This window comes from Magnolia sinica, chromosome 1, assembly GCF_029962835.1.
Source record: "Magnolia sinica isolate HGM2019 chromosome 1, MsV1, whole genome shotgun sequence".
Classification (NCBI taxonomy): Eukaryota; Viridiplantae; Streptophyta; class Magnoliopsida; order Magnoliales; family Magnoliaceae; genus Magnolia; species Magnolia sinica.
The window spans coordinates 4299190-4371278 of NC_080573.1; the positions used below are offsets into that span (position 1 = coordinate 4299190).

A 72089-nucleotide genomic window follows, 5' to 3' on the forward strand; every position below is an offset into this window, starting at 1 on the left:
GATCGCCATGATACTTGGCTTTGATGAAGTTTGTCCAGCCGCTGTGATCTCCCTTGCAACGAACAATCCAGGCCAGCTTCATTTTGAATGCACCCATGACGTGGGATAAGTTCCTAATGCCAAGGCCACCTTCATCCTTAGAGTGAGACACGCGATCCCAACGCAGCCAGTGACATTTTCTGCGGTCCCCATCCTAGCCCCAAAAGAAGTTGGTGCAGGCCCTATCCAGGTCCCCTAGCAGCGATAGGGGAATGTCAGCAGCTGCCATGATGTGGGTCGGGATGCTCTGCAGTACGTATTGATGAGGGTAGCTTGGCCAGCCTGAAAGAGAATCTTGGCCTTGTAGCCAGAGATACGCTGCTGGAATTTTTCTACTAGCGGTCTGAAGTACCTCTTCTAGGTTGGAAGTTGTTTGTTAGATGAACCATAAGATGTGGTCCAACCATTTAGATTAGAGACCCTCTCTCCTTCTGTTATTTTATATAATATAAAAAATAAGGTTTCTAAAGATGCATGCATGCATGTAAAATACCCGTTCACACAGCACGTGTGAAAGTGGTACACGTGCGTGATCTATACATTGGATGAGCTCAGCTGTGTAAATGCTTTTATTTGAACTCAACCCACCTAAAACCCTAGATCAAAAGACCTGATGGCCGCCGAACCCAGTTGGATTAAGTACATGTCCTCAGGAATCCATGCATAGATCATTACTTGAGAGCGCAGGTTGGGTAAGCCACCATGATGTATATGTTTTATCTCCACTATCTATACATTTTGATTGGTATTTTACCGTACCACAACAAGCCATGGTGACAATGTCACTCACCATTGAAACCTCTTAAGAGCCGACCACGTTACAGTAGATTTTTAGGAATAAGGGTACTCGAGCACATGACCTCGTGCCCAAACTCTTGTGAGTTATAGCACCGAAGCATGGCTAAGGGCCCAAGACATTCGTCATCCAATCAGTTTATTAGGTCACGCATACTTAGATGAAGGGAAAAAAAAAAAAAACAAATATCAGCATGATCAAAAGCCCGTGGCCCTGAGAATTTTTAATGGTGCACATTCAATCACCACTATTTTCCTATGATGTAGTTCAGACCTATCTTTTTTTCTTCTTTTTTTGACCCAACGGATAGTACGTTTGGTAGAATGCGTCCGATTGTATTATACTAAAATATGACACATCAGCACTTTAGCCGTTACTTTATATTGACCCTAAAGATTTATATGATCGGTCTCAAAATCGATGGGATTATCTAAAACCTCGCATTCGAAATATTTAAATCTTTGATTGTTCAAGGTTGCGCAGACGGTCCATATACAAAGGATAAGACTCGAATTGAATGATAAACAGGTTGAAATATTCTAATCAAGAGCTTCAATTGTTCGCTTATACTCTATCTTGGTGTGTCACACCGTGTAAACCGTTTAGATATTTTTTAAAAATGGCCTAAATCTAACAGAATTCGTCAGGATGTATTATAGCAACCTTGGTGTAGACGTTTTTTAAAAAAAATCTTTTCTTTTATTTTCTTTTGGTTGGACGAGTCTTTGTTTTCTAGCGCTACTTGGGTGCGACCTCGGAACTAGCACGTGGGTACGAACCTGACCATAGAGCCCACCTAGATGTATGTATTGCATATCCATGCCGTCCATCTGCTTTTCCAGTGTATTTTAGAGTTTGATTTTAAAATTGAAGCAGATACAAATCTCAGGTGGACCACACCACGGGAAACAGAGGTTATTGACAGTTAAAAACCACTTCTAAACCACAAAAGTTTTAAATGAAGCTGGTATTTATTTTTCCTTTTCATGCATGCCTGTTATCAACTGGTTGGATGTTAAACAAACATTACGGTGGACTTTAGCAAAATTTTAATGGTGGGTATTCAAGAATATGATTTTATGTGGCGTGGTCCACCTGAAATTTTAATATTCTTCATTTTTGGGACCACGCATTAAAATAAGCTAGAAAAACATATGGACGCCATGAATATATGGCGCATGCATTGAGGTGGGCCCTATGGTCAAGGTCACACCTATATCGAGGTGGGCCATATGGTCAAGGCCGCACCTAAATCGCTGTTTACATGCGTCTTTGTATTTTTTTTTTTGGAAATTAATTAAAATAACCTTTAATTAGGATGTAATAGAGAGGTTTACCTCAGCATTTGGAGTGATTATTTATTTGACATTTTAAGTAATTTTTATATTCTAGTATGGCTAAAATGTTCTTTTACTAGCCTTTTTCTCGTACGTCAGTAGCTTTTCACATAATTTAAGAGGACATTTTGAGATTTGCGATGTGTGTCTCACTAAATCAATGATTGAGGGTCACCCCTCAGTCGATTTTATCCGTTTACTTTAATCGGCCGGTCGTAAAGTAAAAGTGAAGTCATTTTAAAAAATAAAAAATTGGAGTTGCTTGTGGCCCACAACTACATTAACATTGTGAGTTAATTATGAAATATCTCCTTTGGTGTGGTCCATCCGTGATGAGTTTTTCACTTAAACTTGGGTATATGGCAAGAAATTAAAACGTTTTTCATGTAAACGGTTTGGATCTATTACAAGACAATCTAATGGGCCTCACCTAAGATGTGAGATGGGTTTTGTTACGGGGAAATTTGAACAAGGACAATCAGGGTCGGCCTCAGCTACCCAAATCAGTTAACAAGGCCTTGGAAGGAGGATATCACATCAAGTATGAGCCAATCCCTAAGTTACGACTGTAGATTAGCTGAGACGAGCTCTCCACTAATGGATCACGACTCCGAACTACAGCCTTGATTAACTGATCTAAACTCTCGTCCTCATCCGAAGAAGGATGGCTGAGCCGAGCTCTGGTCCTTGTCATCAGTTTCATTCAGCGAACTCCAACCCCGGCGATCTACTGATGAACTCCGACTACTAGTATTCGGCCTCGGGTCTGGATAGGTTGAAGCCGAGCCCGGGTGAGGACATTCCATGTGCCGAGCCTGGAAACTAACCTAAATGCGGATGTAAGCGAAGATCTCACCTAAGAATACGCGCCCTTAAGACACGATTCGCCGCATAACCCTAAGATTGCGGATAATATCTCTACGATTACAATATCTGCGTGATTGAGTAAATCGTGCCGAGATTAATGGACGTGATCATTTCTACCCACAAGTATAAATATTAGTGGACCCCATTGCTACAAATACGCAATATCTTGCACCCTCTCTCTACATTATGCGACTTAGACCCAGATTCCTTAGCCTGACTTAGGCATCGAAGGGTCCCCTAGCTGAGCTAGGGTCTCTTTTGCTCATCCCTTTTGTGCAGGAGTAGGGCTCGTTGGAGGTTCGCAGCATTGAGTGGAGGGTCGTCCAGATTTTGACCTCAACAAGTTTAATATGTGAGTACCAGAATATCATTTAGTATTTTCTTCCTCTTTCATCTTCTTCTTTTTCATGGGAGACAACCATTGTCATCTCCGTGGGATCCACTCTGGTGAACTTCCAACATCATTCCCTCTATTTTAGCGAGCTTCTTCAACGTAGAAGCTATGACAATTTAAAATATATTTAAGTTATAATTTTAATAAAAGTGACTCTATGTGTTGTTTTTTTCATGAGTATCAATTATATGAGTTTGTAAAATTGAGGAGGGTGTGTTGATTCCTTTTATATATATATATATATATATATATATATATGTATATATATATATATGTATATATATATATATATGTATATATATATGTATATATATATATATATGTATATATATATATATATATATGGTGTAAATGGTGAGAGTTTGTGAAATGGAAGAATTTTGTAATCAAATGATGTCTTAATGAATAAATTTTGAAATTAAGAAATGTTGTAATAATTAATGTGATTAATATTGAAATCGATGAATGTTGTCTAAAAGTGAGCCCAAAGTTATTTTGCATCACTAATACTTCTTGTGGATCGTCGGTACTCATTCTAAATCGTATGTCCCATAAAAACGGTCATAACTCCCTTGTTACATGTTCAGTTAATCTTGTACTTATTGGAAATGTAAATTGATTTTCAAATGGATTTGCAATCATCTCATTTGGACATCGTTTAATTGCTCAAAAGTGAGCACAAAGTTACTATGTATCGTCAGTACTTACTGTAGATTGTCGATACTCATTATAGATCATCGGTCATATGAAAATAGTCATAACTCACTCGTTACAAGTTCGATTTGGTTGATCTTATACTCGTTGGAAATGTAATTTAATGAACTTTCAAATATCTTTGAAATAACCTTATTTGATTAGGTCTTTGCTCTTGCTCAGGTGGTATACTCTTAGGAGTTTCAACACATAGTCAAGGGTTCGAATACCCATAGGTGGTGAAATCCCACCACGGCATGAGTGTGTGGTGGTGTGTGCGCGTGTGTTTTTTTTTTTTTTTTTTTTTTAAGATATCATTTAATTGCCCAAAAAGTAGGCCCAAAGTTATTATGGATCGCGGATATTTACTATGGATTGTTAGTACTTAATATGGCTTGTCAGTCCCATGAAAAGAATCATAACTCCCTCGTTATATATTTAATTTAGGTGATCTTATACTTGTTGAAAATGTAATTTGATAAAATTTCAAATAGATTTAGAATTACTTTATCTGTACACCATTTTATTATCCAAAAGTAAATCCAACATTACTATGAATCGCCGATACTCACTGTAGATATTTGGTCCCATAAAAATAATCATAACTCCGTCCTTACATGTCCAATTTGGTTGATCTTATATTTGTTGAAAAGATAATTTGATGAACTTTAAAATGTCTTTAGAATTGCCTTAATTGGATACCATTTGATTTTTCAAAAGTGGGTCCAAATTTACTATAGATTGTCGATACTTGTTATGTATTGCAGATCCTACGAAAACGGTCGCAACTCCCTCATTATATGCCCATTTTGGATGATCTCATACTTATTGGAAATATAATTTAATAAAATTAAAATAAATTCATTTAATTGTCCAAAAGTAAATATAAAGTTCATCACGACATTTATCATCGAATGACATATCCAAATATATAAAATTTGAGGCCACTTTTAGGTAATCAAATCGCATTCAAAGGACATTATTCCAAATTCATTTGAAAGATCATTAAATTATCGTTTTAACAAGTATAATCATTAATTTAGTAAGGCCCACATCGCTATTCTCAAATAATCCTCTCCACTTCTACATAAAGCTACAAAGAGATATTTTTGTCTGCCAACAATATAAAAAGTATCTTGTTGGCTAAATTAAAATAGTTTTATATGCTATGGACAACACCTCTATTACATCATAATTGATAATTATTTTAATTAAATTTCTAATTTTTTAAAGAAATTTGAATGATTACATCCCAACGTTGTCAGGCTTTAATCATTTAAAATTAATTTCTTTCCATAATCCAGCCCGTTTATACAACAGAGCTTCTCTTGTGGTGTGGAAGTCAAAAAAAAAAAAAAAAAAAAAAAGCCTCGGATTGAATAATTCCACCTTAAGATTATTTAATGACCATCCATTTTAAAGCAAAAGAGACAAATTTGATCAGACGGTTAAAAATTTACCCAATTTAAACATTTTTCTTATTTTTTTATCCATTATACAACGTCATAGTCATCTTGTAAACGGTTTGTATCGAACCTCGTTTTTGTACCGCAAGAAGGATTATAAAAACATGTATTTTCATGCCGGTGTGATGGCTAATACGCAAGCATGTAGAAATTACTTCATATTTTACTTAGCTTTTATTGGATGGTCAAAAATGAAAAATAGGACCATTGCAAATCAGAGCCTAGAATTATTTAACCAATATGATTGTGATTGCAACTTTTAGACAGTACGTTCCACAATTTGGTCCGTTTAATTTGAGTTATTGTGTGCCACGTTTATAATTTCTGAGAGTGACTGCGCATCAAGTCTCATTGGCTGCCTGAGTATCATGTCGGTGTGATAGCTAATACACAAGCATGTAGAAATTACTTCATATTTTACTTAGTTTTTATTGGATGGTCAAAAATGAAAAATAGGACCATTGCGAATCAGAGCCTAGAATTATTTAACCAATATGATTGTGATTGCAACTTTTAGACAATACGTTCCACAATTTGGTCCGTTTAATTTGAGTTATTGTGTGCCACGTATATAATTTCTGAGAGTGACTGCGCATCAAGTCTCATTGGCTACCTGAGTATCATGTCGGTGTGATGGCTAATACGCAAGCATGTAGAAATTACTTCATATTTTACTTAGTTTTTATTGGATGGTCAAAAATGAAAAATAGGACCATTGCGAATCAGAGCCTAGAATTATTTAACCAATATGATTGTGATTGCAACTTTTAGACAGTACGTTCCACAATTTGGTCTGTTTAATTTGAGTTATTGTGTGCCACATATATAGTTTCTGAGAGTGACTGCGCATCAAGTCTCATTGGCTGCTTGAGTATCGTGCCGGTGTGATGGCTAATATGCAAGCATGTAGAAATTACTTCATATTTTACTTAGTTTTTATTGGATGGTCAAAAATGAAAAATAGGACCATTGCAAATTAGAGCCTAGAATTATTTAACCAATATGATTGTGATTGCAACTTTTAGACAGTACGTTCCACAATTTGATCCGTTTAATTTGTGTTATTGTGTGGCACGTATATAATTTTTGAGAGTGACTGCGCATCAAGTCTCATTGGCTGTCTGAGTATCATGCCGATGTGATGGCTAATACACAAGCATGTAGAAATTACTTCATATTTTACTTAGTTTTTATTGGATGGCTAAAAATAAAAAATAGGACCATTGCGAATCAGAGCCTAGAATTATTTAATCAAATGATTGTGATTGCAACTTTTAGACAGTACGTTCCACAATTTGGTCCGTTTAATTTAAGTTATTGTGTGCCACGTATATAATTTCTGAGAGCGACTGCGCATCGAGTCTGATTGGCTGCCTGAGTATCATACAACTCTGAGAGAATATCCGCAATGACGAAGTTCGTGGACACTATTCTTCGAGAAGCGGAACTTTCTCCTTTAATAAACGAAGGCCACAAAAATGATGCATGCTGCAGGATCACCGATTAAGTGCTACTCCAGCAGTGGGGACTCGATGATCCAAACCGTTCAATTAATAGACCCCACAATGTGTGTAGGATTTTAATTTTTACAAGTCCCAAATTAATCAATCCAAACCGTTGATAATTCAGGCCCACCTTGGATGGTCCAGCCACCAAAAAATCTCCCAGATAGTGAGATCCTAATCGTCAATATGCCGCTAACCAAGATGGCGATTAAGAACGAAAATGTCGACTGCTTTAGAACTTTGATGTTCGAGTCTCAGGGTATTTTGGTGCACGTGCGGTCTACAGCGATGCATCACAAGACAGTGGGCCCCGCTTGTAATACGGGAAACCCCGAATGGTGGGGCCTTGTACATTGAGGAATCATATGGCACGTGTGGTACGCAACTTTTTTCAGTGTCTATGCAATGCCAAAGCTGAAAACCCGGTTTGGTATTGAGGTTATCCAGACCATTGTTTTGTTATCCGCCGCTGATGGAGCATGGTCGAAGATTACCAATGATGACATTTTCGGTTGAATGTGGACCGTTGAATGTTTCTCTATCCACGGTAGGAACGACAGCTGGAGTACCGAATGCCACTTGTGTAATGTACAAAGATGAAGGCCATCTTGTCACGCCCCACGTGTCAGTGGACCCAGGAGCAGGGTGATGATTCACCACCATTTCTTAAATTATACTGATTTTACACCGTACACGTGGCATTGTACGAACAATTCAACAAATGAAATCGTACGGATAAATTGTAATGGGAGTGTGTCATTGAGGATACCTATTTTGGCAAGTGGGTCCAATACTTGGACGGTGTAGATTGCCTACACGTACGATAGGTATATGACATATGAGACACCACCACTTAGAGGATAGCGGTTTACTGCACGTGAGCGGTTCCCATCACCTGCAGGAACATGCAAGGAAAGTACTTGGGTACCTCGCGCTAGGTACCTGCTGTGGTTACTTTCACTAACGTGGGAGAACATGCTTAATGTGAATAAAATCCACACCGTCCATCACGTAAATCACTATGTTTTCGCCTTAAATCCAAAAATATGATGATTCAATACTCAGGTAGTCCATAGAAAACATTATCCATACTTTAATTCACTTGGTGTAGCCTATATAAGTTATGGAATGCTATGATTTTCAAATGAATTTTTATCCTAGCGAGGAAAATCAGATGAATGGATTGGATGGAATATAAACATCACTATTAGTCCTACTCAAAAACTTATGGTGCTTTCCATCCCGACTCTTTCCAGTGGTGTGGTCTACATGAGATTTTTATGATTATGATTTTTAGATTCAACTGCTATAGAGAGGAGTAGTACCTAATGGACGTGGTGGATCTACTGAAAGTTTCATTCTTGTCCATCTCGGTTTTCGAAATGAGCCGGTAAGTATCCAGCGCGAGAAACCCTAGCGTGGCTCTGCATAAAACGGAAAGTTTAAAGGGACGGCGGAGAACGTCGGAAAATCAGTTGGACGATTCTAACCCTGACTTGCCAACTTAGTGCCGCAGATTGGGTACTACCCCGCCGGTGATGAGCTCGGAACATCCTGGGGCTCTGAGGGGCCTACCGTGAAGTATGGATTTATCCACACTGTTCATCAATTTTTAAATATCATTTTAGTCATGGAATCAAAAATGAGGTAGATCCAAAAATCAAGTGGACCACAGCACAGGAAGCATCGTTGATAATGACACACACCGTTGAAACCTTAATAGAGTCTACCGTGATTTTTATTCACCATCCAACCTGTTCATCATATCACATGGATCTCGTTGAAGGGAAATCATAAATATCACCTTGATCTAAAACTTCTACGGCTCCAATAAATTTTTAATGGTGACCGTTAAATATATACTTTGTGGTCTTATTAACCTTTGGATCTGCCTAATTTTTATACTTAAAGAATAATATTATATTAAAAAATATATGGACGGTGTGGATAAATTCATACATCATGGTGAGCCACTGGAAACCCAAGCCTGTGCCGAGATTGGTACGGGGCGGGGGTAGTACCCAATCCGTGTCCTCTTTAGGCTTTAGGTTTTCGACTCTCCTTTGGTTACGTTGTCTGTTTTTTCATCTATAAGTAGGCGTCTGTCGCCAACCTCTTTTCCATCTTCCTCTCTCGCCTTTCTTCCCTCAGATCTAAAACGATTTCCAGATTTCCTTCGTTTTCCAGAAATCGTTTCTTCAATCTGGCCGGGAAAAGGTCAGATCTGGCTTCTCACCCTCTCCTTTTCAGCTCAGATCTCTGTTCTTGTGTTTCCTTTTGCTGCTTTTGTTAGAATTCGTGGTTTTCTGATTGATTTTACGGGTTTTTGCGGTTTCTATTGAAATCGTCTCGATGAGATTGCGAAGGAGCTGTTTTCTTTTCCTTTTTCTTTTCTTTTCCTGGATTGATTTTCAGTTGTTTTGTTATAAATCGATTGGATTTGTTCTTTTTTCTTTTCTATAATGTCATCGAAGTCGCTGATTTGTCTTCCAAAGCATGCATCTTGTTACGAATTTGCATTTTTTCTGCAATTCTTTTTTTCTTTTTTTTTTTTTTTTTTGTAATTTGATTAGTATTTAGGTCTGATTTTGTTGGAAACTGTTTCATCTGGATTTGATCTTGGTATGAGGAAAGATATGATGAAATTTATATCACCGAATTCGTTTCAGGAAAATACTGTAATTTTCGATTTTAATTCAAATCTGAGGAAATCTGGACTCATAATGTATTTTTAATTGTGTAAAATATTGCAGAGAACAGAAAAGAATCACTGATATTTGTCGATAATTTTATTTATTTTTATGTTTATTTTTAATGACCTATATTTTCTGTGTCTTTTCTAAATGTGAAAATTCAGAAAAAGATTTTTTTTTTTCTTTTTTTCTTTTTTCTACAGGCAGGTAAGCTCCATATTCTCATGGTTGGGGCAGTCTAGGCTCAACGTTTTTCTTTTCTTTTTGTCTTTAAAAAAAAAATTTGCTTTTTTTCTTTTTTGTATGAAAGCTATAATCGAATGTCGTATGAGAAAAGGGCTCGAATTGAACGCATGGGAGGTTGTTTGTGATAGAGGCACTGTCCAACTATACTAGGGGATCCATTCTATGTATCAGAAAACAAAATGAATTGGAAAAAAATACTGTGTCTATGATTTTCTGTTGATTGCTCGAAAGGGACCAGATTCTCTGCCTCCAGAAGCACAACATTTTCCATGCCTCCATGTAATTCTGAATAAGTGGCATAAATGGATCAGATTGAAACCGTCCCTTTCGTGCTTCCAATACTGGATGGACCATGGTACAAAAATCAAATTGTTTAGCTAGTTCTAACCATTTACTTGGTGGCATACAAATGAACACTAAAAGACAAAAACCTGCAACGGCTCCGATTAAGTGAGGAAAGGCCCATTTGTTAGATAGTTAGGATACTATAATCAACCAAAATTTTGGATAACAATCAATAGATGTATGCCATGAGTGTGTTATGCAAGCTGGAGGCATGAGAATGCCATGCCTCCAGAGGTAGGTAATCCGTTTTCTCCTTTCTTTCTATTAAATGTTTTTTTTTTTTTTCTTTTAAATATTTCTCACAATCTTAAGGCGTGTCCATTCTGGAAATTTCCTCTTGTGTGCCTTTGTTGCATTTCCAGAAATGTGCATTGAAACAACACCAGGGCCAGGCCCTTCAAATTGGATGACTGCTGAGTTATTTTACTTTAGAAGGTTATATCCCTAGATTAAGTTTTTTTAGAGTAGACAAAGCTAGGAATGCTTTTAGCATTGTTAATTAGGAGTTTATATAGGGTATGAATTAGGCATACAGGGTATGAATTGGTAGAGATTTTCAATCTTCTTCCCTCTGCTGTGGTAGACAATGCCATTGCATGCCCCTTTCAATCGTTGTCTTTTCCAAGTTTCCATTAAATATAGTTTGTTTTCTTTTTTAGATTAATAGGTGGTCTCCTTGTTTTTTTTTCAAATTTATTCCATGTGTTCCCTATATGCATGTTCATTTGGATGGATTATCTCAATTTTCCTTGCAAAAATGTCGAAAACTTTCATGTTTTCTTAGTGAAGTTTGAGATGAAGAAGCTCAAGGAACTGAAGCACTTCTTGGAACTAGAAGTGGACTCAGATTGTAAGCAATCAGATGGAGATTCCTCTTCAAGTATGCAGTGAACTCTAAAACCCTTTTGAGCAGTACAGAATTCGTTGAAGCTTTGAGCTGCTGAATATAAGCTGAGGATGCAACCATGCATTGGCAGATTATCATGACCTCAAACGAGCATGATTTTTGTTTGGGGATCATGAGGGTGGATATCACCAATGTACTTGGAGTCTCGAGCCAGTTCATGGAGGCTCTTGAGAAGCTTTAACCTAAGTGCAGTCAAGTGTTTTTGTAACTTTAAATCAAGGCAGATTGTGACTGCTTGTATGTTTGTGTCTTCTTTGAATAATTGTTTTTTGCAGCTCTTCAGTTCTTTGTTCTACATGATGATTAGCATCTCATGTTTCTAACTCGGCTCATCATCATCATCATCATCATCATCATCATCATCCTATTGTTATCTATATTTGCTTTCTTGTTGGTGTATTTACTTGTTTTTCTAATGTGTAGAGACTTGCCAGCTTAGTCTGTTTAAATATTTTACTTATACAGAAAAAGTTATTGGTATTTTTTTTTATTTAATTTTTTCGATTCTTCAGCTGTTCTTTATGTATGACAGACATGTCTAGATAGCTGCAAGCATATACTTTTACATGTTTCCACTTTAGTATTTGATATAACTGCTTGTCGGTTATCCTATGTTTAACAATTTCCTAATTATCCTTGTTTCAGGTGTGCATTTCTTGTATGTGTGGGATTGGATATTCCTAATCGATCAAGCTCTTTTTCACTCTGGCCGCTATAAATATATCACAGTCTTCTCGCACCTCTAAGTGGGTGTGGGGTAACTATGACAAGGTGATTGTATTGTGCTGGTTGTGGGGATCCAAATCATCCTACATTTGGAGATTGTGCCGTATCTTGGAGGGTCTTTCACTTGATTATGGCTAAGGTTAGCAGTGGTTAGGATTCAGCGTGCTTAGTGCTGTACCTTCTTTCTGCTAGTTTAATTTTTAGATTCAACAACTTCAAATATGTAATCTGAACTTCTGACCACAACTGGTCAGAATAGTTTCTGGTCAATAGCTTTTAGATATTGCTAGTACTCTCAGTGTGTGAATGAAGCTTTGAGCCTGTGACACTTCTACATTCCCAAGATGGTTAGGTTTTCATGCTTCCCTACCTACATCCATTACCACAAGTCAAAGGTATGTGAAGAATTATTGTAAAGCACTCGAAATTTAATTGTTAAACTAAAGTATATGGGTCTATACTGACATTAAACACTTTTTTTTTAATCATTTCAGAAATTTGTTCCACAATCTGCTGAAGCAATGGAAAAGAAAATCCAGGATTCTCCAGATCTAGCCCCAAAGATTTCTGGTAGTTCTTCAAGTTCAAGCCCACTAAAGCTGAAGACAAATGACAACAATCCTTCCAACACCAGTGCGGAGCGAATGACAAGTTGCTCTTCTTTCGAGTGGTGCCTTAAATCAGAGGAACAGAACAGTAGTTCCCCTCCTGCGGACAAAGGAGAGGTTCTTCAGAAAATCAGCTTTAAGAAAAGTCAGTCTCTTGGAAGTGGATTAGATAAGGAGGGGAGAGTTCCTTGTGGTGTTGACACAGAGGACGAGATAGATCACGGTCTCTCCTCTGATGATTCTCATGAGAAGAGCTTTAACAGAATGTTTGATTCTTTTGATCACAACCGATTGGCAGAATCATTTGATGGAAAGGATCCAGGAACAGACTTGCTGAACCAGTCACAGCAAACTGTCATGGTTGAATCTTTTCATATAACTGATGATCTTGTGATCAAGGAATCCATCTTCTCCATTGGAGAGCCACAGCAATTAGAAAGAGAGGTGCAAGAAGTTTTTGATACACATTTATCTACCGAAAATGTTGGTGATTCTGGAAATCGAACCCCCAGTAGGATTGAAAGGATTGTGAAATCATGCTCTTTACCTAACCTCAGAATCTCCAGTGCTAGCCCACGAGATGGTTTGCCGGCACATGGATTCATGCAGTCAAGGTCTAGATCTTTTGGTGACCTGCATGCTCTTGATGTCAGGAGAGAAATTCCAAATAACAAGGATGAAGTACATTGTGATAACATATCGCAGACATCTCATTTACTTGGAAAAGGATTGCTTTACCATGAAGCTTCAGGTGAAGATTGCGTTGTTTCTAACCCAAGTGGTGGATCCTATGAAGTGGCAGATCAAGAAAGAGATCATATCTTTGAGAGTGGAAAACATATATATGAGAATCATTTTAGTGATGGATATGATTCTTTTAACTTCCCTGGTTTGGCAAAAGACTGGAGAGTATCCGAAATAGAAGAGGTCGATGAGGGAAACAACAACATTCAACAAGAATCATCAGTTCAGAGGTGGGATGAATTGCCTTGCAAAGATTTTAACATCAAGCGAATAGAGGATTGGGTTAGCAGTATTGATCTTCAGACCAGCTACCCTTTGCAAGAACTTGGAGAATGCTCTAATTCTACTCCCAAAATGAAAGATTCTGTCACAATAAGTGATGCGACTGCAGCCAAGTTTGACCATAGGATTACACCTGGCATGGAAGTGGCTAACAATTACATCTCTTCATTGTCTGCTGCATCTGCATCAGCGCAGATGGCAAATATTGGGTTGGTTGTGATCCCATTTCTTAGCGCTTTCAGCAGCCTACGGGTGCTAAATTTATCAGGCAATAACATAGGTATGTAAAAGCATGTGAATTCTTAAAATGTTCTACTTTCATATTTCCAATCATGAAAATTTTGAATGCTTTCTCCAGATCTTAGAACCTACTTAGTTTTTCGCTCTTTTCTTGGTTCAATAACACTATGCAACTTGCTTGTTCAGTGCGAATAACTGCAGGAGCTCTTCCAAGAGGTCTTCATATGTTAAATCTGTCAAAAAACAACATCTCAACCATTGAAGGTCTTCGTGAGCTGACACGTCTTCGTGTGCTTGACCTAAGCTACAACCGGATATTCAGAATTGGTCATGGTATGGACTAACTTGGTCTAGTATTCCTCTGCAACAATAGTCAAATATCTTTTAAATCATTTCATAGCCTTGATTTTACCATGTTCAACTTTTTGAATTATGAAGTGTCGTATCTTATGAGTTTCAGTTATATCACTGACTGAGAATTCTGTTTGTATGATATAAATTGATCTGCTGAATTTTGCTTAGAGTAGCTCAAATTTCAGAATTGTACTTATATTGTTATTGGAGCATTCTCATCATGTGCCTTCATGTGTCTTTTTGTCTCATACTTTGGTTACTGATTTGATGCAATGTTTGTCCTGTATTTGAATTTTATGGATCAAGTTGCACCTGGTATCGGGTAAAGATCTTTAAAAAATAATAATTGAAAGATAATAATTTTATTAAAAAGCCGCAGCCACTATATCATACAAATATACAACATATACAGGAGGAACAAAACTACTGCCACCCATCTGGGAGATGTGACGAGATACTTGACCCCGATGCCCACTCCATTACAAAGAGTTTAGCCCTCCTAAAAATGTCTATAGCTCTCCCTTTTTTATTTTTGAAACATCAATCATTTTTTTCTTAGCCATAATGCTCATAAGCCCACTAGTAAACTCAGCCTCTACATTCCCTGTTTTCCCTATACCTCCTCTGTGCCATGATAAGAGAAAGTTATCTATCAAACTCAAAAGCACCCAAAGCACTCCAAATAGCTGGAAGAAATTACCCCACACCTCTCTTGCAAAAGGACAATAAAGGAACAGGTGACCCACCAATTCCGCGAGCCTTTGAAACAAAGCAGGCACGTTCAGAAGAACCATATTTCTCTTACAAAGGTTGTCTATTGTTAACACCTTATTCCTCCCAATAAGCCACCCAAAAGCTGCCACCTTCTACAGGGCACCTTATTCCTCCAAATAGTTGGAAGAACTGACCCCACACCCCCCCACGAAAAATAGCTGTCCACCCTCATGTCTGCTATTATTCCTCCCATCATGCTTCCATCCCGGTGCAGCTTCCACCATCCACTGGAGGGGTAGACCCACCTTGAATCTTTGCAATTGGTCTTCTATGGTGTCATTAATTATGTCATTCCAACTTCCACATGTAATGCGATGAATTCAACATGCTTGTTTTGAATGAGATGTGGACCTTTGCATAATTCCTAGAACACCAGCAACATTTTCCCATTTTGCGTTTTATTTGAAACATGGCATTTACATGTCTGTATTTGCAAATCTTTATTCGTAACATACCATGCCCACCTTGACTTCTGATTCTTCATCTCTATGTATTTGAAATCCTGGTGTTAATTTGCTTCAATCTTCTCAATCTTAGGGTTGGCATCTTGTTCCTCTCTGAAGGAGCTGTATCTAGCTGGTAACAAAATCAGTGAGGTGGAAGGGCTTCACCGTCTCCTCAAGCTGAACGTCCTAGACCTCCGCTTCAACAAGATCTCAACTGCAAAATGCCTAGGCCAACTCGCAGCTAATTACAGCTCCTTACAAAGCATCAACTTGGAAGGAAACCCAGCTCAGAGAAATGTGGGAGATGACCAGCTGAAAAAATATCTACTCAGCGTTCTTCCCCATCTGGTTTACTTCAACAGGCATACAATCAAGAGCAGCGCTTCGAAAGAAGTCGCTGACCGGCCAGCTCGATCCTCCACTGCTTATCAGTTTGACCGTGGCCTGAGATCAGAGCACAAGCTATCCTGGAGAGGGAACCATGGCTCATCTGCTCATAAGCCAGCATCTTCATCTAGCCATGGGCGTTTGAGCCAAGCTGTTGCTGGCTTGCCAAAGCGGTCAAGGGGCCACCACGGGCGGCGACCCCCAACCGTATCAAGAGGAACTCAACATCAGCTGAATATTGGAAGCAAATTAGTGAACTTTGCTTCAAGCCATTCCATGCGCCGTAGCCGAAGCGAGGGAACCCTGTGAGATATCCTGCTTCAGACATTCTGGTGATGATAGGTGGACGTGGATCTAGGAATAAAAGAAAATATATTTATGCAATGTAGGCTTTTAAAATTTGGATTTTTGTTTTTTAGTGTTTTTGTAGCATGGGTTGTTATCATGCAGGTTGTGTTTATCTATTTCGATACTTGGAACTTGTTTGCTTTGGGGATTTTATCGAAGTTTATTTTTATCTTAAGAGCTCTTGTTAGCTTCTCACCCCAAACCCTGTATACACAGGTTAGGGATGCTGGTTTGGCCACGCCCCAGAATTTGGATATACCATGGTGGGTCTGATATATACTTTTGGTTATGGTTCTGGTGACTCAGGTCAACTGGTCCAACCTGCTTTAAAGTTGGGTTTGGACCAAGCTAAATGGGGGGCAGGTTGGACTAAGGGTCGGGCTAGACATTGGACCACCTTAATTAAATAGGTGAGGATTGGGTTGAACCCGGCCTGAGTTGCCCATATAGTTTATTTGGGCTGGATGAGCCAGGCCAACCTGACCTTAAACCGGGAACAAAATAAAGAGAAAAGGTAAAGATGATTTATTTATATTTATATGTATCCATCAATTGGTGGGTGAACACTTGGCTTCACGTTACATTCTTAATCCTGACTTGGGTCTTGTTGGGTTGGATCAGGTTAGTTTTTCTCAATCCAATTAGAGATTTGAGTAAACAGAACAAGCAAATTCAAAAAGACAAGATTTAAGTAACCATCGATCCAATTAGAGATTTCAGTAAGCAGAACAAGCAAATTCCAAAAGACAAGATTTAAGTAATCATCGTGTCTGCCTCCTTTTAGATGTTGCTAGTGACAACAATTTCCCTTAGGTTTACCCCTCCTTTCATCAGCCATCACAACAACAACAACAACAACCAAAAAAAAACAAAAAAACCAAAAAACAAAAATAAAATAAAAATGAACGGCTTAGATAAAGATCCAATTATCAGTATGAATCGTCCGTTTGCTGGTCCACTTTGAGTGATGACATCTACCAAATGTTTGGTATGGATGTGTAATTGTGGCCCGCCAAAAGTGGGGTCAACTTAACCGTAGGTATCTAATAGCAATTGGACACTAAGAACGTCAGTGCACATGAGCTTTGCACATTATATTCAATTCAGTTCTCATGAGTGGGGGATATATAGGCCCACTGGTTCCTTAAAAATAAAAGGTATGCTATCCGGTGTATTACAATGTGACAGGTATTTTATTGGTTGAATTTCACCTAAAATCTGCCTATGTAAAAGGTTTATTGTAATGCTTCATGAAAATGGCATTCTTCCCTCACAGACTACCACTGTAAGGCATTCAACCAACTCATTGTATTCAACCAATGGGACCTACAAAAAATACAGAATCGTTCACCATATGGATGGGCCGGACCCCGACAATTAGACTAATCAGACTGCCTGTCCGGTCCCAGAATTCCCTGCCCTAGAAAGCAAACCGTTGATCTATTTCGGTCTATCAGTCCATTTGAATGCCTATCAACTGAGTTTGAGAACTGCTGCCTGCCATGCAGGCAGTTTTCAGCCACAAAAATCTCTCTTCTTTTTTTCTTTTTTTCTTCTTCTTCATCAGGAATTTTTTGTGCCTGAAAACCGCCCGCATGGCTTGTGGCTTAAAACTGCATGCACGTGATTAGTTCTCAACTGAGAACTGAATTTCCGTTGTATTCCAAAATTCAGAGGGATCCACTGAATGGATGATCCCGAACACTAACACAACCCGTGCTGTGGCGGTGGATACCATACCAGGCCCCGAATGACGTCTTCGATAAGGAGAAGTCTCCTTTCTCTCCCCTTACTTACCGATGAAGCTTCTTCTTCTTATCTTTATCTTCGTGTGCTCTCTCACATGGTGTGGTCTATATAAGGATATGTACTTTTAGAGAAAGATAGGTTATCATTGCATTCATATTTTAGGATATTTTTTGGTGTTCTTTACACAGGAATGAGAAAGATAAATTTTGTATTTCTGTTTCTCTTGTTTCTAATTAAAGAAAGTTTTTGATTACTGTCCCGTGAAGTAGGCATATTCTTGAAGCACATAAATCTTTATGCCTCTTGTCTCTTGTTTTGGTTCAGCCATTTACTTTTGTATTTTGATTTCATATACATTAATCACTGTGAGCTATTGTGAGTGTTTTTCCACAACAATTGGTATCAGAGCCAAATGTTGAGAAACCTTTTAGCTCAAGATTAGTGTTGTCGTCTGTTTTGCAATTGTGTTTCAAATGGTTGAATCGAGTTTTATCAAATTCGAGGTGCCGAAGTTCAATGGATTCAATTACGCATTGTGTAAACTGAATATGAATGTGCTGTTGGTGAAGTAATGATGTGTAGTTACAATTCAAGGAAAGGAAAAAGTCTATAGAGATGAAAGATGGAATATTTAAGGAGAAAAATTAATTAGCTATAGTGAAACTTTTTCTTGCTTTAGATGATTCGATTTTGTTCAACGCATCAATCAAACTACTACAAAAAGTTTGTGGAACAAATGGCGAAACTTTTATAAAGGGAAATCGACGTCGAATAAAATATTTCTCCAATGACAACAGTACAACTTAAAGATAAATGAAGGGTCATCTTTGCAAGAACACCTTAATAGATTTAATTTCCCTAACTAGCATATTGGCGGCGGTCAATGTGAAGATTGACGATTAAGAATAGGTCGCACTTCTGCTCTATTTGATGCCAGATTTGTGGGATGGTTTGATTATGAATCTCAGTAACAATCTATATCTTACTATGGAGTCAATTGTGTCCTCATTGCTTACTGAAAAGTCTCGCAAAAATATACATAGAGAATATATTGGTGATGCTATGATGATCAGAGGAAGATCAATGGAAAAGGGTACCGGTGGAAGAGTCAAATGAGATCCAAGTCAAATGGACATAAAATAGATAAATGTTAGAATTGTAGAAAGAAATGTCACTTGCGCAAAAATTGTAGTCTCAAGAAAATTGCAAACCTGATTCATATGATCAAACATCAGATTCCAAGGTTTTCAAATAAATTTAGTTGAGAAAAACAACTCATCTGAGGATGGGAAGTGAGAGAACCTGAGCCATCAATGTATCTTAGATTTACGTACTTCATTACATATAACTCCACGTAGAGATTGTTTCTAAATACATTAGTAATATGATGGCGGCACAGTTTACATGGGTGATGATAGCACGTGTAAAATTGTGGAAATTGGAGATGTTAAAAATATTATATGTGATACTATGTTTGATGGTATCACACATATAATTTCTTGTATGCGGCACGTACCGAACTTGCGAAAGAGTCTTCTGTCATTGGAAAAGTTCGATGAACATGAATATAAATTTTCTGGTGAAAAGAGTCGATTGAAATTTGTTAAAGGGGGCAATGGTGGTGGTAAAAGGTGATTCAATGGGTAGTTTATATCACTTGATTGGAAATACTTTACTTAGTGATGCTATTATTATCAACGTCATAACAAACTCTACTACAATCTGGCACAGGCGTTTGGGCCACATGAGTAAGGACTAAAGATACTTCTTAATCAAAATTTATTTCCTGTTTAAAGTTTATTAATTTAAATTTCTATGAGGATTGTCTATTTGAAAGCTTTATAGAGTTTGTTTTCCTTCATCCACTACTAAAAGTAAGGATGTTTTAAATTTAATTCATTCTTATACTTGGGAGGCTCTTGTCAAATCCTTGAAAGGTTTGAAGTACTTTATTTATTTTATTGATGATTATTCAAAAAATGTATGTGTTTATATGTTGAAAAGGAAAATGGATTATTTTTCTTGTTTTACCAAGTTTAGGGTATTAATTAAAAATCAAAAGAGAGAAAATTAAATGTCTGAGAACTGATAACGAAGAAAAATACACCTCAAAACTTATTACTTGATAAATATTTTTCCTACAACTGCATTAGATTGCAAGATTCTTGAAGATGTATGATTTAAAAATTTTATTAATTATTTATTCTTTTGTAGTTTTGGTTGTGATGCTTGTGTATAAATTTTCAAAAAGTATAGGACTAAGCAGGATACAAGGTTCAAAAAGTGTATTTTTCTTAACTATGTAAATGAAACAAATGGGTATAGATTGTAAAAGCCTACTATCCACAAGTTAATAAGCAGCAAAGATATGGATTTTAATAAAGAATTTTATATGACTTAACATGAAGGCTTTATTGAAGAAAACAAGAATATTCCACTTTGTCGGCTGAACAAATCGCTTTATAATTTAAAGCATGCACCAATGTGTTGGTACAAGTGATTTAATTCATTCATTGTGAGCTTGAGATTTCAAAGATGTGAGGCAGACTATTGTGCTTGTGTTCGTAATTATGGTGACATGTTGGTTGCAGGTACTAGTAGAGATATTATTGCAACATTAAAAGCTTATTTGGTTAGAAAATTTGATATGAAGGATTTGATTGCCGTTAAATAGATTATCGAGATAACCATACTCAGAGACAGGAAAAACAGGAAAGTCTATATAACCCAAAAGGGTTATGTTGAAAGAGTTTTACACCGCCTCAACATGTAAGATTCTAACCCAGTCAGTACTCTATTTCTTATCAGTTGCAAGATGTCTTCAGATCAGTATCTTAGCACAGAAGCGAAGAAGGCAGATATATCTTAAGTACCATTTCATCACTGGTAGGGAGCCTTATGTTTGCCATTGTATGCGCCAAACCGAACATTGCACAAGTAGTGGGAGCAATTAGTAAATACATGATGAATCTAGATAGAGATTATTGGACTGTTGTAAAGTATATCCTTCGTTACTTGAGATGCAGATTATACAGGATATCATGATAAAAGAATACCTACTACGAGTTATATTTTCTCTTTGGCCGACTGTACGGTTAGTTGGATATCAAGATTGCAATCATTGGTGGCCTTGTCAACTATATAAGCAAAGTACATGTCAGCTACATAACATGTAAGAAAGTTATTTGGTTAAAAAGGTTGCTAAAAGAATTAAAATTGAAATAGAAAGTGGTGGTGATTCATTGTAATAATTAGAGCGCATTATACTTGGCTACGAATCTGGTATTTCATACTCGGACCAAACACATCGATGTTCAGTATCACTTTGTTCGTGACATAGTAAAAGGCGGTCGGATCTCATTACAAAAGATTCACATTGACAATAATGTAGTGGACATGCTGACGAAGCCTATTACAATGAAGAATTTTGTTTACTACAGGACTTCTCTTGAGCTTGTTATCACTTAGCGATAGGTGATGTTTGGCTAGATGTTAGTAGGAGTTTTTTGCGCGCTATTAGAGAAACTAGTTTTCAAGTGGAAAAATATTATGGTAATAGATACTCCACCAGGCCTTGAATGACGTCTCCATTAAGGAGACGTCCCGTTTCTCTCTCCTCACATAACGATGAAGCCTAGTCTCCCTATGTCTATGTGCTCTCTCACATGGTGTGATCCATGTAGGAAGCTGCACTTTTAAAGAGATGATATTCCATTTTATTAATCTTTTAAATTATTTCTTGGTGTGAGATTTCTTGTGCAGGTGATAGAGATATAAATCTTATATTTTTGTCTCTTATTTCTAGTAAAGAAGAAAGTTGTATTATTGTCACGTGGAATAGGTATATTATCAAATCACGTAAGTCCTTGTGCCTCGTCTCTTATTTTGTTTTAGCTCTTTTAGCTCTTTTTTGTTTCTTTTCCTGTGTTTTGACTTCATATGTGCGCTCATGTTTGCCTCTTTTATTGTATTTTGACTTCACCTACTTTGATCATGTGTAGGCATTTTTCCACAACAATCCAAACCGAATGGAGCATCTGAGTACGAAATACCGGATTCTTAACTAAGTATCACTTTGTTCATGATGACATAGAGGAAGGCGATCAGATCTCATTACAGAAGATTCACATTGGCAACAACGTAGCGAACATACTAACGAAGCTTATTACAAGGGAGAATTTTGTTTACTATAAGACTTCTCTTAGACTTGTCACCTAGCGATATGTGATATTTGGCTAGCTATTATTAAGAGTATTTTTCGCACTATTACAGAAACTAGTCTTCTAGTGAAGAAAATTTCACACTATTACAGAAACTAGTCTTCAAGTGAAGAAAATTTTGCACTATTACAAAAACTAGTTTTCAAGTAAAGAAAAAAATAATTATTTGTTGTGGTGGTAGATACTCCACCAAGCCTTGGATGACGTCTCTGATAAGGGTATGTCCCGTTTCTCTCCTCACATGCGGATGAAGCCTAGTCTCCCTATCTCTATATGCTCTCTCACATGGTGTAATCTATGTATGAAAACACACTTTTAAAGAGATGATATTCCATTATATTCATCTTCTATTATATTCTTTGGTGTGAGAAGTATATTATCAAATCACCTAAATCCTTATACCCCATCTCTTATTTTAGCTCTTGTTAGCCTTTTTTTTCTTGTGTTTTGACTTTACCAACTTGGGCTCTTGTTTTGGCTCTATTCCATTATTTTGACTTCACCTACCTTGATCACGTGCGAGCATTTTTCCGCATCAATTCAAACCGAAGATAGCAATGGCTCCAATGAACCTCGTTCTAGTCAACTCATGTTTCAATGGATGAGATTTTCCAGATGAGTTGTCATCCCAAGGACCAGCCACTACGCAATGCGCAGGATTCCTCACGTGTGGGATCAAGGGTTCAACAATGCCTAATGGGCCTCACCGTTAATTGGACATACACTGGGATTCCTTACGTGTGGGGCCAATGGTTCAACAATCCAGACCCCTACCTAATGGGCCTCACCGTTAACTGTACATGCCGAAGAAAGGGGGGAAAATCTCAGTGGATGATCCTCACCCATTAATCAGTGGCTCAAAATAGAGAGAAGAAAGTCAAAGCTCCACAGTCAACATACAATACGCCAATGATTAAGTGGCTGCAATATTCAAATATGAGAAAGCGATGCATTCACCATCCAAAGATGGGCCACACATTTACAGAATCCGGCACCTGAGCACCCACAAAGAGAAACAACAAACCATGTTCTAACTGATAGCTTGATATAGAAAGAGTTTTGCTTTAATACATCCCAATGTATTGCCATATCATACGTTGAGGTTCTAGCCATTGGTATTGGATGATTTTCAATGACCTAAATTGTTTATGTGATTGGGATTCCCTTGGATGAAGCCCCAAAATTTTCTCTGTTTGAATATTTCAACCCTTTATACATAGGTCACGGTAAGGTCCATTTTCAAAGAATAATAGCCAAATTTCAAACAGTGGGAAAAAAAAAAGTCTGTGAGATTTTGTTGTCTATCCACCACACAAGGTGATACACATTGTACCAATGGTTTGGATCATTTGGAAGATGACCCAGATTCGAAGGCTAAAGCCCTGACATATGATATTGCAGATCATCGGGGATGTATTTGACCAGCCTGCTATAGAATTACCATGTAAACTATGGCAGGAGAGGGCAATGTCTAGGTATTCTATGGCAACTACAAGAGCAACAGATTTATGAAAACCAGCTGCAAGCGTGACAACCAGAAGGGTATCTTGCAAACAGTAGGTTGTTTTAACAGTAGGATATTTCACAAGCTGACCTACAAGAATCCACGAAACTCAAAAGATACAATAATAGCATCACCATCATCAAACATCCAGTTCTTATGTGAAGCAGTTGACAAGCAACCAGAAGAGTAGCAAACAAGATGACTACCATTCCATTAACATGGCATGAATCCTCCCTGCAAAACAGCCTCACATTGCCTCAGCAGCTCCCTTACACCATGACTCACTCTATATCTTCTTCAGTTCCTGCAAAAGTAACCCGCAAGCTAAAATCAGCTATATGCATGCAAGAGAGAGAGAGAGAGAGAGAGAGAGAGAGACTTGACACTAGCAAATCATAAGCCTGATATTTTTACATATGAGAATGATCATCTAAAACCAGCTCAAACATCTCTCTGTCATATGTGTAGGACATCTGAGATGTGCATGAAGATAGGCTGCTTCATGAAGATTGCCTTGCATAGAAGTGGAGTTTTATCCACTCATCCATCAGGTCACCCCATACCAAAATAATGGAGGGCTTAAATTAAATATGCCAACACTCTGATTAAAGTTCAACTCTGTAACCCACCTGATGAGTGGACCGGCCAAAATTTTGTGCTAGGTGGTTTAAGTCTTCATGGGACCACCTTGTGCGCGGCTCTGATGCCGTACACATAACAGTTGGCACAGTCAGTATATGCAAGAGAAGATTGCTAGCGGCAAAAAGATCCCTAGTGTGTGTGTGAGGTAAAAATATATCTGCAGGAGTAACCAAAAAAACAAAAGTAACGACTCTCACAAGAACAAGATCCCTTTTGTGAACTATGCAGCTTGAGATATGTGAAACACTCATTAATAAAAACTCAATTACTATGATATTGACACTAAAAGTCTTAACATGAAGATGCATATCAAGTCACCTGGATTCAAGAGGGCCATGCCATGACCTAAATACTTCAAGCATCTGCCACCAAAAACCAAAAAGAATTTGCATTAGACACTGAGATGGTACATTTTTTTTAAAGATGGTACTTGGTACTTCCACATCATAATTCCAACAGAGTAACTTTAAATGCTAAAGAAAACAATGTGTCATTATTGATATATATGGCTTCCAGGATTCACATTTTGCTAACATAAAATCCCAAGGAAATTTTAAAAAATAATAATAATAAATTAATTAATTAATTAATTAAAATTAAAATTTAAAAAAAAAAAAATTTAATTAAATTTTTTTTTTTATAAGGGTCATATTGTTTTGCCCACTACCGCACCAGATAAGTGGACCAGCCTGATTTCTGGGCCAGGCATATAGATAGTGGGGCCTACCTAATTGAAGGCTTAGATGTTCCACCTGTGCCACACTGGCACCTGTGGAGGGATGTGCAAATATTGGGGAGTACAGGGCATCTATACAGTAGGACCTACCTGATTGATGGCTTAGATGCTCCACACTTGTGCCACACTGGCACACGTAGAGGCACATACACACATTGAGCTGTACAGGGGTGTTGGATTAGAAAATCTCCAAGTATTTGCAGGCTTTCAATTATGATAAGTGAGCCCCATGGTTCAGTAATCTGAACTGTTGGTTTGTTATATCCCAACATGGACAGACTGTGACTAACCAATCCCCAACCCCCCAAAACCAACAAACACCTCTCTCCAATTACCCCAAACACAGTAAGCATGATCTCTTTATCAATGAATTTGATTCTGAAAAACGCTTTCTTATCACCTATTAGGTTTCCAATCATCCAAACACCTTTAGGCTGCAATAAAAACTTATGGCAATTCAACAATTTCTAGTAGAACTTGCATAAAAGGACAACGAACATGCATACAATGCATTGAGGAATAGAAAGGTGAATTTAGCAAACTTAGCGCGTGTGTGTGTTGAAAAGTAATGATTTTATTAAAGAGAAGGTGGCAAAATGGCCTCACACAATTACAAAGCTGCCCAAGAGAATGGTGAAAAAGGACACTAAAAAAAAGCCTTTATATTTGAGCCCACTCCATTACATTCAGTTTAGCCACCCCAAAAACATCCGAGACCCACTCACACCGATTCCAAAAGCACTGGTTATTCCTCTCTCCCCATAAGGCCTGAATGCTGGCTAAAAAGGCTAATCTCCATAGTATCCTTCCTCTCTTTCCAGTCCCACCCCCATGCCAGGCAAGGGAGAGGCTCTCGATGGAGCCTGGCATGATACGTGCCGAAGGCCACCAAGAACCTTGCCCACAACTTCCTAGCAAAAGGGCAGCAGATGAGAGGTGGTCAACTGACTCCTCACTCTACATACACAAAATATAGATATCGGTAATCACTTTCTTCCTCTTCTGAAGGTTATCGAGTATGAGCACCTTATTCCTTTCCACCAACCATGCCAACACTGTGACCTTAGGGGGAGCCCTGTAGTGTGAATTTTTCCTGGAGATAAATCAAGGATCAACCTATAAAAAGATCTAACTGAGAACTTGCCAGACTTTTCTTTATTCCGCACAATTGAATCCCTTTCACCGGAGTCGGGCTAATACTTTGAAGTTGCTTGAGCAAGTTAACGAACTCTCCCACTTCCACTTCCAACAAATTCCTCCTGCATAGCGGAGACTACACCACCTGTCTTCCTAAAACTGAATAGCAACAGGCAATAGTGATGTTCACTTCCAGAGATAAACTTGCTAACCTCAGAAATTCTTCTCGGCACATCCTCTTGCCCAACTGATGTAGAGCGGGTTGCGGACACTTTCATGGCAAAGATGGACAAGAGCAGGCCTGATCGGAGGCGAAAATGATCTGGACCATCAGAACCTTAAAACAGTCGTATCTCGCAAACTGGAATGAGCTTTTCGACGTATCATATATGATTTTGGGGTAGGAGAAGCTACTTTAGCCAACCAACCCTGCTACGTTGGGTTGCCCACGCCGGATTTGCGAGATTCCATCAGATCGACGGTCAAAAGTCCATTTTATTTTCGTTTTTACTATAAATAGTAAGTTTTAGTTTGATCATAACTTTTGATCCTTTGAGTTGTAGGAGTCGTGCCCAACATCAAAAGGGCTAAGAAAGATTGGGAGAATAACGTGGCCAGGATAAATTGGACACTTACTATTTTTGGCTGAAAACCATGAAGTCTAGTAGGAATCATGACCGTCTATAAATAGTAAGTTTACTATTTATAGTAAGTCACATTTTTAGGGAGTTTGAGTCTAAAACTCCGTCCTAGGTTTGAGCTCATTATTTAAAGGATTGTAATTTCTTTTCTTTTTTTTAATCATCAATCAATTTTTTTCGAATCTATTAGAAATTATTTCTATTTACATCCCTCATGGATTCGAGGAATCTCCGTCAGGAGTCCAGAGAGCTCTGTGGATTCAGAGTAGTTATCCCCTGAAGAAGACGGTGATCAACCTCATCACGTCCCTCCCTGTGTCACCAACCAAATGTCATCCTAAAACCAGATCCTCGTTCCATCTCCTAAAGAGAATCCAAATCCTTGAACTTGTTTCCCAACCCAACAATTGTTTTCCACAACACCGAAGCTCTATACAAAGAGGTATCTCTAGTCCACCACCTGCCCTCCTTCACACAATACCTACAAACTATAACCACTTTCCATAAACAACCCTCTTCCATACCAAATCTCCATAACCATATTCCAAGCAACACTGGGTTCATGGTCTCCAACTTTATTCCCACGCCCCTTCCCCATGCGGCTTGCATACCTCTTCCAACTTTAGCAAATGGAATTTATGCTCCTCTTCTGCTCCCTTACATAACAAGTCACACCTAAGCCTCTCCAACCAATCTGGCACCTCATTTGGGCACTTGAATAAGGACGTGAAATAGCACTTGAATAGCTATATAATTATATTGCAATTTTGTAAGAACAAACTGGTTCTATCTCTATGTAACACTACCAAAACAAAACACAAAGAACAACGCTACAAGCTCACAATTATACTAGAACTTGAACTATAATCAACAACTATCATCAATTCCTATTCTTGGGGAAAAGGTTTCTCATTGAGGGGCCTAGCATATAGCAATTGGCAATCGCTTTATATAACCATCTGAAGTATGTGTCTAGCCTGGACTTTGGGCCCGGTTAGCAAATAGGTCGCGCTCAGGCTGACCCTGACATCACCCGAACATAACCCATTGTAACCCCACTTTTTGGGCCAGGTTGCTAATAGTAGCTGTTTTGGGCACTGTTTTCAAATGATCAAATAAGCAAGGGTTGTTAAATGCAAGTTGGACTGCTTTTTAGTGTCAAAGGAGTAACATTTTTCCAATACGCCGTCCACCATTCTTCCCATGCCAACCTCTGATCATCATCCAATTTTGTTGAATTCAAATGTCTTAGGCAGATGCAAATCCCCTCCAAATCCAAAGTTTTAAAAATTGTTAAGAATGGAAATATCATGTGATATAAACGAAATGTCACAGATGTCACATGAAGTTTCGCAATCCAGGAGAAACTTTAGGAAAATGGTGTAATTTTTCAAAGAAACTTCAAGAGATGCTAAAATAAACATAAATACACACTTAGAACTCAAAACATCAGCAAAAAAACTATGCATAAGGGGTCGTTTGGCACCATGGATTTGGGGGGATTTGAGGGGATTTCAAATCCCATTTGTTTGGCATCATAAAGTAACTGGGGATTTGAAATCCCTCAGAGAGGGTTTGAAATCCAAGGTGGAAGCTAGGACTTCATCTCAAATCCTCCCATGAGTCGCATGTGTGTCACTAGGCTACTAATCTATTGGGCACGTGGCCCACTAATGATATCCCAAAACAATCAGATTATCAACTACATCACTAAAATTACATACGTACACTAATTAGGGATATTAAAGTTAATTTAGTAATTAAATTCAAACCACTATAAAAATACTATGCATAGCTATTTTTGGATTACAGGGGATTTCGCATCCAGGGTGCCAAACACAACCAGAGGACTCCAAAATCCAAATCCAGGTTATTTCAAATCCATGGTGCCAAATGCCTAATACTCTTCCATTGTTTAGGGGATAAATATGCATTGCTGTCCAATAAATTATGCAAATAATATATATATATATATATATATATATATATATCGAAAGAGGAAATTGGCTCGAGCTCATCAACTATATTCTTTCTACCTATATATAATAATTTTAAAGGTTAAAGACCGAAGAAATTCTGATTTAACCAATTTCTTCTGCTTTTTTAATCGGATTAGGAACATATGCATGTGTAAATCATCAAGTCGAAACCAAGATATTCCAAAATGGGATTAGATGCATACTTAGGGCCTGTTTGGACACGCTTACTAACAAAGGTTTCCAGAAAAGGGGGATTTCATGCCTGCTTCGGTTGGCATGGCAAAAACCAATCCAATTGTTTTTTTTTTTTTTTGACAAGTCGGTGTTTTAGCGCCTATTTTCTCTAGCGGGGGAGAGACAGGTTTGCAAAGGGCATCCAAACGCATAACATCAACTATGTTTTGGATCGAAATGGTGGTTCGGCCTCAAACACCCCTTGGGGAATGCATGCAAACTAGGCCTTACCTCTCTCCATGAGTTCAGTTGTTGATCCACTTGTTCTGCCTTTTATCTTCTAGTGATGAATGATCGTGATTCAAGTAGCTTCACAATCAATGGATAAGATCTTCCCTTGACAAACTTTCTTTCCTATTTCTCTCTTAATTTGTTGAGGAAAGAAATGGAAAAACACCACATTTTTTGAGCACAGAGAGGATCAAGGTCCTCTTATTTATAGAGTTGAATTCCTTAATCAATTATCAAATCCAACTCCCACAAAGACTTGTATTCCCTTAGTGTTAGTATCTGGCATGGATTGCTAGTCCAATTGTGATTTGAGACACTTAGAACCCAAGTTTAAAAGAATAAGGAAACCCATACATGTGAGTGTGCGAGCGTGCGGACCACATAAGGTGAGTTATGATTCTAACATTCTCCCACATGGTTCGCACTTCAAACACCACATAGATTTTGTACAACCATTTTAGTCAAAATCATTTGAGTTTTAAAACAATTTCATCCTAGGTTCAACACTCAAAACACCTTGTACGTGATTACGATTCTCAAAATTTTTGAATTAATATAGAGTCCAAATCAGCAAACCTTCATAACACTTTGATCAAGCGATGAACCATGGAGTTAACAAAGAGCAACATACTTCCTTCCATGTATCACAACACCAATGGTTCCACCCAATGTTTTAAATATCGACGATATCGGCTGATATATCCCACGATATATCTTGTATCCCACCTATGCGATACAAAACACACAAGTAGTGCCAATACATTCCACATGTTCGATCCGGTGAGCATTTTCAATTTCCGAAACTTTTTTTTTGTTGTTGTTGAAATCATGTTAAATCAATGTCAAGTTGTTACAAATCCATTGGTTTTTCATGTTTTGCATGAAAAATCATGGAGTTGGAGCTTTGATTTCGATATCCATTGATTCTTCATGTTCTCCATTTTTTTTCAAAATTTTCCTTGAACCAGCTGTCAATTGAGACTAATTTCGAAGTATTTAGGAGTATTTGATGAAATGATCATCACATACACTCTAATTTCAAATTTTGAGTGTAGGTGGTCCAATTTGGGGAACATTGGGGAAAATTCAAAATTTCTCCAATTTCTCCCAAATTGCTTGCAATGTTGCACTCCAAACATGAAATCAAGCATGTATGAGGGTTGATCTACTGATTTGTTCAGTCTTTGTCAATTTTTAAAAAATAAAAATCAATTTTTAAAAAATTATTAATATATTAATATATTTGTTCAGTCTATGTCAATTTTTAAAAAATAAAAATCAATTTTTAAAAAATTATTAATTTATTAATATATTTGTTTAGTCTATGTAAATTTTTAAAAAATAAAAATCAATTTTTTAAAAATTATTAATATATTAATATATTTTTTTCAAAATTTCCCTTCAACTAGCTGTCAATTGAGACATATTTCAGAGAGTTGGATGAAATGATCATCACATACACTCTAAATGTTATGCATTTAATTTGAATATAGTTGCATTAGTTCAGTCAGACAAACACATAGCTTAGGACCAAGGTGTCCCGTATCGGTATCGGTTGGCGTAACGGTGACCTCCAAAACCGATACGGATACGGGGGCGTAACGGTGATGCGGGGGTGTAACGGCCCATAACGGCGCAAATTTTTTTTTTTGCCAAAAAAATATGAAAAAATATGGATTAAATCTGGAATATTCTAAGCATTCCAAATATGCATTCATTTATAAATTGGAACATATTTATGGTGGTGTAACGGTCCACTCTTTGGTGAGAAGTTGTATCGAACTGTCTGATGAATTTATGAACCAGATAACCTGAATTTGACTACAAAATTCATATATTTAATTTTCTAACTATCTACTATCAATGATAGATATATTAGAATGAATGTAATATGAAAATATCTTACATTTAGGTGTTTGCAATTATTTTTGAGGGCCAAAATTCATGCGTAAATAGAAAAAAAATATATAAAAAAATATAAAATGGCACCCCAAATATTTAAAATGCACATTAACATGTTCTACTATGATTAACACATCATATGGCATCATTAAAACAGCAAAAGAATCATTAAAAAATGATTTTTCAAATTTTCAAAAAAAGGCCCGAAATAAATGCGTAAATAGAAAAAAATATAAAAATATATATATATATAAAATGGCACCCCAAATATGAAAAATGCACATTAACATGTTCTACTATGATTAACACATCATATGACATCATTAAAACAGGAAAAGAATCATTAAAAAATGATTTTTCGAATTTTCAAAAAAAGGGCCGAAATAAATGCGTAAATAGAAAAAAAATATAAAATGGAACCCCAAATCTGTAAAATGCATATTAACATGTTCTACTATGATTAACACATCATATGGCATCATTAAAACAGCAAAAGAATCATTAAAAAATGATTTTTCGAATTTTCAAAAAAAGGGCCAAAATAAATGCGTAAATAGAAAAAAATATAAAATATATATAAAATGGCACCCCAAATCTGTAAAATGCACATTAACATGTTCTACTATGATTAACACATCATATGACGTCATTAAAACAGCAAAAGAATCATTAAAAAATGATTTTTCGAATTTTCAAAAAAAGGGCCAAAATAAATGCGTAAATAAAAAAATATATAAAATGGTACCCCAAATCTGTAAAATGCACATTAACATGTTCTAGTATGATTAACACATCAAATGGCATGATTAAAACAGCAAAACAACCATTAAAAATTGATTTTTCGAATTTTAAAAAAAGGGGCCAAAATTCATGCGTAAATAGAAAAAATATTAAAAAATTATTAAATGGCACCCCAAATCTGTAAAATGCACATTAACATGTTCTACTATGATTAACACATCATATGACATGATTAAAACAGCAAAACATATTAAAAAAAGTATAAATACCTATTTTTGACGAATTTCTGAAAAATGGCCCACCGAGCTTTGATTCAAAAAAATCTGTAATATAATGTATTTTTATCTCAAATACCTAGCTAAGGTTGGTCGAAATTAGTAGTAGAAGGAGTGAGAAACAGTTTGGAAGCAAGAGGTTTCAAAAAAACAGCAAAAAATGAGCTAAAAATGAAAAAAAAAAAAAAAAGTTACCACTACGGGCCCGTAACGGCCCGTTACGGCCGTTACACCCCGTAACGGGCCCGTATCGGCCGATACGGGTACAAAATCGGGTATCGGCCGATACGACCCCGAAACGCCTAACGGTTCCCACCGTTACCATTACGTATCGGCCGTTACGGCCAATACGTAACCGTTTTGGCACACCTTGCTTAGGACCCTATACAAAGGAAACCTATCATGTGGACTTCTTTTTTGAGATGTTATGATTTAAAAGTGTGTATTAGGGTCTTTTTTAACAATCCTTGAAGTTTCATTGAAAAATTCAACCATTTTCCCCATGTTTCCCAAAAAGTGCGATAAATTACCCGATACAAACGATATATCCCGTGCGATAACCAAGACGTATCTGTATCCCAAGGATGCGATACATAATGCGATACTGATAATTCGAACACTGGTTCCACCAAACCCGTCCACCATTTTAAGAAATACATAGGCTAATCACATCATTCCTATTGTCACATGATGCCAATAATCGCGTCTTATAGAAAACACTTTCTTCTTGAACTTCTAACAAAACACTTTCTTGTTGAATTTCTAACAAAACACATTCATGTCTACAAAGAAAATGCAAAAAGGCAAAAATCATCCATCAATGAGATCTCTAAGTTATCTAATGAAAACCAATCATAAGCATCTCATAAGGCTCACTCTTCCTATATAATCCCTATACAACTTCAACACATCCTTTTAATTAGGAGATTCGCAAACATTAGCCTAGCGCTTATATATTCATTTGATCCTTGATGATTATGACTCTCCTCTTTAATGTATTTCGTATAATTATACAATTGTCATTCTTAGAGCAGAACGTTGTTGTAGCATTTCCACAATAAATTCTCAACAAACTAGTGATATATTTGACAGATTGAAGTCCCAAAATAAATTCCCAACCATAATACAAGACTTTTGGCTGCAAAATGTGCCACTAAGTAGGCTTCTATGGTTGAAAGCATTGGTGATGTATTTCTTGACACTTCTCCATGGAAGCACCCCATCAACAAGCAAGAACACATAACTTCAAGTGAATTTTCTGCCATCAGGACATCCCACGGAATCCAAGTCTAAACATCCAACCACTTCATGTGACCTACACTCTTATATGTGATCTTTCCAGTGATTAATTTCATGATCACTCTAGTTATCTTACCAACATCCTAACTACAAAGCAAATGGTTGGATGTGTACATTCTCATATATTGGACGTAAATCACAACTAGCAAGCAAGATATCATCTACACACAATACCAGGAACATAAAATTGCTTGCCTAAATCACAACTAGCGAGCAAGATATCATCTACATGCACTAACAAGAATATACACTTGCTCCCACTCGCCTTCAGGCATATACTCTAATTTATGTTCTTTCTTAAATCCGAACAATGATATCATCAAAATTTAGATATCACTGATGAGAACTTGTTTAAATCCATATATAGACTCTTCTTAAGCTTTTACACTAGATGATATTGTGCATCAATTGGATTAAGAGTCCTTGTATAAGTTTAACACCAAGGGAATACAAGTCCCTAATGGGAGTTGGATTTCATTATGAGTTTTAAAAAAAAACTAATTCTATAAACAAGAGAAGGACCATGGCCCTCTCCCTATGCTAAAAAAATGCATGGTGCTTTCCCATCTCTTTCTCATACATAAACAGAGAAGTAGGAGAGAAGGTGTGAAGGGAAGATCCAATTCATTGATCATAAAGGCGATTGGATCGTCATTGTTTAGCATTGGAAGAGAAGGCAAATCACGTGAATCAACAGCCGAACTCATGACACGAGTTAAGCATGCATCTCATCCCGTCTGGGATGTCATTAATTTAGACTAAATGATTTGCACATGTATGTGATCCCGATCCAATCTGCAATTTATAAGATTTTGTCAAATTCTGAATTATTGAGATATAACATGTGGCATTAAAAGAACGCCGGAAGGACACTACAATAAATCTCTAATCAATGGAGAGTAAAGACACTCGTATGAGACGGATGAAAGGAACCCAAGGCATCTGCCCATGAGCAAACAAGACAGTTAAATGGCTAAATGGTGGCTGAGAACGACATACTTATACCACTGAAAGTGTGGCTGTTCCCTTCTTCCCAAACAAGCTAAAGTATAGCCACCAAATAGATATCCCAAACGATTTTATGCTTCTAACTGAAGGAACACATTCACCAAGCTGCAAAAAACCGTTGAATGGATTGCAGCATCGACCAGACCAAACTTGAACCATTGAAAGCACCATCCACATATACCAGCCCCAAAAGAACAATGGATGAAGAGGTGGTTAGTGTCTTCAACATCCCTAACACACATGGAACAACCATTTTTCAATATCATGTTCCTTGTACACAGGCAATCAACTCAAAATATGATCCCTGCCTGCTAGCCATGCAAGCCCTAGGAGGGGTTTTCAATTTCCAAATCCATCCAGTAGAACTTCGGGCACACCATCATTCAACAGCCTTCTGTACATGGACTTGACTGAGAATCTCTCATTTTTCACCTTAGAAATCCCAATTTCTTGCTTGAAGTCCATTTCAATTCGTCAAAGCTATACATAGACCTGAATTTTAAAATATTTTGTGGCCATTCATTGAAAAAATGAATTCGAATTTTTTTAACATTTTTCTCACCTCTACTCTCTGCTCGTGATTTTTCCACCAAATTTGTGTTTTGATGTGAACAAACTCAAGTAGAGTTGTTAAAACACACGCTACAGAGGGAATCCTTAAAAACATTGGCGAAAAGATTTTCTTTTTATTGTTTTTTTAATCTATGTTGTTTCGGTCAAAACTTGCGGAATATTGCAAATTCCAATCAATACCATGCAGTTTTACAACTAGAACTGTGCCGATTTATTGACAGTATTATTATCAATATATTGTACAATATGTATTCCAGTCATAAATCTTACCGCACGTAGGAAAATCATATACCAATGATATTTAAAACATGGTTACCAAATTTGAGAATTGTGGCTCAATCACCCAGAATTGCTTAACCTAATGTCACATTCGTGGCTTAACAATACCCCTGGAGGATTGGATGGTTTGCCTTTATGATGAAGCTACGATGTGTGAAAGGCAAATTAAAGGAGTAGACAAAGCTAACTTTACGAAGATCGAGAAGAAAAAAGCCAAGACGCTGGCTGAAATAGCCATCATCAAGAAGGAAGTAGGGCCTCTTAGTCTTACCACATCTCAATCGAACTGTTCCTCGAGTTAGATTGAGAAAGAGAGAGTGAGAGAATATGAGAATTAGCAAGAGAAAAGAGAGAGAAGGCTTAGAAGGAGGAACAACCTAAAGTTGTCCAATCCAATTGCTGAATCACTGGAGTGGGACAGTTTGGAATTGAACCGTCAGCTTTTATATTGTCTGTTTTTAGTATTAGTTAATTATGACATCGTCATGAGATCATGGGTTGAACCAGTTTTTTTTTTTTTTTTTTTAAGGTGAATAATATTATTGAAGGGCCAAAAGACCAAAGAGCAAACAGCAAACAACAGATAAAACAAAAACAGGGGAAAACAAAGAAAGGAAGTCTGCCAGAGAGTGAAGGAAAAAATACAGGAGCAGACACTCAAGCCCAAGCCCACCCTAAAGACACTAATCTGTAGACCACCCCCTGATTGATTGAAACACTTTACAAAGGCCCCGATGAGGTTGTTGAAACAATAGTTGTTTCTTTCAAGTTGGATAGTCCACATGGTTGCCGACGGATAACTTCCATCTCTTCTTTCTGAGCTTTTCCCCACCTCCAACATCCCACGATCTAATATGGGCTTCAACTGAGTGAGGGAAAAACCGAGAAACCTCTTTATACCGCAAAATACCTATCTAGACCTTGGAAGCAAAGGGGCAGTGCAGGAGGAGGTGAGTGACAGTTTCTGCATCTTGCATACACAGAAGGAAGATGCTAGGTAGGGGAATTCCCTTCTTCTTGAGATTATCTATGGTGAGGATACGGCTTCTCCGAGCTAACCAGGCGAATACCAAGACTTCGTGGGAGCACCATAAGCCCAAAGGGGACCCGTGTAGCTGGGTTGATCGAAGGCCTGGTGAGGTCAGAGAGTTACAAAGAGGGATTTGACAGTGAAGGCTCCAGATTTCCCAAGGACCCAAATATAGAATCAACAACTCCCAGGGTTACCACGAACTCCTGCATGCAGGAAAGAAAGACAAGTAACTCTACTCTCTCCTCATCCTTAAGATTTCTCCAGAAAGGCGAAGACCAGATTACTGTCTGACCAGAGAAGGAAAAGCAATCCGCAAGCAAGATATGAGGATTGGGGTTTAGACTGGCTAGAGCTAGGAAGGAGGAACTGAGGGAAGGGATCAATCCAGAACCTAATCTTGGCTCCATTTCCAACAACATAGGAGATGTTCCTAAGGACCAGCTCAGCCACCATATGAACTTCATTCCAGAGGTGAGAGGTTCTATAGAGAGAGGATTTCTTAGTCCACCAACCACCCAGCTCCAGACCATATCTGGCACAGATGACAGATCTCCACAACCCATCTTCCTAAGTAAAGAAGCACCATGCCCACTTACCCAAAAGAGCAGTATTGACCTTGTCCAGAGGTTTGATACCTGCCCCACCCCCAAAAAGCAGTATTGACCTTGTCCAGAGGGTTGAACCAATTCAACCGGTGGTCGGGCCCGTTTGGATTGACTGCCCACGAAACAGAATGGATTTCAGTCCAGGTTCTAAAACATTGGTTTATATGATTTCCGTCAACCCATTTCAGTTTTGTTGACTTACAATAAAACGTCTTCAGCTTTTCTTTATCCAAATGATTGAAATTGATACCACTTAACATTTTCTTTGCCATGACAAGGGCATGGATCTGAAAATCGGTATCGTATCGGTCAATACGTGGGCATATCATGTCTATATCGGCTCAATACGATACGTGATATGGGGCTGCGTTGGCCATATCGGAAACGGTTGCCCCATATCAATCCGTGTCGACCGATATGCCCCATATCAGTACCAATATACCGTACCCGTATCAGTCAAGCCGATATGGGTATAAAAAGAGCAAAACCCCCCACCCCCGATCTCTCTCCCTCATTTCTCCTCCAAGCCTTCAAATCACTCAAATACATCATCGGATAGGGATTTTCAACACCATTAACAACTACTTGGAGGATCAAAACATCATATTTCAGTCGATTTGAAGGATCGAAACAGTTTAGGGCCGGTTTTGAAAAAATAGGTTTTTTTTTTTTTTTAAATTTTAAAGGATCATTTTTTCTATTGATCTGTGTTGAAATCCATAATAATGCTTATTATATGCCTAGATCTACCAAAAACTACTAGATTTGAAGATCATTTTTTGGATTTTCTTTTCTTTCTTTCTTTTTTTGCATTTATGCCCGATTTTTATGAAATTTTCGAAAATCATATTTTTTTTAATTTGATCTCAGATCTGAAGAGGGGAGACATTTCCAATCAGATCTACAGCAAATCTGATCAGGAAAAAAAAAGTTTTTTTTTTTATTAAATCTGTAAAATTTTCTGAAAATTTCCGAAGGAAAAAAAAATAAAAATAAAAAAATTGATTGACATGGAGAGGGGAGTTATTTTCGATCAGATCTACATCAGATCTTATTATATGCCTAGATCTCCCACTTGGGTACAGTCTTTATTAAAGTCGTCGATTCAGCTTATCAAGCAAAGAATGCTGACTATATATTTGGCCTGATGGATAGAATGGTATAAGAAATTTGGGAGAGTAATGTGGTGCAAGTCGTCACTAATGATGAGGCAAAAGGCGGCAGGAAAATTTCTTATGTCGAAGAGGCCTCATCTGCTTTGGTCACCTTGTGCAGGACACTACATTGATCTCATCCTTGAGGATATTGGGAAGAAGCCTAATGTGTTGACACTGGTTGAAAAGACAAAGTTGATCACGACATACATTTACAATTACAATTGGATAGTTGCTCTTATGAAGAAATTCACAGGCGAACAAGAGTTGTTGAGGCTTGGGGTGACCAGATTTGCCACAAATTTCAAGGCTTAATGAACAGCCTAGATGCATCCTGGATGCATCACTTTTCCTACAATAAGTTATAGGACCCTCGTTAACTTGCGCTAACATCTAAAGCTTAATACTTAAGTCTTAAACCCCATGGAGACAGATAACACCATCTCTCTCAGAAATTAGAGTCATGACCCATCTACGAGGGCAGAACGGACATGTATTGGCAAACTTCTATCTCTATACACTCATGTCAAAACAAGTGTTGACGAGATTGAAAAATGATGCAACATGAAGCCAAAAGGACTCCATCCAAACAACAGCCACCAAATTTTTTTAGGCCTCCTAACAACATATATGGATGCGTGAATGTTATAATAAAAAAATTAGTTGTGCAAACCTACAACTGACATAACAGTTGGTTGTCAACGAACCAACAAAAAGATCTCCCTGGAGAAGATTTTTTGTACTTATTTCATCGTCGTCGTCGTCGTCTAAGCCTTATCCCAATTAATAGGGGTCCGCAACATGTATCATGTTCCACCATTCCATTCTATCCAGGGCCAAACCTTTAGTTACACCATGGGTCATCAGGTCCTTCCTTACTACCACCATCCATGGCCTTGTCAGCCTTCCCCTTGCCCTTTTAGAGCCTTCAACTTGTACCAACTCACTCCTAACAAGCACGGTTCTTGTCTCCGTTGCACATGACCAAGCCATCCAAGTCTACTTTCCCTCATCTTATTACCTACTGATGCTAATCCTAAGTTCCCTCGAATGCATTCATTTCTAATTCAATCCTTCCTCGTCTTGCCACTCATCCATCTCAACATCCGCATTTCAGATACACTCATCCTATGAACATGTTGTTCCTTAATTGCCCAACATTTTGTCCCATAAAACATGGCTAGTCTTATTGTATCCTATAAAATTTACCTTTTTCAGTTTTAGTGGTATGTGATGATCACGTGAAACTCTGGAGGAACTCCGGAGGCACATCTCTATTTCTTCCACCCAGCTTGAATTCTATGGGCAACATCCTTCGCAATCTTTCCTCTCTTATGAATTATTGACCGGACCCAAGGCATCGAAAGTAGTCATCAGTGTTGTCATGTATGATCGCATATGCGCACATATGCAGTGTTCGAAATATCGGTATCGCACAATGTATCGCACCCTTGAGATACAGATACGTATCGGTTATCGCACGGGATATATCGTTTGTATCGCATAGTTTATCGCACTTTTTGGGAAACATGGGGAAACATTGCAAAAATGGTTGAATTTTTTAATGGAACTTTGGGGATTGTTAAAAAGGCCCTTAATACACACTTGTAAATCATAACATCTCAAAAAAAAGATGCACATAATAAATTTCCTTTGTATAGGGTCCTAAGTTATGCGGTGTTTAACTGAACTAATGCAACTATATTTAAATTGAATGAATGATATTTATAAATATCATAGTCATGTATGCAAACACAACCAATTCATTGAAAAGCAAAATAAGAACTGAAGAAGTAAATTTTGATAAATATACATATCAATGATGGGGACTAGTTGTGGTCTAGACCCACATAGAGTTGCGTGGTGGCTCGTAATCATCATCTCCATCTCGACGGGGCTAGGCATAGTACTGCTGCTCCACAATTCGACAATATTGTGCCCAAGTCATAGTAGAGTGGTACCAGTTAAGATACTCCCTTACATAACGCTGGTACTCATCCTCTCCAAACTGAATCAATACGCCCATTCGTGGGTACTGTGTAATCGTCACAGTCTGTAACTGATATGGATCTGGGAAGGGCACATATGAAGCTCCTTGGTATCCATATTGTTGGCCATATCCATACTGCAGCTCATATCCTTGCCCATATGTAGAAGTGAACTCCTGACCAGGGTTGAAAAATGATGTGCCGTAACTGCTGGAGTCACTCGTCGCATATCCACTAGGTCCATATCCATGCCCATACTGTGGCATAGAACTCGAGCTACTCTCCAGTGTTTGTAATCCAGATTCATGTTGTGGCCTGTAACTCGAGCTCCCCTCCCTCGTCCGTGATCCAAATCTAAAGCCACCTCGCTTGCCACGAACGCTTGTGTCCCTCATGCATTTTGCTAGCAGTTCCTCCTCAAAATCTGAAAGTTTATGAGTCTTCTTTTTCTGCAGTAGCTTTTGACGTGTGTATGTTTTATTGTAAACAAGACGAGGTCGTGGTTCTCCTGGACGAGAACCATGGTCAGGGTCCTGCGTGGAATGATCAAAATTCTCCTCCCCGGTAAAAGGGCTAAGAGGCCTCTTATCCTAACTCTCACCCGTGTCGCCACCATCTCCGTTGCCACCACCACCATCATCATCATCATCCTTACTGTCATTAGAGTCATCGTCACCCTTATCGCCGCCATCATCATCACCGGACTAATTTCCTGCATCACTCTCTGACTCAGTCTCGGTGTCAGATAATGTTTCCCCGCCACGTGTCCCGCGTGATAGTGACTGCCGCGGGCTGCCCTCCGGACTCCTCGTTAATGGGTTGAATGCTTCATCAGGAGACCTCTGCTGCTCCACATGTTTGTCAACATTAATCCCTTGTGTCTCTGCTTCTGCCGCAATATGTGGCTCTAGTCGCCCATCCGAGGTATCTAAGTCATCCGACCTAACCCACTGGTAAACTAGGTCATCCTCAGCATATGCATGCTGTCCGACCGTCATCAGGTCCAGTGGGTCTTCCTGTGCTTTTCTTCTTCTTTCCGAGCGGAGCAACCTCTCTCGTAACTTCATATTGTAGTGACAATACACTAACTTCTGAAGCCTCTCATACCCTATTCTATTACGTTTATTTGTATGTATGAGGGAGAATGTACTCCAATTCCTTTCACAGGGTGACGAGGACACCGTCTGTGCAAGCACACGGACAGCCAGTCGTTGTAAAACCTCACAGTCAGTCCCATATATGGACCACCATTCGCCTGCATATCATAAGATTCTTTCATTATCCTAGATTTTCCAAAATAATATAAAAGTTAAGTTTACTACAGTGACTCACATGGCATCATGGTGTTCCTTGACTTCACTGCAGGGTGACACCCAAACATCCCAACTGCATCGCGGAATTTAACAATCTGTTGATGGTGTATAGCAACTAGAATAAGTGTTTAATGATTGAGATGAAGATAAGGATAATGTAAGTGCGGAACATATTTACCTCACTACCAAAGGTGCCTTTCCCTGAACAGTCGGGGAATAAGTGATCGTACACCTCATGCACAGCGCTTTTTAATGAATTATCATCGAAGAGGTTCCGGCTGTAGTGGTATTTGGGATTTAGGAAATATGCTGAAAACCAACATATACACATCAATACAACCCTCATTTATTATTGCATATGGGAAAAAAAATCCATATAGGTACTTACCGGCCTGATGTAGTGGGTGAGAAAGCGTCTTTTCCCAACGATCGTCTATTATTGCATGCACCCACTTATATGCATTGGGAGCTTTAACCATGATAGCCTCTTTCATCAGCTGTATAGACGGATACAACGACCCCATCGATGGATTTGTCTCATTGTCCACCATCCTCAACACCACATAAATAGGCTCTATAATACCCACGACACCACGCACTTTATCCCAAAATGAATTTCCCAGCACCAACTCCTCAATTCTATAGGTTACTTTTGTCAACCTCTTTTTCCATTCTACATAATCATGAGAGGCGAAAAGCTCTCGTAACCCCTGTTTGTGTTTGAGAAGGCTACTTAAGGCAATATAATTTGTGGCGAACCGCGTCGCTCCAGGGCACACTATATCCCCACCACACCTCTCGCGCATTGCGGCTAATAACCAACTGTGGTTGTATATAAAGTTTGTGATGAGCCGTGCATCAGTAATTACAGTCTTCACCGATGGCCTATCCCCGATCGCCTCCAGCATGAGATCGATGCAATGGGCTGCGCAGGGGGTCCAATACATATGATACTTGCTCTGAATATCCTTCCCCGCCTTAACAAATGCACTCCCATTATCCGTAACAAACTACACAATATTTCTCCTCCCAACATCTTGCATGACGTTGTGCATTAGTTTGTAAATGTAGTTAAAATCCTTGATCTTACTACTCGCATCTATACTCTTTAGGAACACCGCCCGTCCCCTGGAATAGACCATAAAATTTATAATCGACATCTTCGTCGGTCCGGTCCAACCGTCACACATGACGGTGCAGCCATACATCTCCCATGACTGCCGATACGAATCAACGTATGTCTTCATTTCTGCATGTTCATCATCCAAGTATTTCCCCATGATCTGGGCGGGTGTGGGAGACTGCACACCCTCACCCCCACACTGCACTTCACTTATCATATTTTTAAAGTGTGGACTTGCTGCGGCATTTGCGGGGATTTGATCGTATATAAAAAATTTAGCTATAAATTTTCAAACTTTTTTCCTCACATCCCCTCCACTAAACATCTCCTTTATTTTCTTTTGTGTCCCTCTTGCCTCTTTGTACATCCTCGGATCTGAAGGTAGATCCGGTACCCGCATGCTACTACTCCTGCCCATGCCCCATATTCCTCCCCGCCTACTACCCTCCCCCTTGCTCCACTCCCCCCTGCTCCACTTCCCCCACCACGCTCATGGATAGACCCCTCAAATCTAGGCCTACTTGTGTCCCACCTCCTATCCTGATCCCTCTCCCACTGATCCCGTATGGACTCTTGAATTGCACGTCTGTATTCGGGATCATCATCATTATCGAGATCCACTACATCATCCTCACCTGCATATGGTGGCCGCCCCAACTCCTCCCTAATCTCCCTCTCCCGTGCATGTCGTTCATCTTTTGTCTTCACATTTTTTTTCAATATGGTCCTCATCTGTTCTCACACATCCTGTGGGCACTTCGGGCAATCCACAACATTGCGATACCCTCCCGCTAAATGCTCCTTTAAGCGGGTTACCCCACCACTCCTCGATACATGGCCACACAAATTACATATACTCCCGAATCGATTATCGGGAATGGGCCGACCGTACGTCCACCCTATATCAGGTTGCCTACCTCCTCTTCCTCCCGACATATTTTATCTGTAAAATAATATTATATTAGTACTTGTTAAAAATCTGATGATTAAGATGTCCAATCAAGACGGGGCCCCTGATTTGGGAGGTCTAATGTTGATGAGCTGTCAGTCGCCACTTTGGCGGCATTATAATCAATAATTGTTAACGTTAACCTCAATCCCTGTTTAGGGTGTGTTTGGTAGCCACTAAATATCAATATCATGATATTTCATTATTAGTCAGGGTATCTGCTAACCAGATGGGCGATAATGTACATGACCAACGGACGGTTAAAAATACCGTACGCATGTGCCCCACCTGATTGAATTTTCCAGCCCGAATCTTGGGCTAGTATGTACATGTTGGGTCCTACATTATGGGTGGAGTAAACACACACGTGCCATGTGGAGTTGTATACCTGGGTTGGGCTTTCACACGTGTACAATCTTGATGCAGGACACGGCTTGGTGGATGGACTCGGGGAACAACCAGCTCGGCAATTCCGGGTCTGTGGGGCCCAGTGTGATGTATGTGTTTTCATCCACTCTGTCCGTTAGCTTTTCCAACTCATTTTAGGGTATGAGCCAAGAAATGACGCACACCCAAGTCTCAGGTGGACCACACCACAGGAAGCCTTGGTGAATGAACTCAGGCCATAAAAAGCTTCTTGGGCTTCACAAAAGTTTTTGGATGAAGCTGATATTGTGTTTCCATTCATCCAAGTATGCGTGTGATGTTGTCAACAGGTTGGATGGAAAATAAACATACGGTAGGCCCTAGGGAGTTTTTAATGATGGGTGTTTAATCACCACTGGGTATTGTTGTGTGGTCCACATGAAATGGGTGGCTACATTAAAAGGTGACCTTTGTATGTACAATGGGTCCCATCTGTGAGTGTATGGACGGTGGATCAAACTCATTCTTTGTCTCATGCCTTAAAATGATATATGTAAGTGTATGGACGGTGTAGATACAACACATACATCTTGGTGGGCCCCACAGAACTTGGTGCGTCACTTGAGCAGTCTGGCTACGCGGCCCGTCAGTGCGCGAGGAGAGGGATTGGCTACGAAATCGGATTGCGTACTGAGTTACTCAGTACGCTTTTATCGTACTGAGTAAACTCATTTGGGCCCACTGTGAATTTATGTGGTTTATCCACACCGTCCATCCATTTTTACTGCTAATTTTAGGGGTTGACCCTAAAATTTAAGTAAATCCAAAGCTCAAGTGGACCATTAAACATGAAACAGTGTGGAATAATGATTTCCACCGTTGAAACCTTCCTAGGGTCCAAAGCAATTTTTATTTATCATCCAACCTGTTCATAAGATCACAAAGACATGGATGAAGAGAAACCACAAACATCAGCTTGATCCAAAACTTCTTTGGCCTCCAAAAAAGTTTCAATGGTAGATGTTCAATCAAACTGTTTCCTGTGGTGTGGTCCACTTGAGATTTTAATTTGCTTGGTTTTTGGGATCAAGCCCTAAAATTATCTGTTAACATGGATTAACAGAGTGGATAAAATAAATAAATAATAGTGGACCCCACACAGTTTACTCAGTACGCTAAGGGTACTGAGTTACTTAGTACGCAATCCATTTCCATTGGCTACTCCCCCTGACACCGGCCTCATGGCTGGTGGACGGTGCTTTGTGGGCCCCACCATAATGTATTTGTTTCATCCATTCCGTTCATCCATTTCTATGGATCATTTTAGGGATTGATACAATAAATCATAGGATGTAAATTGAAGGTGGACCACACAAAAGGAAAACAATAATGATTGGATATCCACCATTAAAATCCTCCTGAGGCCCACTGTACTGTTTATTTGACATCCAATCTGTTGATTGGGTCCTAAAGACCCAGATGAAGGGAAAAATAAATATCAGGTTGTTCCAAAGCTTTTATGGCTCCCACAATGTTTTTAATGGTCAACGTTCATTCAACACTGTTTCCTGTAATGTGGTCCACTTGAGTCGTGGATATGGTTTAATTTAGGGCTCAACGCCTAAAATGATCAGTAAAAACGGTGGGACGGCGTGGATAAAACACGTGTAATCACGGTTGGCCCAACAGAGTTTACTTAGTAAGATAATAGCGTACTGAGTACGCAATCTAGGAATGCCCGTCAGTGACAGGGGCATGATAGGTCACCAAGTTACGTGGGTCCCACCATGATGTATTTTTTAGATCTGCACCGTCTATACATTTGAAGAGATCATTTTATAGCATGAGCTAAAAAATGGCTCAGATCCAGAGCTCGAGTGGACCCCACCATAGAAATCAGTGGAGAAATGTTTCAACGGTGGAAAGCATTTACCCCATCTGACGGGGAAGCGGATTGCGTACTGAGTAACTCAGTATGCTAAGCGTACGGAGTAAACTCTGTGGGATCCACTGTGATTTATCTATTTGATCCACACCGTTCATCCATTTTAAAAGTTAATTTCAGTTCATATACCCAAAAAAAAAAAATTTATATCTAAATATCAATAGACCACACCACAGGAAAGAGTGTGAAATGAGTGTCTACCATTGAAAATTTCTAGGGGCCACCGAAGTTTTGGATCAAGCTGATATTTTTTATTTCACTTCATCCAAGTCTTTTTTATCTTATGAACATGGTGGATGAGAAATAAATATCACTTTGGGCACTAGAAAGATTTCAACGGTCGAAATCACTATTCCCACTGTTTCCAGTGGTATGGTTCACTTAAGCTTTGTATATGCTTCAATTTTAGGCTCAACGGATAAAATTATGTGAAAAAACGTATGGACGGATTGGATAAACCGCACACATTCAAGGTGGACCACAACTGAGTTTACTCAGTACAATAAAAGCGTACTGAGTAACTAGTATGCAATCCTATTTCCATCCGCCGAAGCGGATTGGGCACTGTGTAAGGAGTAAACTCTGTGGGGTCCACTGTCATTCATACATTTTATCAAATCCGTCCATCCATTTTATCATATAGTTTCATGTCTTTTGAAAGAAAAATTAATCATATCCAAAGCTCAAGTGGACCACACCACCTGAAACAGTTTGAATTGATGTCTCCCGTTGAAAAGTTCTTGGGGGCCCATAGAAGTTTTAGATCAAGATGATATTTGTTTTTTCCATTCATCCATGTCTTTGTGATATTATGAACAGTTTGGATGACAAATAAACATCATTGGGGGCCTTATAAATATTTCAACGGTGGAAATCAATACTTCCACTGTTTCCTTTGGTATGGTCTACTTGAGATTTTGATATACTTTATTTTTGGGCCCCACCCATAAAATGATCTGGAAAAACGGATGGACGGCATGGATGAACTAAATGCTTAACAGTGGGGCCTACAGAGTTTAGTCAGTACGATAAGAGCGTACGTTACTCAGTACGCAACCCGATTTCCCCATCCGCCCCTCTTTTCATCTTCCCTCTTCATTTTCACCTCCATGCCTCCATCAACGCAGTCCGATCCAATTCGTCCCCTCAAATCTCGGCCCGGAAGGAACGGTGAGTCGATCCGGCCTGATTCCTCGCCGGAATCTCCGAGAAAAAGGGAAGATGAAGAAAATGTGAAGAAAAGGCACTTACCTGTCAAATGGCTCACCTCCGATCACCGCTACAACAGGTACCCTTCGATTTCTTTCTCTTTTTTTTCTAATTCAATTTTTTTTTTTGATTCTCCATTGCTCGGATCCGATTTTTATGGTGTGTGTGGGTGGTTAGCTACAGTGGGACTCGTGAGTCCCCTGCAATCTACCCGTGACTGTCCGTGCGTTGATGTCCGACAATAATGGAGAGGAAATGGCGCGATATTGTCGATATATCGTGCGATATCGCCGATAATATCGGCCGATATCTGGATTTGGGATTTTTTTGTATCTTCCGGAGGTTATCGCGAGTATATCGTCTCGCAGTGGTGCGATACCGATAATATCGGCCGATATATCGGCCGATAGTATCGATATTTCGAACACTGCATTTAGGTGACCCATTAATTAAGATAAAAAAGTAAGCCAAACTAACACATGCTTGCATACAATGCCATGATATGCGATCGCATAGTTGCCGACAGTCAGAAATCTGACCGTTGGATTTTTTTTATTTTTTTTTAATCCTGATTTTTTTCTCTATAAAAAAAGATTCTAAACACTCTTACATGCACTCAAAGCTCAAACTCTCTCTCTATCTCTATTTTGCTCTCTTCCACTCTCTTACACAATTCCAAGCCTCAAGCTCCACTCCATCTATATTTCTTTCAAGAATCAAGATTGAAGTTTCAATCAAGGGACAAGTACATACATCCACAAGGATTCAAGAATCAAGATTCAAGAGATATAACAATACAACCAAGCTCTCCATCCATTGAATTGAACTCTCTTTCTAGTTTCTAATTTTTTTCAAGTTATAAATATTCACACAACGCACACACACCCACCACTCTCTTTTTCTATCTCTTTCTAGTTTCTAATCTATTATCTATCTCTCTTTCTATCTCAAAGTATCATAATATCCAAGTTTTAAATTTTCTAACAACTTCTAACATTTTTTTTTAGTTTGTCTGTTACTTTGTTATAAGTTACAAGTTAGTGTTGTGTCAGTGACTTAGTGTTACAACTTACAACTTACAACAACACAACTTTACAAGTCTACATTCTACATAATTCTAGAATCGAGATCAAAACTCAAGTCAAGGGTCAAGGACTCGAGGCAAAAGTGAAGACTACTTAGACAAAAAGTAAAGATTGAAGAATTTGGAACCTCTTTTTAAATTTGTAATTTTGTTTGTGTAAATCTCTCTCTCTCTCTCTCTCTCTCTCTCTCTCTCTCTCTCTCTCTAGATTCTACTACTAGTCTACTACCAGTGTAAGTGTGTGTGTGTAACACTCTCTCTCTCTCTCTCTCTCTCTCTCTCTCTCCCAACTCCCATCTCTTTAGTCTCTTACTTTACTTTAGTTTTTACTTTTTAGTTTACTTTCTAGTTACTTTTTAGTACTAGGCTACTAGCAATCAATAAACACACACTACCAACATAATATCTTCTTCCCAATCTTCCTCTTTGAAACCCAAGTCGAATGACCCAGGTTGGAAGTATGGGCATTACCGTGGTGTTATGGAAAAGACTCACATAGTATGTGATTTATGTGGGTATGTGAGTTCCGGTGGCATTGCAAGGCACAAGCAACACCTTGCACATTTATCGGGGTCAAATGCAAAAACATGTGATAAAATTACTCTAAAAATCCAAAGGGAGATCATGGAGTATATGGAAAAACAATCAAGAAAGAAATGCGATAGTGCCCTATGTCAGGAGGAATATTTGAAACAAGATGCATATGAAGATATAAACGTAGTTAATGTAGATGAAGCTAGTCTTACTCCTCCTACTTCAACAGGCCGGTTTAGACCACAAGTACAACCAACGGTCTCGAAAAGAGCCCGAGGGCATGGGCCCATGGATAGATAGTGTAGACCATACCCCGAGGATGTGATTGACCAAATGGGTAGATACAAAGGGCCGGCTCAAACAACTTTAGAGAACCGGTATAAACAAAAATATAAGAAAACTACTATCCAATATATTGCTACGTGGTTTTACCAAATTAACATTGCTTTCAACGCCGTTAAATCGAGATGCTTCAAAGTAATGGTGAGGCTATAGGTCAATTTGGACTTGGGCTCAAACCTCCTTCATATCATGAAATGAGGGAGACAAGCCTGAAAACTGAAGTTGAATATACACGATCCTTCATAACTAAATATAAGGAATCGTGGAAAAAATATGGGTGTTCACTAATGACAGATGGATGGACTGATAGATCTAGTCGATCTCTCATTAACTTTTTGGTAAATTGTCCAGCTGGGACAATGTTCTTGAAGTCCGTGGATGCATCGGGTCATCCACACACAGGAAAATACTTGTTTAGATTACTAGATAATGTGGTTGAGAAAATAGGTGAGGAATATGTTATATAAGTAATTACAGACAACGCAGCCTCGTATGTAATGGCCGGACATCTTCTTATGGAGAAGAGGCGTCGTTTATTTTGAACCCCTTATGCAGCCCATTGTGTTGATCTTATGTTAGAAGATATAGGTAGGTTATTTATAAGTGTGATTGGAAGGCCTAGAAGAATCACAATCTTTATGCACAAACACGCCCTTCTTCTCAGTCGAATGAGAAAACACATTGAGGATAACTTGCTACATCCAGCAGTCACCCATTTCGCTACAGCCTTTTTAACACTGCAAAGATTACATGTAGAGCTATACACGAACCGGGCTAGCTCGGTTAACTCGCTCGACTCGACCCGACCCGGAACTGAGTTCGGTCCGGGACGGGCCATTTTCTTTAGCTCGAAACTGAGTTCGGGCCAAGTTCGAACATGTCCCAGTTCGGCCCGACTCGGTCCGAAACCCGACTCAACCTGGCCCGACCCAGCCCGACTCGATTGTAGACTTTCAACCACCATCTCCTTTTCATCCTTTAAATGTCTCACATCATTTAATTCTTTCAGCGATTTCTCCGCTTCTTTGACTTTCCTCTCCAGTATTTCTCTTTCATCGTTTCCTCTTTCCAACAACATCTCCATCTCGTCAATTGAAGTTTTCATCCGTTCAATCTCAACTCTTAGTTTTCCATTTAGTTCTACCTGTTCAGAAAGGTCATTTTTCTCTCCCTTCAGCTTTTCGATCTCAGTCCGAAGCATTAAAGTTTCCTCCGAGAAAGCCTTCTCACTTTCCTCCCCATATTGCTTTTGATTCTCAATCTCCTTTGATTTCTCTGCAAGTTCCAATATCAGCTGATCTATTTGTTTTGCTTTCAAGTCTATCTCTTTTGAAAGCTCTTCCATTTTTACTTTATATTGATCATTTATCAATCGGAGCTCTTCATTAGCTTTCGCCAACAAGTCCTCTAGATGGCACTTTTCCAATCGCAATTCACTAGCTTCTGTTAATGCTTGCATGGCCAACTTCTCATTCGCATCGAAAGTCGAAGCCATTTGCATGGAAAGTCTTTGGAATTCCTCCTGAAGCCTTTCAGCTATGTTAGCATTATTCCATCTTGTCTTCCTCAATGCCTCCTCTGCTTGGATGGCCCGCTGCTCCTGCTCAACTCTGGCACATGTCATCGCTGCAAGGTCTGCTTCAAATGCTTCTGCCTGTTTCTCGAGTTCTTTCTCCAAACTCTCAACATAGATTTCGAGGTCATTTAGAACAGCCGAAGAGGCTGAGCATTCGTATTACTAAGCCCGACCCAACCCGATTGCTGACCGGGCCGAGTTCAGGCTGGACATGTTGGCCAAGTGACCGGGCCAGGCCGGGTTCAGGCTGGGTTTGGCTGGTGACCGAGCCGGGCCGGGTTGAGCCCAGTTCGACTTAGTTCGGCCCGATGTACGCCCCTAATTACATGCAAAAAAATTAGAACTTGCTTTGTAATGTCGGCCGATTTTACAAGTGGGCCTTGGTCAAAGATGGCTGAAGGGAAATAGGTTCAACAAACAATCATTTCGCAAAGTTTTTGGACACAAGTGGTAAAGGCGCTAAAAGCATCCGAGCCCTTAATCACTGTATTGTGATTGGTGGATGGGGATGAGAAGCCTGCAATGAGCTACATATATGATAATAAGATCATGAACCATTTTAACTATAAAGGCCGTGATTACAAGCCAATTTTAGATATTATACATAGAAGATGGGGTAGCTAAATGTCAACTCCATTGTATTCGGCTGCTTACATCCTTAACCCTGCCTCTTTATTCGCTTCTGCTGATCCAGCAGAAGCACTTACTATGCATATGGTTGGATTTATTGATCTCTTGGAAAGAATGATTCCAGATAGAGAAAAAAAGGACAAGATCTCAAATTTACTAGACTTCTATACAAAAAGTGAGGAGATATTCTCAAGAGATATCGTAATAAGGCATCGGACAATGAAATTACCCAGTAAGTACTACTATGAATGTCAGTCTTAGTGTCTTACAAATAGTTTTTCTACAAAGTGTCTCTAACCTACTTAAACTGTTTTTCTCAACTGACTGGTGGGCTGCCTATGGAGTGGACCCAAACAGGAAGGATCCAACTCTAAAAAAGCTGGCTATGAGGATTCTTGGACTCACGTGTTCTGCCAGTGGTTGCGAGCGCAATTAGAGCACGTTCGAGGCAGTAAGTTTAGACTGTTTAGTAATTGTAAACTTCAATTTTTTAGTATAAGGCCTAAGCTAAATTAATTACCTAAATAGCTAATGCCAAATGTGCTTTCTTTCTTACAAATTCATACCAAGAAAAGGAATCGCCTTGAGCAAAAATAGCTCAACAACTTGGTTTTCGTTCAATATAATCAAAAATTGCGAGAACGATTCCAAACTAGAAGCCTGGTTTCTTTAACCCTATCTGCTTAGATGAGTTAGATGCAGATAACGAGTGGCTCGTAGAGACGAATGACCCGGTATTTGCTGAAGAGGACCTGACATGAGCACAAGTTGAAGATACCGCATACGAATCGACACCTGGTGAAGGTAGTATACCACTCGAAGGCGAAGGATGGAGGGGAGCCAGGGAGCAAGTAGTAACCGTCAACCCGTTGAAAAGATTGAGGAGATGAAAGAAAGAGATAGTGATAATGATCAAGCTGAAGATCATCCACCATTGTTGCTGATGAAGTATTAGTACGTACAGATGATAAAGAAACGGAAGAAGAATAAGTGTATGTAGAAGGAGATGACTCGAATGGTGATGGTGATGATGGTGGTGGTGGACCTGGTGGTGATATGTCACAATGGCAACTAGATCAATGTATATAGTATGTGATTAGATGAATAATAAATAAATAACTTCTTCATTTTGCTTACTAAGTGTGTTGATGTTGATTGTTGATGTACGTAGTGTTGAATGTTGAATGTTGATATTTCATATTTGTTAAATGTTAACTATATAGTAGAATGTAGAATTGTTGATGAATGATGACTTAATATTCAATTCATTATGTAATTGGTTTTATTTTATTTAAATTAAATGTATTTCAAAGGCCAATGACATATAATAATTTATTCATTTTTTTCTTAATTTATCCTTAATTTTCTTATTTTTATTTTATTTTTTCGAAGAATGTTTTTTTTTTTAAAAATGTGCGACCACATATGCGATTGTGCGATCGCATATGCGCACAGGCATATGCAATCACACACGATCGCATATGCTATTTAACAACATTGGTAGTCATTTTAGTACACTTCATTTTCTTTTCTTTTTTGGAAAGGTGAAACTTTATTAGGCCACAGCCAAAACAGAAAAGGAGAAACAAAGAACAAATAGAAGAAAAGACAGAAAAAGGTAAAACAAAAAGAAAAGATAAAAAGCAAAAAAAAAAAAAAAAACCTAAATTAATTTCTCGTTTTCACTTGCCAATGATACGATTAGTTTAGCGAAGCAGAGGCAAGTATGGTGGATAGTATAAGGAAGATCATCAAATGTTTTGAACGGAGGTTGGTTAGAAGAAGTTTCTTTGATAAGGAAGTGGATGAATTTCTAAGTGCCTCATCTCGGCTCCATGGCATTTATTTGTGCCCTGGAGAGAATGACTCCTTAATGTGGACCCTCAAGAAATCGGGCAAGTTCTCGGTCTGGTCTTTTTATACATTCCTCTCTCTAGAGGATACAGGCCCATGCCCTTCGGAGTTCGTGTGCAGCTACGACACTCCCCCAAAGATAGTGGCTATTGTGTGGTTGGTGAGCAGGAGTCGGGTGCTTACCATTGATAATCTTCAAAACAAGTTAATGATTACTCCCAATATGTGCTCTTTGTGCCGTAGCGATGCGAAATCAGTAAACCACTTGTTTATTCTCTGCCTGCTTACTAGGTTCATTTGGGAGGGCTTCTTGGGGATTTTCAACATTCCTTGGGTGACGCCAGGAAACATCAAGGACCTTTTCTTCTTGTGGCCCAGCCGCACAGGGGTGGTTTTGGGAGGAATAGCAAGAAATTATGGAGCTGGCCTGTGGTCTATTTCGGGAGAAGGAAATAACTGTTGTTTGTTTTGGGGACAAGAGTGCTTATTTTTCTCCTGTATTGGGGCAGGCTAAGAGCATTGTAAAAGAGTAGGATTCCAATTTGAATATCCTTGTAGATTTGTTTCTTTTAGGTCATGTTGGGGATATTGTTGTTTTTTCTGTGCCTTTTGGAGTTTTTAATAAAACTTCATTGCCTTTTTTAAGGTAAAAACTTCATTGCCTTTCAAGAGGGGAAAATTTGCACTCCATATACTGGTACAACTAATTTTAAACCCTTTATATTCTAAAGCATCCATCTATTCCGTCCAACTAATTTTTTTCATACATGCTTTAAAAACTCTTCCAACAAGCTCCTAATTACCGTGAGCTGACCCAAAACAACACTTTCATCCACATGGACATTGCAAAATATCTATTTAGAAACACTTCTACTATGATTCAAGTGCATTTTTATAATTTCTAGTTCATGATATAGTAGCCTTCAGTCTTTTATCCTTCTGTATACAAATTTCTATAGAGGTCTCAAGTCCAACCAGTTGGACGCAGGTTCTGGTCCACCAAGCAGACTTCTTCCAACCTATTAAATGCATCTGACATCCAACCAGTCCATTAGGTTCGCCCCATAAGGATCATCATGTTCGAAAAATCATCCATATCCACTCACTGAGTGGACCACGCTTGTATTTTGCTATTTATCAATGGCTAGAAATTGTTTTTATGGTGTCCCACATGATGAGTGGATTATGGATAGGACCGATTTTTGCAGTGGGTGATCCTCATGGTAGGGCCAACCTATACAGGATGTCATAAGTACTTAACAGGCTGAAAGTTATCTATAGAAAGGTAATTGTCAAACCAGATGTTGTTTGATGTATAAAATCTAACGCCAGAGGATTAAAACAAACTTTTCAGGTTGCAATATTTAATATGCAAGGCCCAACTCAGAGGCTAGTGCCAAAGGAGTCATACGTCCTTCGTTCTTTGGGAATGTTCCATTGTTAGCTTAAGTCTTTCATTTCTTTAAGGTGTGTTTGGGATGGAAAACTTTAAGAACTAACTCTCTTATTATGTGGGTTATGTGGTAACAAAACAGCATGTTGGTTTTCATTTTATGGTTGCCTCCTTACCAGTTTCAAATAAAATAAAAAAGAAAAGAAAAGAAAAAAGGAATAAGAAGAAGCAGCTACCCTTCAAAAAAAGAAGTACAAGCTATAAGAGAATTTAGAAAACTAATTATACAGACGAACCAAGGCAACGTATCAACAAAGAAAATATCGCCATTGCAGCAGGACCTACATGTTTTCCAAACAAAAGAGAACCTGTTCTTAAAATTTCCTTGTCCAAAATGCTACCTTTGAAAATTTTCATTTATCAATAAACGCATTCCTACAAAGGAAAACAGAAGGCTCGGAGAGCTTGCTCTATGAAATAAACCCCAAATTCAATAAACGAGATTATCCAAACAAGAAATTGCCCTGAAACACAAAATTCCTAATTATCCGGGTAGAAGGAAATGAACATATGAAGCTCACCAAAAGCAAACTCCATCTAAATAATTCAAACATAAACAAAATGTAAAAAAATTAGATATCAGGAAGGAATGAAAAGATCACGTTTAACACAAGATTTCAAGTTTAAGCCAAGTAAATGAATCATCACTACGCCCCCAAATGACAAATTAAGTGAGTTCCCTAAATCTTCAAACATCCAACAGAACACACACTAAATAGGCCATTCAAGACTAGAAAGCTTTGCTAGGTGCCCACACGTGTGCAATTAAGCTCCTGTACATGTGATGTAGGACAATTAACCACTTGCTCTAAAAGCTCAAACTGATAGAGAATGAGAAATTAATCCATTTATTTCATAGCCTAGGCCCCAAATCCATGGGTTAGGTCCTTCACCGAACCCTCCTAGTGAGCCCCAAATCCATGGGTTCCGCCCCCTCATGGGCCCCAAATCCATGGGCTTCGCCTCACACAGGCCCCAAATCCATGGGTTATGCGCAAGGTGTTCCATTGCAGTATCGGTGAGCATAACGGTGCCCACCGTTACCGATACGGATACGCCCCGTAACGGCCAATACGGGATGTGTAACGGTCAAGGTATTCCGTATCAGTAACGGTGGCCATAATGGTCACCACCATTACCGATACGAGTATACGGGGCGTAACGACCTCTGTAACAGTTGAAAATTTTATTTTGCCCAAAAAATTCTAAAAAAATATCTAGAAAATCAAGAATAACGTAAATATTTCAAATTTGTATTCATTTTTTGTTTTGAACATGTTTATGGTAGTGTAACAGTCCACTCTTTAGTGAGAGTATTGTATCGGGCTGTCTAGTGAATTGTTTAATATGATTATGTCTCTAATGTTTACACATCACAATCAAGCATTAGAACTAGAAATCAGAAAAAGGCATAAATACTGCTTTTTCAATTTTTTGAAAAAAAGGGCCCTCAAAGATTCTATTCACTCAAATCACTTCAATCCACAGTTTTAATCTTAAAAGCTATAGTAAGAGTGGTCGAAATCTGTTGTAAAATGATATAAGAGAGTTTTTGGAATGAGAAAAGTGAAAAGAGGAGAAAAATGAATTTAAATAGGAAAAAAAAAGTGATCGTTTTTCAACCGTTACGGGAGTAACAGTTGTTATGCCTTGTAACGGCATTTACGGCGACCGTAACGGCTGATACGGTCTCAAAAAATTGCTCGCCCCTTTTCACCCCTGTATCGTGTAACAGTCATAGCCGTTACCTATACGTATCGGCCTTTACGGGCATATCGTAACGAATACGGAACACCTTGGTTATGCGGGCCACCCACCCCGAGTGTGCCCCTATATCCCATAGGCCACCCCACTCGAGCCCAATGTGAAAATGCCCCCGCATTAACATGCCACACATATGCTAGAATGACACATAGGAGCGAGATCCAATCCATCCATCAGGTTTGTCCGACCTTCTACATGTTTTCCCAAAAATAAATTTGGTCCAGCATGTGGGGCCCAATATTGGAAACAGATGGATTGGTTAGAAAACTTCTGCAAAGTTTTTCAGAGCCATACTTCGCCTATAATGCTCATCTGGTTCAGCGTGATTTTTTACTTTCGGTGATCCAATGTGGAAACCACCTAACGAGCGGTCTAGATCATGAAGCACCTCATAATGAGGAGCACCCAAATCTGACAACTAGAATAAAAACCCACATAAGAGGAGTCCAAACCACTCCTGAATTTCGTCTCTGAGAAGGAAAATTTTACCAAATTTCTATATTTCACACACACACACACACACACACACACACAAAAAAAATAAAAATTAGAAATAAACCTAGTGTACCATTACAAGCATATTAAATAAGAAAAATCAGCAAACCCAAAACAACAATATCGAAAGAATTTAAACATTAATTAAAATAAAACGCCGAACCTTTCTGTTCATCAGAGGCATCATGATACTCCGGTTCCTCCTCTGGCAGCGGCCCCAACTCTGCCTCCTTATCTGCCCCCTTCCCCACCGACACCTCGGCCGGCACATCAGCGGTCTCGCTCCCCCCATCCTTCTCGTCAGGATACCTTACCACCACCACCGGGCAAACACAATGATGCACGCAGTAATCACTCACGCTCCCGAGCCTCCCTTTACTCGTCCGCTTTGACGCGCCGAACCCCCGGCTGCCCATGATCACGGCGCTCAAACCCAGACGTTCGACCTCCAAGCAGAGCCGTTCCTTCATGTCGTGGTCCTTGACGATGTGGATCTTGAAGGGGATGTGGGCGGAAACGAGAGGCTGGGCCAGATCGGAGGCCTTGGTGGTGGTGAAGGCATCGAAGTCATCCTCGAGCTTCTGCTGGGATTCCTCGGAGGAGGGATCCTGTACGGAGTGATCGATGGAGCCCCAATCGGCGCCGTAGAGGACGCTGGTGGGGCGCACGTGGAGGAGGATGACAGAATCGCCGGGGCGGAGGTAGTTCTGGACGGCCCAGCGGACGGCGAAGGCGGACTCGTCGCTGAGATCGACGGCTATCGCGATCTTGCGGTGGGACCCGAGGCCGGTGGGGCTGGCGGTGGAAGGGAGGAAGCGAGGGGAGGACGGTTGGATGGAGGTCGGTGATGGACTGATGTTGTCCGACGCGGGTTGCATGGTTGGAAAACACCAAAAATGTTCTATGTTGTTGTTGTTGTTGTTTCTCTTTTCTTTTGCTTTGGTTTATAGAGAGAGAGAGAAAGGCGACGGCCTCAGAGCTTTGTTTGGAGTCCTTGAAATGGAAGAAGGCAGTGGCATATGGTAGAGAGGGCAAGCAGCTGCGGGAGAGGGGAGCGGATTAGGTGTTTGCGCGGGTAACCCGTTAGTGGGTGTTGCACCGACTGTGGGGCCCACATTTATGTATTTTTTTTGTATATCCAAGCCGTCCATCCGTTTTTACGGATCATTTTAGAATATGTTCCCAAAAACGAAGTATATCCAAATCTCGAGTAGACCTCAATGGAAGGATTGAATTCTCACCATTAAAAGTTTCTGGGGGCCACGAAAGTTTTGGACCAAGATGATATATTTTTTTTTCCTTCATCCAGATTTTCGTGACCTTATTAACAAGTTGGATGGCAAATTAACATTACGGTGGGGCCTAAAAAGTTTTCAATGGTGACCATTCAATGATCATTGTTTTCTATTGTGTGGTCCACTTGAGATCTTGATCTGCTTCATTTTTTGGACCATACAGTAAAATGAGCTGAAAAAACTAATGGACCGCGTAGATATACAAAAACTACATCAATGTGGGCCCCACGGTCATGGCAACACCCACTGACGTATTTGCCAGTTCGCATCTAATCCGTAAATTTGGGTATTCGTGAAATGACGAAACTACCCCTCTTTTTTTTTTTTGTCGTCATCTTGATTGCTGTTGTTGACTAGTGGGGAGAGTCCATTTCCAGGGCTTATCATGACGCGGGCCTAGGGATGTAATGTGTTGGACCCGATTAAGGCCCGACCCGTTTATTATTTAAAACCACTTTCTATTATATCTTGTGGCACCAGTTTGATTTTAGGGCTACAGTACGTTCATGATGGGACACACACCTAATGAACAGTCCAGATCTCACGTAAAGGCTGAGCATAATGATTGTGACCCAGCTTCGGGCCTATCCTTTTCAGGCTGTGATGGGCTCAGATTGGGCTCCAGCCCAGTTTTAATTTCCAAGCTGGGCTAGACCTCCCACCTGGACCGGACCTGGCGTTATAACAACCCTACACGAAACACGTGGTGATTGTGACCCATCCATGAGGCTGGCCCACTAATCTGATGGGTCTACCCTGTAGATTGATAGCGGCTAACGGTTACTACTCATCGCTCATTCATTGATCCATCAGCACATGAACTAATCAAAGAAAGATAAGAATTGGTTCCTGTCCTGCACATATTAAATACCGTTCAAGCATAAAAACATGGTATTTGATTGGATTGTTAGCTGCTGTTAGGATTTTTATCCGCCGTTAAAGCCTTATAGCTCCACGTTAATATCTATGTGCTATCAAAAGTGTTTATAAGTTATTCCCACTTTAATGAAGTGAAAATATAAAAAGGTTAACCTAGTACAAAACTTAGATGTCATGTAAATGTTTTAACTATTGTTAATAAACATCTACTATATATTCTCATGTGGCACACTTAAGTTTTGGATGCGCCTTAATTTTTATTTAGCCGCACAACCTAAAATGGGTTTGAAAAACAGTTAAAAGGAGTCATGAACATTACCGAGTGCATCCAAGCGTAGAAGCTCACCGCCAAAAGCCGTGGAAGAATACCGCGTCAGACAGCTGCCAATCCAGCTGACAGCTTTCTAAGTACACAACGCGGATTGCGTCCTACCTCCGCCCATCTCCAACTGGAATCGGAGAAGAGCTTTGAGGGGCCACCGTTATGTATGGGTTTTATCCCCCGTCCATCTATTTTAACATGGCATTTCATGGGACAGGATCAAAAGTTAGGCAGATCGGGGACTCAAGTGGACCACCACACAAGAAGCAGCACTGATAATGGTGCTCACCATTGAATCTTTCCTAAGGCCCACTTTAATACTTATTTGCTATTCATCTTAATTATCAAGTTATATAGACATGGATAAAGAGAAAACATAAATATCAGTTCGATCCCAAAATTCGGTGGCTCTTAAGAAGCTTTGAACCTTATAAGTTTAATCCCCGTTATTTGGTTCACCTGTATCTTAGAAGGGTCTCACTTTTTGAGACATTTTTCTAAAATGATATGTAAAGGTAGTGTTGGAATATTTGGTTGAATTAAATAGACTATTAAAAATTGAGAGCCAAAAAAAGAAAATAAATTTTGAGAAAAAAGAACTTATTGAATGAGTCGAGGCGTGACTGAGTCACTTGGCTTGAAATCGAATTTGCTCCCCTTGGACAGCGTCCCAAGTGCAACAGGTTTCCAGAGCAATCGACCTCCAGGATACAACGACTATGACCCGGTCCCAGCGGTGCACTCACTGTACATGGGCTCGAACCACTTGCAGTTTAATCCGAAAGTGCTGAGTTGACTCAGCGATGAACTCAGTAGAAAAATGCTTAAAACCGAATATCAGAGAGCGTTTTATAAGAGAAGAATTTTTCGTATTTTTGAAACTGGAATCGGTTGTCTTTATATAGACTCTAAAGTGGTGCATAAGTACCCTTTATAAAAGGTTAGGTCCGTTGGGTTTAAACCCAACAGGTGCGACCAACCGAAAGGGACGCATCTCTCTGGTTTAAAATGAAAAAGCGCAAATGCGAGTATACTCCCGCACATACAGTTCTGCGAGTACCCATACACACACCCACGCGAGTACACACACACCGCACCCGCACCAGCACCCGCGCCCATGCCCAGCCCAGCCCGTCCCGTCGCGTCGCGTCGCGCACGCGCACACGGACTCGGACTCGGCTCGGCTAGGCACGGCACGGCACGGCTCGCTCGGCTCGACGCGCGCGCGCGCGTGTGTAGTTAATGGCATAGATTAGAGCTATTGGCATAGCCCCCCCACAGGACCAAATTCACATGCCCCCTGAAAGGGGCTCAAGCCCTAGGCAAAAAGACTATCTTATAAACAAAATAGTTTACCTTTTCAAATCCAATGTGGGACAAAACCCACAACACAAAAGTACTACAACTTTTCAAAATTGGAGGAAAATTACCGAAAATTTGAAAATTCAAATTTTAATGCTATTTTAAAACAAAATACAACAATCCCTCACATGTTTTAAAATAAAACTCTTTCGGATTAAAGCTTAATAGTTGTGCAATGGTGCCGGTGTCAACATAGACTTGAACCGACATTAGAGTAAGCAAGACAGGTCTACAGGAATCAGGTGACACCATAGTCTTGAACCTGAATCCTTTTAATATAGATCGCAAGTACATGCCACTCACACAACTCTTCCTCTGCAAGTGATTTTGCGGTTCGGTGCGTTCGGCCATACACCATTACCTGGATTTCATGAGTGCTCTAGAGAATTCGCCTATATTCTCATAGGAAGCGGCCTCCACCTCCACACCCATATAGGTGAATTCCATCAAGTGTATGCAGCAACTGTATACACCACCAAATATATGGCTATAGATTCATTAAGAGTTCTAACAACTCATCCTTCTACGTTGTTGCTCGCACTATACACCATAGAAGGGGCTCATATAACTCAGTGCAATCGTCTACCTCGTGTCTTGTTGTTTACCCATTAAACCTATCTCATGGGATCTCCACTTGTATAGGTTGGGTTGCCGACACTAGCAGCTCATATATTATGCTCAGCCCTATTCCCTTCGATGTATCATTGACTAACCTTTTAGATAGTCCTTTAGTCAGAGGATCTGCTAGATTCTTTTCTGACCTCATAAAGTCAATAGATATGACTCCATCACGCAACATATGTTTCACTATGTTGTGTCTGAGTCTAATATATATATTTTACTTTTTGCTTTCGCTATAGCTACTTGACAGTCACAATGAATAAATACGGCCGATACAAGCTTTGGCCACAATGGTATATCAGCTAAGAGATTTCTAAGCCACTCGGCTTCTGTTCCAGCCTTTTCTAAGGCAATAAACTCGGATTCCATAGTAGACGGATCGATACATGTCTGCTTGGTAGACTTCCAAGAGACTGCTCCTCCACCTAAAGTGAAGACATATCCACTCGTGGATTTTGTCTCATCTGAATCACTAATCCAGTTAGCATCACTGTATCCTTCTAATACAGCAGGAAAACCATTATAATGTAAACCATAGGCTATACTGCCTTTTAGGTATCTCAAAATCCTAGACAAAGCATTCCAATGCTCTTTTCCAGGGTTATGTGTATATCTACTTAGCTTTCCTACTGCAAAAGCAATGTCTGGTCTAGTGCAGTTTGTTAGATACATAAGGCTACCAATTATTCTGGAATACTTCAATTGAGACACAATATTTTCTGTATTCTTCATGAGAGTCACACTATAATCATAACGAGTACTGACAGGTAAACAGTCAAAATGGTTAAACTTTCTCAATATCTTCTCAATGTAATGAGATTGAGATAATATAATAACATCATTTTTCCTAGTTACTATTGAGATAATATAATAACATCATTTTTCCTAGTTACTTCAATACCTAAGATTACACTAGCCTCTCCTAAGTCTTTCATGTCAAACTTAGATGACAAGAATTTCTTAGTTGTATTAACTAATTTAATATTAGTTCCAAAAATAAGCATGTCATCAACATAAAGGCATATAATAACATAATCATTTCCAGAAATTTTACTATATACACATCTATCTACATCATTTATATGATAACCATTTGATTTTAAAATACCATCAAATTTTTCATGTCATTGTTTAGGAGCCTGTTTTAAACCATATAATGATTTAATTAGTCTACATACTTTATTTTCTTTTCCTAATATCTTATAACCCTCAGGTTGTTCCATATATATTTCTTCTTCTAAGTCTCCATTTAGAAAAGCTGTCTTAACGTCCATCTGGTGTACCACCAGTTTATATATGGAGGCTATCGCTATTAAGACCCTGATAGTTGTAATTCTAGTTACAGGAGAGTATGTATCAAAGTAATCTATTCCTTCTTTTTGTTTAAAGCCTTTCGCTACCAACCTAGCCTTAAACTTATCAATAGTCCCATCTGGTTTTAGTTTCTTTCTAAACACCCATTTACAACTTATTGGTTTATTTTCAGGTGGTAGGTTTACAATTTTTCAAGTGTTATTAGATATAATAGATTCTAACTCATCATTTATTGCTTCCTTCCAAAAGGTTGCATCTGGAGAGTTAATTGCTTCTATATAGGTTGTAGGATCATCTTCTACTAAGAAAGTGAAAAAACCATCTCCTAGGTTAGTTTTTCTTCTAACCCTAGTACTTTTTCTTGGTTGTATCTCTTCTACACTTTCTCGTAAATATTTTTACTAGTAGACGCAATATCTGATTCTTTGACTTCCTCTATTCCTATAGATTTAGATTTCATAGGGAATACGTTCTCAAAGAACTCTGCATCCCTAGCTTCTATAATTGTATTAGGACCTAGAATATTATCCTTAGTTTTTAAAACTAGAAACCTATAGGCCGCACTATTTTGTGCGTAACCTATAAATACACAGTCGGTTGTTTTAGGACCTAACTTTCTTTTATTAGTTTCAGGTAATCCTACTTTAGCAAGACACCCCCACACTTTAATATATTTGTAACTAGGAACATGATTCTTCCAAAGTTCATATGGTGTTTGTTCAAAAGATTTAGAAGGAATTCTATTTAGAATATAACAGGCAGATAGAATTGCTTCTCCTCACATATTTGAGGGTAAGCCTGAACTATTTAACATAGCATTCATCATCTCTTTTAAAGTTTTATTCTTACGTTCTGCTATTCCATTCTGTTCTGGTGTATAAGGAGCTGTAGTTTCGTGAACTATTCCATTCTTTTCACATAATTCTCTAAATTGAGAAGATTCATATTCACCTCCTCTATCTGTTCTAAGTCTTTTAATTTTTATATTTAACTGATTTTCAACTTCAATTTTGTATTTAGAAAAAGCATCTAAAGCTTCATCTTTGTTCCTTAACAGATAGACTCTAGTGAACCTAGAGTAATTATCTACAAAAGTTATATAATATCTTTTTCCACCTCTAGACATGTAATTTCTAAAATCACCTAAGTCACTGTGTATTAACGCTATTAGAACAGATGATCTTTTTATTTGTTTAAAGGATTTTCTAATGAATTTTGATTCGACACATGTTTCACATTTGTCAAATTCTTCATTAGATATATTAGGTAATAAACCTAATCTCTTCATTTTCTTCAAAGATGCTATATTCACATGACCTAATCTACTATGCCATAGATAAAAAGGTTCAACGATATAAACAGAACTGAATGTCTTCTTATTATTATCATTGGATACATTTATAATGAATAAATCATCGCTACAGTACCCCTTATCAACAAAGGTTTCATTCTTAGTTATTACAAGCTTATCTGAATCAAATATTAACTTAATACCAGCCTTATTGAGGAGTGAACCAGAGACTAAGTTTCTTCTAATGTCGGGCACATGTAGGACATCATTCAACATCAGAGTCTTTCCAAAAGTGAGTTTCAGAAGTACTTTCCCTTTCTCTACAACTGGAGACGTTCTAGCATTACCCATGAATACCTGTTCATCATCTCCTGATACTTGATAGGAGGTGAACATGCTACGATCCTTGCACACGTGCCTACTTACACCAGTGTCTAGTACCCACTCCAAGTTGTTTACAAGGAAGACTTCTGACACCACAGCTAATATCATATCAGACTCATTGCCTGTTTCTGTAAGATTAGCCTGCGGCTTATCTTTGTTTTTCTTAAGCCTGCAGGTTTTGACATGATGCCCAGGCTTTTCACAGTTGTAGCAGTTTCTTTTTCTTGAATTGATTGTTTGCATTCTTCTTTTTGAGCCTGCATTCATTTGCATAATGTCCAGGTTTGCCACAGTTATGACAGTTGCCCTTTTTCTTATTATTTGCCCGACTTGATTCCACAAGATTCGCCTTTGAATCTATCTCATTTTTATTTTCTTTTTGGTCCATAAATCTATTAGCATCCTCTATTCGTATGTGTACGATAGTGGTTTCTAAAGAAATACCGTTTTTTTATGTTTCATTCTATTCTTATATTCTTTCCAGGAGGGCGGTAATTTTTCTATTAGTGCTCTTAAAAGAAACACTTCATCCAACTTAATTCCTTCTGTCGATAGTTCGTGAACTAGACTTTGAAAATCGTGAATCTGATTTGTGACAGGTATATCGTCTGTCATTTCATAATGAAGAAAATTAGCAATTGCATATTTCTTAGCGCCTGCATCTTCTAATATGTATTTCTTTTCCAAAGCAGTCCATATGTCTTTAGCAGACACGTAAGAAGCATACACGTCATATAGTTCGTTGGATAAAGAGTTTAGAATATAATTTTTATAATTATTTTCATCTGTTACTTCAGTTTGATTTGCTGGATCTATAGTAAATGATTCAGATAAAATGTATGAAACTTTCAGGGTGGTTAGAGCGAACATCAATTTCTGTTTCCACCGTTTAAATGATTGTCCAGCGAACGGTTCAATTTTAGCTAACTCAGTAGAAGCATTTACTATTACTGTAGCCATAGTCTATGTAATTCAACAAATTCGATTTCAAGATTGTTGGAATATTTTGTTGAATTAAATAAACTATTGAAAATTGAGAACCAAAAAAGAAAATAAGATTTGAGAAAGAAGACTTATTGAATGAGTCGAGGCGTGACTGAGTCACTCGGCTTGAAATCGAATTTGCCCCCCTTGAACAGCGTCCCAAGTGCAACAGGTTTCCAGAGCAATCAACCTCCATGATACAACGACTATGACCCGGTCCCAGAGGTGCACTCACTGTACACGGGCTCGAACCACTTGCAGTTTAATCCGAAAGTGCTGAGTTGACTCAGCGATGAACTCAGTAGAAAAATGCTTAAAACCGAATATCAGAGAGCGTTTTATAAGAGAAGAATTTTTCGTATTTTTGAAACTGGAATCGGTTGTCTTTATATAGACTCCGAAGTGGTGCATAAGCACCCTTTATAAAAAGTTATGTCCGTTGGGTTTAAACCCAACAGGTGCGACCAACCGGAAGGGACGCATCTCTCTGGTTTAAAACGAAAAAGTGCAAATGCGAGTACACTCCCGCACATACAGTCCTGCGAGTACCCATACACACACTCACACGAGTACACACACACCGCACCCGCACCCGCGCCCGCGCCCATGCCCAGCCCGTCCCGTCGCGTCGCGTCGCGTCGCGCACGCGCACACGCACACGGACTCAGACTCGGCTCGACTGGGCACGGCTCGGCTCGGCGCGCGCGCGTGTGTGGTTAATGGCATAGATTAGAGCTATTAGCATAGCCCCCCCACAGGACCAAATTCACAAGCCCCCTGAAAGGGGCTCAAGCCCTAGGCAAAAAGACTATCTTATAAACAAGATAGTTTACCTTTTCAAATCCGATGTAGGACAAAACCCACAACACAAAAGTATTACAACCTTTCAAAATTGGAGGGAAATTACCGAAAATTTGAAAATTCAAATTTTAATGCTATTTTAAAACAAAATACAATAGGTGGATGGGTAGTGTGAATAAAACTCATACATTACAATGGCCAATTAAATCTTCTTGCCCGTTCCTAGCCGGAGGCACGAGGGGGGGCAAGATGCAATTGGCATTCCAAAGTACAGGCAATCTCTATCAGTAGTCTACTGCTAAACAGAAGCGGATCGCTGCACTAATAATGAAGATTGCATCATATCCATGGAGAGGCCTACTTTGATGCATCTATTTATCCACGTTGTTAATCCATTTTCTCAAATTATCTTAGGGGTTGTTTGGCCAGTTGCATCAGACCGGATTAGATGGGATGGAATTACATATAATGTCATCATGGCTACTGTCAGTGATTGTCGTCGATTTGCAGCGAATTTGGAAAGGCAAGGATGTCATGTAATCTTGTCTGGGAATACATGGATTTACATTGTAATGGTAAAGTTGCATAGTAGGCCTGTTTGATATACTGCGGTATGGGAGGGTCACGGATTAGATAGAAAGCAGTTAATCACGGCACATGCCATGTAAGTGACGTTGCCAAGTTCTGTGGGTCCCATCATGATGTATGTTTTGTATCCACACCCACCATCCATTTGGAGAGATCATTTTACGACATCATCCAAAGAATGAGTTCGATCTAAATCTCAAGTGGACCACACCACAGAGAACAGTGGAGAAAGTGATGCCCACCATTAAAAACTTTTAAGGGCCCCAAAAGTTTTTCGATCATGTTGATCTTTGTTTTTTCCCCTTCTTTAGTTTCTGTGCTAACTTATGTACAGGTGGGATCTACAGAAAAACATCACGTTGGACATTAGGAAGGTTTCAACGGTGGGCGAAACTCCATACGGGCTTTCAGGCGAGGAGGTGTTCTCAACCACCGTCACCTATAGTGTGGTCTACCTGATGGCTGGATCGGATTAATTTTTGGGCTAAGGGGTTAAAATGACTGAGATAAAGAGATAGATGGGGTGGATCTAACGGATACCTCATGATAAATCCCACGAGTGGAAACCCACTCCAAAACTCTACGTATGCAATCGAAGGAGTCATTGACGCTGGAGCTTTCCATTACTTGTACCTCACAGTGTAGCTCACTTGAGAGGAGGATCAACTTTATTTTTGGTTTCGAAGGCTAAACTAGTGTGGAGAATCAGATGGATGGCTTGGATGAAAAATATGCATCATGTTGGGACCCACGAGTGGAGGCCCCACCCTTCCGCTGTAACTCCTGAGTGGGATTTGAAAAATCAAGTAGAGGGATAGCAAAATCCCACGGTTTAGGTGCGAAACTCAAAGTAATTTTCATCCAGGCATTCAGCGTTCTTCCAAACATGCCAGCACCATCTATCAAATGGGATTGTGAATACAATTCCATCTAATACCATCTAATATGGCTGACCAAACAAGCCCTTAAGGTATGAGCCTGAGAATGAGATAGATCTAGATCCAATGCTCAAGTCTACTACACCAAATAATAAGCTTGAGTTACCTTAAACACACAAATCATTGGATGCAAGTTATATTAAATGCAAGAGTCATCTTCTCATTGAACATTGGATCTGCCTCATTTTTAGGTTCATACCTTAAAATAATCCTAGAAAAGATATGGGCAGCTTGGATAGATAAATACATCAAAGTGGGCCCCTCCAACGTGGGGCCACAAATGCGGCTAGATAATAAGACAAATTCAAAAGTCAAGTAAGCCACGCTAAATGCCTGCCATAAGTGAGTATGAAAATACCTATCATTAAAACTTCCCTGAGATCCAAGGAAATCACAAAAATATTGGCTAATAAAATATTCGTGTGATCTGACAACTGTTTCAATAGTTGATGTTTAATCATTGTTGTTTCTAGCCATGCTTATCATTTGATTTTTTTTGGATCCGCATCATGTTTTAACTTATATCAGGACAAGATCAAATCCAGTCATATCCACTCATCACAGCTGATGGTGATGACAGGATCATTGTGCCATCCACAGCCAATCAAATCCTGCAAATACTAACTAATCCCCATCCAATCATGATGGGCCTGTTGATGGCATGGTAACTATGATATTCACAGCCAATCAAATACTACAAGGTGGTGCTTCTACTGATTTCACTATTATCCAATGCCCGTCTAGTTAAAGACCGTCCATATTTTGGCCTGAACTCGGTTAATCATGTTGTATTTGATGTCTTAAATTTAGTCAGATACAGGGTCAGTTGATGCCATCGACAGTCTATTCGACAGCATTGAACAGTACTCGATCTCATCAAGATTTTCTAAATTTTCTCCAGTTGGTCACTGACATACCTAGGCACTTTTTGATGTCATCAATGGATGTTCGATTGAACCTTCGATGATATCAAAATTGGATCGATGCAATTGAGATTTTATAGAAAAACATGTTTTGTCTCTAGACAGTTGAGGCATTAATTCAATGTCATCAACAAATTCTATGTAGATTTTAATGGTGGGGATTCAATCACAATTGTTTCCTGTGGGGTGGTCCACCTAAGATTTGAGTTAGCTTCATTTTTGGGATCATGCCCTCAAATGAGCTTTCAAAATGGTTGGGCGGTGTGGATTTAAGGCACATATATCATTGTGAGCTCCACAATCATGGTCCCACTCACCTCGATGGATCCAGGGTCTCACCTAATCCGCTCTTGAACAGACCGTTGGAATTCGCAGTGAACCCCATACATCAAAGTGGGTCCTATCGATGGGCTTAAAGATAAAGACACAATGGCTCACCTTATGTAAAGCAGATCTCATGCAAATAAAGTTATTACCACCATATTAGCGCAAGTTAACCAATTCACTATATGGCATGAGTCAAGTAAGGTTATGAACAGGGCCCACCTTAATATATGTGTTGTATATCCGCACCATCCATTTGTTTTACCAGCTCATTTTAAGATGGGACAAAAATTGAAGTACATCCAAATCTCAGTTGGACCACACAACAAGAAACAATGGTGATTGACCATTAAAAACTTCTTTTAGGCCACAAAAATTCAAGTCTGTTTGACCTTGTGAATATATTAGACAGCAAATAAACATTAAGGTGGACCCTAGGAAGTTTTTAATGGTCTACGTTTAATCCTCTGAGATTTGGATATGTTTTGGTTTTTGGGCCCACTTCTTAAAATGAGCTGAAAAATAGATGGATGACATGGATATACAACAAATAATCAAAGTGGGCCCCACAATTATGACCCAACCAAACTTGCCTGTATCCCTCTGAGCCAAAAATCCTGCCATTAAATTCAAATTATGACTCATTTTAAAGTGATAAGGATGAATTTTGATGAGTTAGGCTTTTGTGCCTTTGGGCCACCCAATGATGGGACATGCCCATTGTTGCTTCTTCAACTTAAAGTACATAGAATGCTATATTTATCAACTGGACCACCTTTTCCATAGTCTAAAGGCCAAAAATCAAAGTAATTGAAGCCTGTCATTGTTGGCCTTGTTAGATGAGTGTGGACCGTTATTCTACCTTTTTTGCAAGGAACCTTTTCTTTAAAACAGATTTCACTTTTGAGCAACATCTCATATTTCTGTAGATATGATGCAAACTAAAAGAAATCACCTTTTTAAGATTCGTTTTTAAGAATTATTTTATCTACAAGTTGAGAGTTCTCTCTTTTTTATTTTTTAATCCCCCATCAAAGGCAATCCTTGGCATATCAAGGGTTTAAATCATTAAAATGTGTCTCAACCAACATCCTAAGGTAAAGCCTGTTTGGCATGTGGGATTAGGTGGGATTAAGTGGTATGAAATTACATTTGATCTAATGTAATTTGGAAACAGCGAAAATGATTGAATTAATCCCAATATTATATCATCCAGTTCAGTAAAAGATACGACAAGATTTTCAAAATCCACTACATCCATGAGCTCTATGTTGATGTATGTGTTTTATCCACATTGTTCATCGATACGTGCCATTTACATGTGACAATCACATTACATATGCATACAAGTGACTGGCATCAATTGTGACATCTGGTTCATTGATTACAATTTCATGGTCTATCAAATGCAAGTTTCACTTAATATCGGAATTTTTATCCAAGAGAAGAATTTGATTGCAAATGTGAGATTGCACAGTCAAAATATCATATTATTTCCAACCATATATTCATTGTGCACTAATGTTGTTAATTGAACCTAATGTAATTCGGTACCATTTAATCCTGCCTTCCGAACATGCCCTGAGGTCTTGACCTATCTCATCGCAATGGTTGAGCTGAAATCCAGCACCTCCACTCCTAAGATATTTTTCACTTTCTTTTCAGCTCATTGATGGCATAGATTTATTAGTATTTTTTCTTTTGTTTTTATTTTTTTCTCAGTTGCAAAATGTAGATGAAATCCAAATTAGTTACCATGTAGAAGGGAATGAACAATTTTAACCATTACATTCAAAAATTTTCATTTATTATTTTTACAAAAAGGTGGAACACACCACTTGTAATCTAAAAACAAAATAAAGGAGATTTCAATATCGTAATGAGGAGAGGATTCAAAAAAATAAAATCACACTCCCACCTGACAATCAATTTAGCTCACACCCACACACCACAATGTGAACTTGAACCCATGACCTTCATGTTGAAACTCAAAGAGTTTACCACAGAATCATGAGCCCGTATGAATAAAGGAAACTAATTGGGTCCACTTTGTTATAACTAATTCTTTCTTTTCCTAGAGTCACATCCACTGGGGAGGTCGGATCTACTCGTGTGATTTTGAGGGCATGGCCCATCCAAGATAAGCCGTCCTATTCCCATATTAGATATGTTGGCAGGGTAAGAAAGCTTATATGCATGCACACATGCATAACAAAGGTAGCATACAAGTACCTCCACTATAGAGGTGCGTTTCCGCAACGTGTAAAGTGAATATGATGCACATTGATACTCACATCATGTAAAATATGTTCTTCTCTACATTTAGTGGGCCTCAGACATCCATGATGTAGAAAGCTTGATCAGCTACAGGCAATAGTACCACTGCTTCTGATACTGCACTGTCTTCTAGGCCAACTTGGTGCTTGTTTGGGAAATCAGTACTAAGAGGATCCAACCTTAAACCAGATATGGCCAAAATTCTGACCCAAGTTGCTCAATCATATGTACTCAACCCCTCTTGGATCGAACTCAAACGGACCCTAATGCATGTAATTATGTACCACCCAACGTAACCCAACCCAAATTTGTTCAACCAAGCCTACCCTGATTTCAAATTGGGTTAGTGTTTTCCCACCTGAACCCAACCTGAGGACCATGACAACTCAGTCCAACCCGACTTAAACTAGGGTTAGGTCAATTAGATTCAGATTGACCCAAACCAAAATTGCAGCTTTAGATGCAACTAGATTGACTGACATGACTTATATATACATCATCATTGCACTTTGATAATGTTCGAAATTAGAGGTCTAAAAGCCTATTTGGATTAAGCAATTACTTACATAAGGTGCTGTAAATAGGTAATTATCATTACCACCCTAGTAAGTAAATTAAGATATTTTGCCGAATGTTACACACTAGAATGGTTTGATACATGTGGACATGAGTTCCTCAGTATATGTTATATCCGCTTTGTCCATCCATTTTACAATATTATTTTAGAGCAGGACCCAAAATATAGGTAGATGGTAATCTCAAGTCAGCCACACCACAAAAAGCAATGACACTTACCCTTGAAACATTCTTTAGTCCTGCAATGATGTTGATTTGTTATCCAACCTTCCTACAAAGTCACATAGGCTTGGATGAAGGGAATAAACACAAACATTGACTTGATCCGACACTTTTGCCAACCCCAAAAAGTTTCAATGGCAATGTTTAATACCCACCGCTTTTTTGTGGTGCGGTCTATTTCTAGTCTACATCTATCTTATATTTTGTCTATTACCTAAAAGATC

At 38.9% G+C, this 72089-nt stretch overlaps 2 protein-coding genes across 5 annotated transcripts; one reads left to right on the forward strand and one right to left on the reverse strand.

The window, feature by feature from the left end:
* The first annotated feature begins 9176 nt into the window (after positions 1-9176).
* LOC131237185 (uncharacterized) lies at positions 9177-16372 on the forward strand. Of its 2 annotated transcripts, XM_058234859.1 has the most exons (6): positions 9252-9314; positions 11166-11261; positions 11934-12409; positions 12509-13928; positions 14075-14221; positions 15554-16372. In XM_058234859.1, the coding sequence occupies exons 3-6, from the start codon at positions 12359-12361 to the stop codon at positions 16156-16158; spliced, it is 2223 nt and encodes a 740-aa protein (XP_058090842.1). In that variant the 5' UTR covers positions 9252-9314; positions 11166-11261; positions 11934-12358; the 3' UTR covers positions 16159-16372. The 2 variants fall into 2 exon arrangements, with proteins under 2 accessions (XP_058090848.1, XP_058090842.1); XM_058234865.1 differs by lacking the exon at positions 11166-11261 and having other exon boundaries at positions 9177-9314.
* Positions 16373-23671: 7299 nt separating this feature from the next.
* LOC131237200 (universal stress protein PHOS34) lies at positions 23672-57754 on the reverse strand. Of its 3 annotated transcripts, none has more exons than XM_058234882.1 (3): positions 56928-57754; positions 24623-24674; positions 23672-23974 (listed from the first exon to the last, which is right to left on the reverse strand). In XM_058234882.1, exons 1-2 carry the CDS (start codon positions 57640-57642, stop codon positions 24667-24669), a joined length of 723 nt encoding a protein of 240 aa, XP_058090865.1. In that variant the 5' UTR covers positions 57643-57754; the 3' UTR covers positions 23672-23974; positions 24623-24666. The 3 variants fall into 3 exon arrangements, with proteins under 3 accessions (XP_058090865.1, XP_058090860.1, XP_058090874.1); XM_058234877.1 differs by having other exon boundaries at positions 24631-24674; positions 56928-57753; XM_058234891.1 differs by lacking the exon at positions 23672-23974 and adding an exon at positions 24347-24370 and having other exon boundaries at positions 24631-24674.
* Between the last annotated feature and the right edge of the window lie 14335 nt (positions 57755-72089).

What these genes read in the sequence shown, in the direction of transcription:
- LOC131237185 (XM_058234865.1), top strand. Translation starts at nt 12,359, where the DNA reads ATGGTTAGGTTTTCATGCTTCCCTACCTACATCCATTACCACAAGTCA. An exon ending in TCCATTACCACAAGTCAAAG is followed by an intron (nt 12,410 to 12,508) that starts GTATGTGAAGAA and finishes TAATCATTTCAG; the next exon opens with AAATTTGTTCCACAATCTGC. An exon ending in TTTATCAGGCAATAACATAG is followed by an intron (nt 13,929 to 14,074) that starts GTATGTAAAAGC and finishes TTGCTTGTTCAG; the next exon opens with TGCGAATAACTGCAGGAGCT.
- LOC131237200 (XM_058234882.1), bottom strand. Translation starts at nt 57,642, where the DNA reads ATGCAACCCGCGTCGGACAACATCAGTCCATCACCGACCTCCATCCAA.